General features: G+C 45.0%; 1 protein-coding gene across 1 annotated transcript; it reads right to left on the minus strand.

The window, feature by feature from the left end:
* Nucleotides 1–49,416: 49,416 nt before the first annotated feature.
* Nucleotides 49,417–51,713, minus strand: LOC147971112 (uncharacterized). Its single transcript, XM_087523829.1, has 2 exons — nucleotides 51,083–51,713; nucleotides 49,417–50,579 (listed from the first exon to the last, which is right to left on the minus strand). The coding sequence occupies exons 1-2, from the start codon at nucleotides 51,711–51,713 to the stop codon at nucleotides 49,417–49,419; spliced, it is 1,794 nt and encodes a 597-aa protein (XP_087379955.1).
* Nucleotides 51,714–71,613: the final 19,900 nt, after the last annotated feature.

The following is a 71,613-nucleotide window of genomic DNA, read 5'->3' on the forward strand; positions in this document are numbered from 1 at the left end:
TGTAAAACCACTCTGAAGGCCAGTCTTCGGACGTCTTCTTCGGGGTACCGGACTAGTATCCCGTCGCGGCGATGCGCCATATTTCGGCTCCGCCCACTTGATATATTGACCCCTTCTGTGTACGGGGCACAAGGCAGAATAGCCTCTTCCACAGCTCGAAATGAGCTTCGCAGCCCTGAAATAGCTCACAAAGGGCAACATAACCAGTGATGTGTAATATGGAAGCGGGGGTGAAATTATGCAATTGGAGACCATAAAACTCCAGGAGCCCGCGGAGGAACGAACGGATTGGAAATCCAAGTCCCCTTAGTAAAAAAGGGACAAGGCATACCCGCTCCCCTTGGAGGGATTGGGCAAGCTCTCCGCTTGCTCCCTGCCATTATAGGTGGCGAGCCCGGCTCGAACGGGGACCATATACGCTGGAGGGAGAAATCCCTGGGTCTGCAACTCTACTAATTGGTTGTGCGGGACGGAACACTTCTCCCAATCACTGGGCTTAGGGCTACGGGAGCGGGAGGAGGAGCTGCGATGGTCGGGCATGTTGGAATGGATTTTTCCAAGCGTGCTCCGATGAATACTCGCCGTGGGAGGATGGTGTGGTCTGGATCTAAGAATCCCCATCTCTTTAATAGACAGTTTACTTACATGGCTAGGGTGGCGAATGTAAAAATGCCCTGGCTCCTCGCATTCGCTCGACACATGGAAGATAGCCCTTATTGGGCGCGGAAGCCAAGAAGTGCAACATTTATGGGGAGCCGGACACTACTCAACAGATATTCAGAATTTGGAGAAGAATCCGCCTTGCAATGCCGAAGACAATCTGCGTGCCGGACTCATCGCCATTGAAGCCTGGTTCGGGGGCTACTGAGGGAGTCCTGGATTAGGGGGTCTCCAGACAGACGGACTATATCCTTTGGCCGGACTGTTGGACTATGAAGATACAAGATTGAAGACTTCGTCCCGTGTCCGGATGGGACTCTCCTTGGCGTGGAAGGCAAGCTTGGCAATACGAATATGTAGATCTCCTCCCTTGTAACCAACTCTGTGTAACCCTAGCCCCCTTCGGTGTCTATATAAACTGGAGGGTTTAGTCCGTAGGACAAGATACAATCATACCATAGGCTAGATTCTAGGGTTTAGCCTCTACGATCTCGTGGTAGATCAACTCTTGTAATACTCATATCATCAAGATCAATCAAGCAGGACGTAGGGTATTACCTCCATCGAGAGGGCCCGAACCTGGGTAAACATCGTGTCCCCCGCCTCCTGTTACCATCTGCCTTAGATGCACAGTTCGGGACCCCCTACCCGAGATCCGCTGGTTTTGACACCGACACCCGCCGTTGTCGTCGTCGGCCCCTGGGAGCGCCATTGGAGCCACGGGGAGCGCCATTGGAACCGCTGGATGTCCTCTCTGTATGTGTCCTCGTGGGTGTGCTTATTGTGCCGTGTGAGACAAGAGATGAAGGTAAATGGCCACAGGAATAAAAGGGGACCGGGCGGCGTGGATTCTTAGCGCGTCTGCATGGCAGTTTTTGCAGCGGGTAACTGCATCGTCGCGCTGCGCCCAGCGCAACCGCTTGCACACGAACGTGTGTGATCGTGCGCCGGCCCCAAACACCGGCAGCGCACGTGGAGGGACGAGGGCAGAGCACCCGGAGGGAGCGAGAGTAGAATGTGCGCGGCGGGACGCGAGCAGAGCACGCCGCGGCCGCCTGAACCGCAAGCAACCACACGCATAGAGCAGTTGAACAGGCAGGAAATGGTCGCCTACAAGCCGGCCGACAGTTGCGTCGCTGCATAGAGAGCGGCCGTGTGCTACCACCTCCGTCTAGTCTCTAGTCTCCTTTATATTCTGTGCCATACTTTGCCCTCAAATTTAACGTACAAAATGTTAATGCATGTTTAAAAAATTATATAATTGGAAACTAAGTTCAAATACAAATCCAACTATATAATCTTTGGAGACATGCATTCGTATTTTATTAGTTAAATCATACTTATAAACCAGGACGGTGGTATAGGACGTAATTAAATCACAAACGTTTTTTATTAACCGTATGTGTACGTGGCCTTTCGTCCTCCTCTCGCATGTCTTGTCACCCCGCTGCCGCAGACGGCTTATAGCGCAAGCTTGCGCAGCACGTGGGGGCGTTCATTTGGCCAAGCAGTGGCGCCAATGAATCGTCGATGAACCCGTTCCCGCGCAACCTCGCAGGTTCCCACGCAAGCTTCCCACCCGACTCGGTGAAATCCCGCAAAATCCCAATGCTTACCGGCCTGCAATATAAACCCTCACGGCCGGTGAGTCCTGCGTCGCATTTTCCCCTCCCTCCCTATAGCTTATCTCATCTGCTTCTCCCACAATCGCCAATGGCTCCAGTCCATCATCGTCGCTCAGCCACTCCACCGTCATCAGAGGACAACTCCAGCTGGGAGGCTACACCACGGTGGCAGTGCAGTCCCCGGCGTAGTGTAGTGTGTGTGGCGTCCCTGTTGGGTGTGTGCGGAACACCCACCACATGCTCCGTCCCCGGTGCCCGTCGGCAGCTATTGCCGGCCGCCGTTGCCGCCACACCACCGTCTAAAGCCAGGGCCATCGCGTGCTTCACCGTGGCGCCCCGAAGGCGGGAGGTGGCCGTCGTGGCCTCCACCCCACTACCGGCCACTATGGCCATCACCCGCTCCGCCACCATGGCCCGAAGGCGGGAGGTGGTGGTCGTGGACGCCAGCCCACCGTCGACCGCCGGGGTCATCACCCGCTCCGCCACCGCCGCTCGAAGGCGGGAGGCGGAGATGGATTCCCGCACGTGCGTCAGCGACCTTGCGCGCTACAGCGAGTTCCTGCGGGAGGAGGAGGAGGAGCTCCTCGTCGAGCACGCAAAGAGCCTTACCGCCGCCGTGGCCGTGGCACATGCAGCCTCAGAGGCGAGGAATCCAGAGATCTACGAGGAGAACAACTGCTTCGAAAGCGGTCGTCTAGAGCGGCAGAGGGCGTTCGAGGTGAGTGTCGCTAAAGCTGCAACAGCGGCAGGCACCGTATTGCGGTTGCCCAGCTTGTCGGTAGGCTCCTCCTCCTCCGCCTCTTACTGAGCGCGCTCGACAGAGGAAAGGCAGCCGGAAGTAGTACAAAGCCCCTCCGCAGTAGTAGTAGTATTTAGGGGCTATTTTGTTCAGTTCATTTGACTATAGAAGTGGTGGAACTATACAACGTACTTAAAATTAGCTAGTATATATAGTTGAACTAGCTATTTCAGTACGTGGTTGGCAACAATTGGGGAAAAGTTAGGTCGGTTCAGCTATCGATTTGAACTGTTCGTATAAATTAAGAACGACTGGTTAATCTATGAATGAAATCTATGCTTAATTGCTGAATTTTAGTTGCAAAAATTAGATACTGCTAGTGATTTTTAGCTTCATATTTTGATAAATCACAGTGTTACAAGGATTGACAAAATTTACCAAATTGTTTATACGTGGTTGCACACGGGTCATCCAAAACAACCGTTTGCGTTGAAGGGATGCACAAATCATGCGCTGCTCTCACTTTGCATACGAGTGTTCTATCTAAAACGTTTGCGATCAAGAGCAGCAGAAATCCTGCTCGGCACATTTTCATTTGGTTCCTGGGGAAGCTGTCGGTTTGCATATGGGTGTTCTAACTAAAATGTTTGCATTGATTGTTTTATATTAATGGAGAGGACGCGAGCAAGGCGAGCGGCCATGGAAGTCAAAGGGCTCGCTTCCCGGTGAGCCTGCACAGCGTATAGGTCGCACGCTTCCCGGTGAACTACGCATTCGAGGATAGCTTGCACGCCTCTCGGTTAGCCTGCACACCGGACGGTGCTCGCACGCCTCCTATTCAGTCAAGGTCAAGTAGCTGTCCGCACGGCACCTCCTACAGCCATTAAAACCAAGACACGTGGCGTCACGTGAATGGTTAACAGAACGCACACGGTTTGAATTATACAGACGTTTGAGATATTAAAGTGGCAACTATTTTTTCAAAATGCCTTTGTTGGCTGTCATTATTCGAGTGCGCCTTCTCTCAAAATGGACAAGAAAAATACCAGAGCATGTCGGGTGCCATTCCATGATAGCATGCCAAGTTTCATGAATTTCAGACGAGTTTTGGATTTACTAGAATTTAAAAACGAGGCATCTCAATGTTTTGCCGGCAATCAACGGTGCCCTGGTTTTTGAAATTGACTCCCATTTCTTGCATGGGACCTAAGCATGCACCTAAGGACACAGATTTGATTTTTAAACCAATTTATTTGCACTGGAGAATGTGCTTGTAGTTCAAATTTGAATTATGCACATAAATACATTGAAAACTCAGTTAATGCATAAAAATGTCCAAACGAACCCCGAAAAATCACAAAAATCGACACAACACTCATGTTGTTCTATGTTGAGACGACAAATTTTTCGGAAGCAATCAGAGGCAGTGGATATCGTTTCGTCCCCACAGGTGGGATGTTCCCTACCGAAACCATGATACTTGTTGTGAGAAGCTCTGGTTTGTGAGAAGCATATACCCAAACCTGCCCCAAACGGGACAACATTTTTACCACGACATGTTGATGCCGCTCCATGAAAGCATGCCAAGTTTCATGAATTTCAGATGGGTTTTGGATTTACTAGAATTTAAAAATGAGGCATCTCAGTGTTTTGCCGGCAATCAACGGTGCCCTGGTGTTTGAAATTCATTCCCATTTCTTGCATGGGACCTAAGCATGCACCCAAGGACACATATTTGATTTTTCAACCAATTTATATGCAATGGAGTATGTGCACGTAGTTCAAATTTGAATTATGCACATAAATGCATTGAAAACTCAATTAATGCATAAAAATGTCCAAACGAACCTCGAAAAATAACAAAAATTCACACAACACTCCTATTGTTCTATGTTGACACGAGAAAATTTTGAAAGCAATAAGAGGCAATGGATATCGTTTCGTCCCCAAAGGTGGGACGTTCCCTACCGAAAACCATCATGCTTGTTGTGAGAAGCATATACCCAAACCTGCCCCAAATGGGACAAAAATTTTACCACGACATGTTGATGCCGCTCCATGATAGCATGCCAAGTTTCATGAATTTCAGACGGGTTTTGGATTTACTAGAATTTAAAAACCAGGCATCTGAATGTTTTGCCAGCAATCAACAATGCCCTGGTGTTTCAAAATTCATTCCCATTTCTTGCATGGGACCTAAGCATGCACCCAAGGACACAGATTTGATTTTTCAACCAATTTATATGCACTGGAGCATGTGCATGTAGTTCAAATGTGAATTATGCACATAAATGCATTGAAAATTCAGTTAATGCATAAAAATATCCAAACGAACCCTGAAAAATCACAAAAAATCACACAACACTCCTGTTGTTCTATGTTGACACGAGAAAAAATTGAAAGCAGTAAGAGGCAATGGATATCGTTTCGTCCCCAAAGGTGGGACGTTCCCTACCGAAAACCATCATACTTGTTGTGAGAAGCTCCGGTTTGTGAGAAGCGTATACCCAAACCTGCCCCAAATGGGACAAAATTTTTACCATGGCATGTTGATGCCGCTCCATGATAGCATGCCAAGTTTCATGAATTTCAGACAGGTTTTGGATTTACTAGAATTTAAAAACCAGGCATCTCAACGTTTTGCCGGCAATCAACGGTGCCCTGGTGTTTGAAATTCATTCCCATTTATTGCATGGGACCTAAGCATGCACCCAAGGACACAAATTTGATTTTTCAACCAATTTATATGCACTGGAGCATGTGCATGTAGTTCAAATTTGAATTATGCATATAAATGCATTGAAAACTCAGTTAATGCATAAAAATGTCCAAACGAACCCCCAAAATCACAAAAATTCACACAACACTCCGGTTGTTCTATGTTGAGATGAGAAAAAAATTGAAAGCAATAAGAGGCAATGGATATCGTTTCGTCCCCAAAGGTGGGATGTTCCCTACCGAAAACCATCATGCTTGTTGTGAGAAGCTCCGGTTTGTGAGAAGCATTACCCAAACTTGCCCCAAATGGGACAAAAAATTTACCACGGCATGTTGATGCCGCTCCATGATAGCATGCCAAGTTTCATGAATTTCAGACGGGTTTTGGATTTACTAGAATTTAAAATCCAGGCATCTCAATGTTTTGCCGGCAATCAACGGTGCCCTGGTGTTTGAAATTCATTCCCATTTCTTGCATGGGAACTAAGCATGCACCCAAGGACACATATTTGATTTTTCAACCAATTTATACGCACTGGAGCATGTGCATGTTGTTCAAATTTGAATTTTGCACCTGAAATGATTAGAAAACCAATTTAATGTATAAAATGTTCAAACGAACCCTGAATAATTCCAATTCTTTTACGACACACATATAGTTGCATGTTCACTACAGATGAAAGGTTAGCAATTCAAACACCGTCCATTGCCGCCGTGACCCCATTATGTAATTCAAATCAAGATGAAAAATCAAGTAGATCGCACACAGTTTATTATCAACAACCGTGTGAGATGCAACACAAAATATACTGGAGCACCGTCGGTGTATAGTATGCATATGGCTTACGCGAGAAGGTGTGTCGGCTACAGTCCACAGCCGGCATCTCAAGCACACTAGCTCGCTCCCCAAATATGATTTCACTGTTCAATCACAGTCGGTGAAAGATGGGCGCAAGGACCCGCATCGTTAGGGCAACTTTGGTAGCTCACTCCGGCGAGAGTGCGGCCGCAGCCGCCATTCGCATGCTAACAAGGTGGATGAGCGCGGCCGCAATCTGCGATCAGGCGGCAAAGTCAGACCAAACGGTCATTGTTGCTTCTCATGTGGCGGCAGCAACATCTGCCTCGGGGATAGCAACTGGCGAGAGCGGCACAACTGTCCATTCTGCAGCGGTGGCCTTAGCGCTAATGGAGGCCGCCCACGACCATGTCGAGGCCACCCATGACCATGTCGAGGCTGACCACACCCAGCTCCTAGCGGTCACTTCACAAATCGAACGAAGCTTCTCCGACAACGGTCAGCAACCCACGGCCGAAGAGCTGGCAATCACGGAGAGTGTTCGAGCAGCCGTCCATTCCTCTGCCGCATACCTTGCAACGACGGAGCCCGTCCAAGCCTAGATCATGTCCGCCCACGCCTAGCTCATGGCGGCCTTTTCCAAAGAGATGGCGGACACGGATGGTGAGATTCTTGCCAAGTATGGTGCGATGGATGCCATGGAGCCCCTTCCCCAGGAGACCGTGGGGCGCGAGCTGGACGTGGAGGCGGTGGCGGAGATCGACGAGCACTAGCCGTAGTAGTACTCTTTGTATTCTTTAATTAAGAGCGCCGGTCTTTAATTTGTTAGAGTAATGTTTAAGTTAGCTAGCTCTGTTTAATTGCTTAACTTGCTCGATTAAGAAGTGTAGGTGTGCTGTAGTCTCCTTTGTATACCCAAATTATGCAATGACGTGGATGACCACTGTAACCATCAAAATTCGGACCAAAACTTTTGACGTTCAAACTCATCACACACGCGTGAAGCTGTCTCAATCGTTTGTGATGTCCACATATCATACACAGTTCTAAATAAGGGACCGTGTCTGATGACACTTTGCGCGCTAGTTTTTTGGCTGAAGCGGTTCCAAATTTTCAGCTTCCGCGGAAATATCTACCTCCCCGCCCCTCCCCCTTACCAAAAGCCACATTTCCCCTCTTTCCGCCTTCCTTTCCAAGTTGAAACCTTCACTCCTTGCTTGCAGCGCTGCCTCCTCGTCGGCGACCCTCCTTCACGCTGCTCGGTCTCGTCTATCTAGGCAGGTAATCCACACCCGACCCCCATCCTCCTCCTCCTTCCACATCCCACATGCCCCGATCGCCGGTGCGAGCGCGACACCTTCCATCCAAATCACCAACCCCTCCACCAAATAAGCGCCACCCTAAGCCATGGTGCACGCAGTACAGCCAAGATCTTAAGGAGCATTTGGCAGCGGAGAAGCAAATCGCGGCCGCACGCGCGGATGAGGTCGCGATGGCTGCCATTCGTGCCGACCCCCAGATCTTGGAGGAGCACCTTTCCATTTGCTAGCTACGCTGGTTAAGCATGCTCGGTTTACCCGTTGCGTGTGCTGCTCCTGCCTTTCCTTAAAAAATTCTAGTGAATTGTGCTATCTAAGTTTACCATGCAATCTGGTGCTCTAGTGTATATGTTCTATATGTCGCGTAGTGTGGTGCTCACTTATTAACTGTTTTGTTAATTAGTTATCATCTTTAGTTAACTATTTGGTTCAATTCTGCAAATGTGATGTTCAATTCTTCAGGCTGCAATTTTGTATTGTCTTCCATGTGAGAAATAAATCGAATTTATCTTTACAAAATACATGAGAAACAAATACAATTGCTATATTTCCAAGTTGTCAAGCATGCTTGGTTTGGTTATACATTGTGCAATGTGGTGCTCAGTTAACGTTTGGTTCATTTGTGTAGTGGTGTTTAGTTAACTGTTTCGTTCAATTCTGCAATGCGATGTTCAATAGTTGTGGGTGCATTCTGTTATTGTATACCATCTGAGGAATAAATTGAATTTGGCTATAGTAAATACATGAGAAACAAATACAATTGCTACAATAGGATGTAATTAACTGTTTGGTTAACTGTCTGATCTTCTATTAGGAGTATGTTATATTATGCAATCTGGGGCTCAGTTAATGTTTGGTTCATTTGTTGTGGTGTTTAGTTAACTGCTTGGTTCAATTCTGCAATGCGATGTCCAATTGTCGTGGGTAGAATTTTGTATTGTTGTGCATGTGAGGAATAAACCAAATTTGGCTGCACTTAATAAATGAGAAACATATACAAGTGCTATATTTCCTAGTTCTTAATCATGCTTGCTTTGGGTAAATGGGTTTTCCGTGTGGCTTGAATTAATCTGATGAATCTGCAATGTGCTTATTTTTCATCAACATATTTTACTAATAGCATGCGAACCCTTACTTAACCTGATTACTAACTACCTTATATGTGTTGCAGGGAAACAATGGGAAGAATTGAGGTTTACAATCGAGGTTAGCACGTGCATGGTCCGTTCTCTAATAGCACATTATTGTGCAATTGTAGGAACCATTCTAATATTTTGGTTTTTAACAATTTGGTCTTGCACATGTAGGTCCTGCTGCCAGAGGTTTTGACCCACTGTTCGACCCTTTTTGCATATGCGGACATGAGTTGTCCATGAATATCAATCAAATCAAGAAACTCAGAAAGACTGTTAGATAAAGAAATAAGTGACAAAAAACAACAAGATCTTTGTCTGCATAATGAAGAAGACATCAGTTCACTACAATATGTTACTAACTATTATACCTTGCCTTTTTTATTCATTTGTCCCATTTCCAATATAGAGAAGATATTTAGGCACATCCTTGTTTTCAGGCCTTTCCAAAGTAGTTCACTGATGATTACCTCTCAAACCACCTCTATGGTCAGGAGGCGAGGAAGGTATTCATACAACACCCACGGTTCAATATATTGAAGTGTTCCTGAAGAGGACGAAGGACGGATGGTCCATCATCCACGGGCACTGGCCTAAAGTTGCAAAGACCTTCAACATGAATGAAGGCTCAATATTCGCCTTCCGCTTCAGCAGTTTTCTAGATGAGATGCATCTGTCTAAATACCATCTATGATGCTAATTTTGAAAGGTTCTACATGTTGCATGTGGAACATGCTGCTGGTGCAGTTGTGTAATGGGGTAGCTGAGTGCTGAAGCTATATCATGTTGTACTCTGATGTATTTCAATTATGAAATTCTGCTTCCTTAATATGGAAATGAAATATATTGTGTGCTTAATATGAAATGTCAATTAGATTAATAAATGGATTATGAATAATCGGATAATTAGCCTGATAATGGCGAATTAGCCTACTAATTGGGTTTTGCTATTCCAAACGGTTGTTGAAAAATACCATCGGCGATGACCTCAGGCAACGCACACAGTTTCTAGGAATAAACCGTGTTGGATCAATGAACAATCACACACGGCTTTCTCTTGAAAATTGTTTGTGTTAGGCCACCTTGACCAAACGTTTACCACATAAAAATTGTGTGTGATGGATTCAATAACGCAAATGATTTAACGGAAAAATTGTGTCTGATGTACCTCTGAACGGAAACATTTTCTTTGGAGCGACTGTGTGGTATGTACATACGAACGGAAACGTTTAGCGAGGACTGACTGTGAGGGATGTACTTGCGACCGGAAACAATTTAGCCACATAATTGTATTTTTTAGCTCTACTGTACGTATTTCCGTATTTGAGCGCTCACCAGTCGCACACGTTCTCATTTTGCTGAGCGTGCCGACTAGGAGGGCATATCCCCGACGGTTTCTGGGTGGGTGGGAAGGAGCCCCCTATCGCCCACACTCATTTGGCGACGGTTCCAAATGCCGTCGCGGAAAGGCGTTAAAAAGCATTTGTTTAGGACCAACGCGCACCAGTGCTAGGTGTGCGAGTCCTTTCTGTAACCAAGCATAAAACCTTCATGTGCTTTCGGTGCAAATTTGGAATTATGATGAGGATCTCTAATCCAACATTTAGCACCGAAGACTTTGAAATAACTCACATTGGGTTTCTTCTTAGTGAGGACCTTATTGTTGGGGATCGTAGCAGAAAACAAAAAAAATTCCTACGTTTCACCAAGATCAATCTATGGAGTCAACTAGCAATGAGAGGAGAGTGCATCTACATACCCTTGTAGATCGCGAGCAGAAGCGTTCAAGAGAACCGGGATGATGGAGTCGTACTCGCCGTGATCCAAATCACCGATGACCAAGTGATGAACGGACGGCACCTCCGCGTTCAACACACGTACGGAGCGGATGACGTCTCCTCCTTCTTGATCCAGCAAGGGGGAAGGAGAGGTTGATGAAGATCCAGCAGCACGACGGCGTGGTGGTGGATGCAGCAGTGATCGCAGCTGGGCTTCGCCGAGCTTCTGCGAGAGGGAGAGGTGTAGCAGGGGAGAGGGAGGCGCCAAGGCTTGAGGTGCGGCTGCCCTCCCTCCCCCCCCCCTTATATAGGCCCCCTAGGGGGGTGCGCCGTCCCTAGGAGATGGGATCTCCTAGGGGGGGCGACGGCCAAGGGGTGGAGTACCCCCCAAGGCAAGTGGAGGCGCCCCCTCCCCTAGGGTTCCCAACCCTAGGCGCATGGGGGGCCCAAGTGGGGGGCACACCAGCCCACTATGGGCTGGTTCCCCTCCCCACTTCAGCCCATGGGGCCCTCCGGGATGGGTGGCCCCACCCGGTGGACCCCCGGGACCCATCCGGTGGTCCCGGTACAATACCGGTGACCCCGAAACTTTCCCGATGGCCGAAAGTACACTTCCTATATATAATTCATCACCTCCGGACAATTCCGGAACTCCTCGTGACGTCCAGGATCTCATCCGGGACTCCGAACAACTTTCGGATTGCTGCATACTCATATCTATACAACCCTAGCGTCACCGAACCTTAAGTGTGTAGACCCTATGGGTTCGGGAGACAAGCAGACATGACCGAGACGACTCTCTGGTCAATAACCAACAGAGGGATCTGGATACCCATGTTGGATCCCACATGCTCCTCGATGATCTCATCGGATGAACCACGATGTCGAGGACCTAATCAATCCCGTACTCAATTCCCGTTGTCAATCGGTACGTTACTTGCCCGAGACTCGATCGTCGGTATCCCAATACCTTGTTCAGTCTCGTTACCGGCATGTCACTTTACTCGTACCTTAATGCGTGATCCCGTGATCAACCACTTGATCACATTGAGCTCATTATGATGATGCATTACCGAGTGGGCCCAGAGATACCTCTCCGTCATACGGAGCAACAAATCCCAGTCTCGATTCGTGCCAACCCAACAGACACTTTCGGAGATACCTGTAATGTACCTTTATAGTCACCCAGTTATGTTGTGACGTTTGGCACACCCAAGGCACTCCTACGGTATCCGAGAGTTGCACAATCTCATGGTCAAAGGAAATGATACTTGACATCCAGAAAAGCTACAGCAAACGAACTACACGATCTTTGTGCTATGCTTAGGTTTGGGTCTTGTCCATCACATCATTCTCGTAATGATGTGATCCCGTTATCAATGACATCCCCATGTCCATAGCCAGGAAACCAAGACTATCTATTGATCAACGAGCTAGTCAACTAGAGGCTCACTAGGGACACATTGTGGTCTATGTATTCACACATGTATTACGATTTCCGGATAATACAATTTTAGCATGAATAACAGACAATTATCATTAACAAGGAAATATAATAATCATTTTATTATTGCCTCTAGGGCATATTTCCAACAGTCTCCCACTTGCACTAGAGTCAATCATCTAGTTACATTGTGATGAATCGAACACCCATGGAATTCTGGTGTTGATCATGTTTTGCTCTAGGGAGAGGTTTAGTCAACGGATCTGCTACATTCAGGTCTGTATGTACTTTACAAATCTCTATGTCTCCATTTTGAACACTTTCACGAAGGGAGTTGAAGCGACGCTTGATATGCCTGGTCTTCCTATGAAACCTGGGCTCCTTGGCAAGGGCAATAGCTCCAGTGTTGTCACAGAAGAGAGTCATCGGGCCCGACACATTGGGTATGACTCCTAGGTCGGTAATGAACTCCTTCACCCAGACTGCTTCGTGCGCTGCCTTCGAGGCTGCCATGTACTCCGCTTCACATGTAGATCCCGCCACAACGCTTTGCTTGCAACCGCACCAGCTTACTGCCCCACCATTCAAAATATACACATATCTGGTTTGTGACTTAGAGTCATCCAGATCTGTGTCGAAGCTAGCATCGACGTAACCCTTTACGACGAGCTCTTCGTCACCTCCATAAACGAGAAACATTTCCTTAGTACTTTTTAGGTACTTCAGGATATTTTTGACCGCTGTCCAGTGTTCCATGCCGGGATTACTTTGGTACCTTCCTACCAAATTCACGGCAAGGTTTACATCAGGTCTGGTACACAGCATAGCATACATGATAAACCCTATGGCCGAGGCATAGGGGACGACACTCATCTTTTCTCTATCTTCTGCCGTGGTAGGGCATTGAGCCAAGCTCAATCTCGTACCTTGCAATACAGGCAAGAACCCCTTCTTTGACTGATCCATTTTGAACTTCTTCAATATCTTGTCAAGGCACGTACTCTGTGAAAGACCAATGAGGCGTCTCAATCTATCTCTATAGATCTTGATGCCTAATATATAAGCAGCTTCTCCAAGGTCCTTCATTGAAAAACACTTGTTCAAATAGGCCTTTATGCTTTCCAAGAATTCTATATCATTTCCCATCAACAGTATGTCATCCACATACAATATGAGAAATGCTACAGAGCTCCCACTCACTTTCTTGTAAATGCAGGCTTCTCCATAAGTCTTCATAATCCCAAACACTTTGATCATCTCATCAAAGCGAATGTTCCAACTCCGAGATGCTTGCACCAGCCCATAAATCGAGCGTTGGAGCTTGCACACCTTGTCAGCATTCTTAGGATCGACAAAACCTTCCGGCTGCATCATATACAATTCTTCCTTAAGGAAACCATTAAGGAATGTCGTTTTGACATCCATTTGCCATATCTCATAATCATAGAATGCGGCAATTGCTAACATGATTCGGACGGACTTCAGCTTCGCTACGGGTAAGAAAGTCTCATCGTAGTCAACCCCTTGAACTTGTCGATAACCCTTTGCGACAAGCCGAGCTTTATAGATGGTCACATTACCATCCGCGTCTGTCTTCTTCTTAAAGATCCATTTATTTTCTATGGCTCGCCGATCAACGGGCAAGTCAGTCAAAGTCCATACTTCGTTTTCATACATGGATCCTATCTCGGATTTCATGGCTTCCAGCCATTTGTCGGAATCCGGGCCCGCCATCGCTTCTTCATAGTTCGAAGGTTCACCGTTGTCTAACAACATGATTTCCAAGACAGGGTTGCCATACCACTCTGGTGCGGAACGTGTCCTTGTGGACCTACGAAGTTCAGTAGCAAGTTGATCTGAAGTTTCATGATCATCATCAACAACTTCCTCTCTAGTCGGTGCAGGCACCTCAGGAACATTTTCTTGAGCTGCGCCACTTACCGGTTCAAGAGGTAATACTTCATCAAGTTCTACCTTCCTCCCACTTATTTCTTTTGAGAGAAACTCTTTCTCTAGAAAGGACCCATCCTTGGCAACAAAGATCTTGCCTTCGGATCTGAGGTAGAAGGTATACCCAATAGTTTCTTTAGGGTATCCTATGAAGACGCATTTTTCCGACTTGGGTTCGAGCTTTTCAGGTTGAAGTTTCTTGACATAAGCATCGCATCCCCAAACTTTTAGAAACGACAGCTTAGGTTTCTTCCCAAACCATAATTCATACGGTGTCGTCTCAACGGATTTCGATGGATCCCTATTTAAAGTGAATGCGGCAGTCTCTAAAGCATAGCCCCAAAATGATAGCGGTAAATCGGTAAGAGACATCATAGATCGCACCATATCTAATAGAGTGCGATTACGACGTTGAGACACACCATTACGCTGAGGTGTTCCAGGCGGCGTGAGTTGTGAAACTATTCCACATTTTCTTAAGTGTGTGCCAAATTCGTGACTCAAGTATTCTCCCCCACGATCTGATTGCAAGAACTTGATTTTCCTGTCACGTTGATTCTCAACCTCACTCTGAAATTCCTTGAACTTTTCAAAGGTCTCAGACTTGTGTTTCATTAAGTAGACATACCCATATCTACTCAAGTCATCAGTGAGGGTGAGAACATAACGATAGCCACCGCGAGCCTCAACACTCATTGGACCGCACACATCAGTATGTATGATTTCCAATAAGTTGGTTGCTCGCTCCATTGTTCCTGAGAATGGAGTCTTGGTCATTTTACCCATGAGGCATGGTTCGTACGTGTCAAATGATTCGTAATCAAGAGACTCTGAAAGTCCATCTGCATGGAGCTTCTTCATGCGTTTGACACCTATGTGACCAAGGCGGCAGTGCCACAAGTATGTGGGACTATCATTATCAACCTTACATCTTTTGGTATTCACACTATGAATATGTGTAGCATTACGCTCGAGATTCATTAAGAATAAACCATTCACCATCGGAGCATGACCATAAAACATATCTCTCATATAAATAGAACAACCATTATTCTCGGATTTAAATGAGTAGCCATCTCGTATTAAATGAGATCCTGATACAATGTTCATGCTCAAAGCTGGCACTAAATAACAATTATTGAGGTTTAAAACTAATCCCGTAGGTAAATTTAGAGGTAGCGTGCCGACGGCGATCACATCGACCTTGGAACCATTCCCGACGCGCATCGTCACCTCGTCCTTCGCCAGTCTCCGCTTATTCTGCAGCTCCTGCTTTGAGTTACAAATGTGAGCAACTGCACCGGTATCAAATACCCAGGAGCTACTACGACTACTGGTAAGGTACACATCAATTACATGTATATCACATATACCTTTTGTGATGCCGGCCTTCTTGTCCGCTAAGTATTTGGGGCAGTTCCGCTTCCAGTGACCACTTCCCTTGCAATAAAAGCACTCAGTCTCGGGCTTGGGTCCATTCTTTGGCTTCTTCCCGGCGGCTTGCTTACCGGGCGTGGCAACTCCCTTGCCGTCCTTCTTGAAGTTCTTCTTACCCTTGCCTTTCTTGAACTTAGTGGTTTTATTCACCATCAACACTTGATGTTCCTTTTTGACTTCTACCTCTGCTGATTTCAGCATTGCAAATACTTCAGGAATGGTCTTTTCCATCCCCTGCATATTGAAGTTCATCACAAAGCTCTTGTATCTTGGTGGAAGCGACTGAAGGATTCTATCAATGACCGCGTCATCCGGGAGATTAACTCCCAGCTGAGTCAAGAGGTTATGCAACCTAGACATTTTGAGTATGTGCTCACTGACAGAACTATTTTCCTCCATCTTACAGCTGAAGAACTTGTCGGAGACTTCATATCTCTCGACCCGGGCATGAGCTTGGAAAACCATTTTCAGCTCTTCGAACATCTCATATGCTCCGTGTCGCTCAAAACGTTTTTGGAGCCCCGGTTCTAAGCTGTAAAGCATGCCACACTGAACGAGGGAGTAATCATCAGCACGTGTCTACCAAGCGTTCATAACGTCTTGGTTCTGTGGGACGGGTGCGTCACCTAGCGGTGCTTCTAGGACATAATCTTTCTTGGCAGCTATGAGGATGATCCTCAGGTTCCGGACCCAGTCCGTATAGTTGTTGCCATCGTCTTTCAGCTTGGTTTTCTCTAGGAACGCGTTGAAGTTGAGGACAATGTTGGCCATTTGATCTACAAGACATATTGTAAAGATTTTAGACTAAGTTCATGATAATTAAGTTCATCTAATCAAATTATTCAATGAAATCCCACTTAGATAGACATCCCTCCAGTCATCTAAGTATAACATGATCCAAGTTGACTAGGCCGTGTCCGATCATCACGTGATACGGACTAGTCAACATCGGTGAACATCTTCATGTTGATAGTATCTTCTATACGACTCATGCTCGACCTTTCGGTCTTCTGTGTTCCGAGGCCATGTCTGTACATGCTAGGCTCGTCAAGTCAACCTAAGTGTATTGCGTGTGTAAATCTTTCTTACACCTGTTGTATGTGAACGTTGGAATCTATCACACCCGATCATCACGTGGTGCTTCGAAACAACAAACTATCGCAACGGCGCACCGTTAGGGGGAACACTTTCTTGAAATTATTATGAGGGATCATCTTATTTACTACCGTCGTTCTAAGTAAACAAGATGCAAAAACATGATAAACATCAGATGCAATCAAATAATAGTGACATGATATGGCCAATATCATATAGCTCCTTTGATCTCCATCTTGGGGCTCCATGATCATCTTGTCACCGGCATGACACCATGATCTCCATCATCATGATCTCCATCATCGTGTCTCCATGAAGTTGCTCACCAACTATTACTTCTACTACTATGGCTAACGCTTTAGAAATAAAGTAAAGTAATTACATGACGTTTATGTTGACACCCAGGTCATAAATAAATAAAGACAACTCCTATGGCTCCTGCCGGTTGTCATACTCATCGACATGCAAGTCGTGATCCCTATTACAAGAACATGATCAATCTCATACATCACATATATCATTCATCATTCATCACAACTTTTGGCCATATCACATCACAAAACACTTGCTGCAAAAACAAGTTAGACGTCCTCTAATTGTTGTTGCAAGTTTTTACATGGACGCTATAGGTTTCTAGAAAGAACTTTTCTTACCTACGCCAAAACCACAACGTGAATTGCCAATTTCTATTTACCCTTCATAAGGACCCTGTTCATCGAATCCGATCCTACTAAAGTGGGAGAGACAGACACCCGCCAGCCACCTTATGCAACTAGTGCATGTCAATCGGTGGAACCGGTCTCACGTAAGCGTACGTGTAAGGTTGGTCTGGGCCGCTTCATCCCACGATGCCGCCGAATCAAGATAAGACTAGTAACGGCAAGCAAATTGACAATATCGACGCCCACCACTACTTTGTGTTCTACTCGTGCATAGTAACTATGCATAGACCTAGCTCATGATGCCACTGTTGGGGATCGTAGCAGAAAACAAAAAAAAATTCCTACGTTTCACCAAGATCAATCTATGGAGTCAACTAGCAACGAGAGGAGAGTGCATCTACATACCCATGTAGATCGCGAGCGAAAGCGTTCAAGAGAACGGGATGATGGAGTCGTACTCGCCGTGATCCAAATCACCGATGACCAAGTGCCGAACGGATGGCACCTCCGCGTTCAACACACGTACGGAGCGGATGACGTCTCCTCCTTCTTGATCCAGCAAGGGGGAAGGAGAGGTTGATGAAGATCCAGCAGCACGATGGCGTGGTGGTGGATGCAGCAGTGATCGCAGCAGGGCTTCGCCGAGCTTCTGCGAGAGGGAGAGGTGTAGCAGGGGAGAGGGAGGCGCCAAGGCTTGAGGTGCGGCTGCCCTCCCTCCCCCCTTTATATAGGCCCCCTAGGGGGGTGCACCGGCCCTAGGAGATGGGGTCTCCTAGGGGGGCGGCGGCCCTAGGAGATGGGATCTCCTAGGGGGGCGGCGGCCAAGGGGTGGAGTACCCCCCAAGGCAAGTGGAGGCGCCGCCTCCCCAAGGGTTCCCAACCCTAGGCGCATGGGGGGCCCAAGTGGAGGGTGCACCAGCCCACTATGGGCTGGTTCCCCTCCCCACTTCAGCCCACGGGGCCCTCCAGGATGGGTGGCCCCACCCGGTGGACCCCCGGGACCCATCCGGTGGTCCCGGTACAATACCGGTGACCCCGAAACTTTCCTGATGGCCAAAACTACACTTCCTATATATAATTCTTCACCTCCGGACAATTCCAGAACTCCTCGTGACGTCTAGGATCTCATCCGGGACTCCGAACAACTTTTGGATTACTGCATACTCATATCTATACAACCCTAGCGTCACCGAACCTTAAGTGTGTAGACCCTACGGGTTCGGGAGACAAGCAGACATGACCGAGACGACTCTCTGGTCAATAACCAACAGCGAGATCTGGATACCCATGTTGGCTCCCACATGCTCCTCGATGATCTCATCAGATGAACCACAATGTCGAGGACCTAATCAATCCCGTACTCAATTCCCTTTGTCAATCGGTACGTTACTTGCCCGAGACTTGATCGTCGGTATCCCAATACCTTGTTCAGTCTCGTTACCGGCAAGTCACTTTACTCGTACCGTAATGCATGATCCCGTGATCAACCACTTGATCACATTGAGCTCATTATGATGATGCATTACCGAGTGGGTCTAGAGATACCTCTCCGTCATACGGAGTGATAAATCCCAGTCTCGATTCGTGCCAACCCAACAGACACTTTCGGAGATACCTGTAATGTACCTTTATAGTCACCCAGTTATGTTGTGACGTTTGGCACACCCAAGGCACTCCTACGGTATCCGGGAGTTGCACAATCTCATGGTCTAAGGAAATGATACTTGACATCCAGAAAAGCTACAGCAAACGAACTACACGATCTTTGTGCTATGCTTAGGTTTGGGTCTTGTCCATCACATCATTCTCCTAATGATGTGATCCCGTGATCAATGACATCCCCATGTCCATAGCTAGGAAACCATGACTATCTGTTGATCAACGAGCTAGTCAACTAGAGGCTCACTAGGGACACATTGTGGTCTATGTATTCACACATGTATTACGATTTCCGGATAATACAATTATAGCATGAATATAGACAATTATCATGAACAAGGAAATATAATAATCATTTTATTATTGCCTCTAGGGCATATTTCCAACACTTATATGAGGTCTTCTTGAAGAATTTGGGAAGATATACCCTATTGATGATGTGGCACGCAGTATCAATAGCCTCAGGCCAGAAGCGACGAGGCGTCTTGTATTCATCAAGCATGGTGCGAGCCATTCAACTAGAGTCATGTTCTTGCGCTCCACAACGCCATTCTGCTGAGGAGTGTATGGGGCAGATAACTCATGACTAATACCAAGTTCATCAAGATAGTCATCAAGACCAGTGTTCTTGAACTCAGTCCCATTGTCACTCCTGGTATGCTTGATCTTCACACCAAAATTCTTTAAGGCCATTGAGAAAAATCGTTTGAAGACTTCCTGCACTTCAGTTTTGTACATAATGATATGCAGTCAGGTGCAACGAGAATAATCATCAACAATAACAAAGCCATATAATGATGCTACATTTGTTAGTGTGGCATAATGAGTAGGGCCAAATAGGTCCATGTGAAGCAATTCAAAAGGGCGAGTGGTAGTCATGATAGTCTTCGAGGGATGCTTGGATCCGGTCATCTTTCTAGACTCACAAGTCCCACAAAGATGATCTTTGAGGAATTTGACACCCTCGATGCTGATGTCGTGCTTCTTCTTCACAAGCGTGTGCAAGTCCCTCATGCCAACATGACCCATTTTTCGATGCCATAGCCAGCCTTCTGAAGCTTTTGCAAGTAGACATGTGGCAGTATGTGGTCCTGCAGAGAGATCAACAATATACAAGTCTCCTCTCCTAAAGCCTTCGAAGACTTTGGATTTGTCAGATTCCATGAGTACTATGCAACGATATTTTCCAAAGATGACAACCATATCAAGATCACAAAGCATTGAGATAGACATGAGGTTGAATCCGAGGGACTCGACAATCATGAATTTGTCCATGTGTCGATCCTTTGATATTGCAACCCTACCTAGACCCAATACCTTGCTTTTTTCATTTGTCAGCGTAGGTGATATGCTTCAGACGCGATGGAGATAGAGCAAAGTCCATGAGTAAGTTCTTGTCACCAGTCATGTGATTTGTACATCCACTATCGAGGACCCACTCAGTAGCTTTGAGAGATTCATCCTGCAGACAAATTAGTGCATCTTACGAACTCATATACTTCAGATTGAAGAATATGACATCAAATTCGTCAGTTAGAATTTCATGAAGTAGTGCAACAGATATATCAATATAAGGACGTGAGAAATGAGTAATTCATTTCTTCATGATTAGCTTGCGTCCTTTCAAAAGCTGTCAGGTCTCCAGCAAATTCTTCAGACATTTTAAGTTCGTTTGGAGACCTGACCCTGCATAAGAGATTAGTTCTTTTTCTTCACCATCCACATCTGGAGGGGTGGCAAAGAGTTCATCATTCTGCGAGCTCCATATGAGAAAGGTGGCATTGAAGCCAGTGCATGTCGTTTCACAAAAGAGGGGTTAGAGTATGCATATGAATAAGTAGAGAAATTCTTCAAGGACTTATGAACATAATGATTTGAAGAATAATGCACATATTCATGACCCTTATATTTTCCCTGCGAAACAAAACCATTAGCATGATGATGATAATATGAGGAATTTGATCCATATGAGGACTTGGATCCATATGAGGAATTTGATCCATGTGAGGACTTGGATCCATATGAAGACTTTGGTGCATATGAAGAATTTGATCTGGGGTTCCTATTCTTCATTGGTGGTGTTGTGATTCACCTGAAGACTTTCAAGACACCTTTTGGGAACCCAGATTTTCTTCATAGGTGGACCGTTCCTACAGTTAGTTCCAACATATCTGGCAAATACTTCACCATTCTTATTTTTGAACAGTTTATAGTTGGAGTCAAAGGACTCATCAGATGAATATGAAGATTCACATATAAAACCACATAAAGTACATGGGTCTACGGGAGGTCCTTTTGCAGCAACCCATGAGGTTTTGGGGTATTGCTCAGGTTTCCAGTAGGTCCCATCAGCATTGAGTTTCCCCTCAAAGGCAATACCCTCTTTCCTAGGGTTCTTGTTCAGGATCTTCTTTTTAAGCACATCACAAAGAGCTTGATGCCCTTTGAGGCTTTTGTACATGCTTTTCACATACAATTCCTTCAACCCTACATTTTCGTCAGTGATACATGTGGTATCCTCAGATGAGGAATTTGTGACCACAGAAATAGTTGAAGAAGTTGCAGCAATAGAAGCATTTAAACTTTCAGGCAAAAAATTAGCAGATTCACGTTCAATGCATTTCAAACATGGTGGAATGAATTCTTCCTAGGCGGAGCTAATATGTTGAGCAAGAAAGGAATCATATTCCCTCTGAAGATCATCGTGACTCACCCTTAGTTTCTCAAGATCTTGCTTTCTTTGAAAAAATTCATAAGAAGCTTCTCATGATCGGCTAAGAGAGTTTCATGACAACCTTGAAGGTTATCAAACTTGGACTGAAGTTGTTTAAGATCATCAGTTTGAGTTTGATCCATTTCCTCACCCAACAGGTCATCGCTTTTGTCTAGCAAATTCTGAATCCTTCCCAAAGCTTTTTGTTGTTTCATGGCAATATTAGCAAGTTTGGAATAGCTAGGTTTGAGATCATCATCAGATTCATCTTCACTATATTCAGAGGAGGAAAGATACTCGAGTACCTTGGCACCTTTTGCCATGAGACATGATGCTGAAGAAGATGAATCAGGTTCAAAAGTCATCGTTTTGAGTGACTCCTTGAACTCGAGGAACCATGGGTCCTGACAGGTTCGATGACCTTCATAGACATCAGAGATCCGGTCCCATATAAGCTTGGCATTACAAAGATGCATAATGTGTTCGAACTCATCTGGATAAGCAGGAGCAGATGATATCCCTCGCCAAAGTATCCAGCTGAGTATACTTGCAAATGTCATCAACATGCGCCATCTTGCATCGATCGGTAAGACCAATCTCAGTGATGGTTCACAACTCACTGTTCATCGCCATGAGCCGGTTCCTCATCATGGCCTTCGACTTGGGATAATCGTGACCATCAAAGATGGGGCATGCAGCGGACACTTTCTTCATACATGTGGTCAGCATAACTAGAACTCCATGTGGTTAAACCAAAATCACATAGAACAAGGGAGTACCTTGCACTGATACCAATTGAAAGTGCGTTATATTCACTAGAGGGGGGTGAATAGGCGATTTTTACAAATTCATCACTGAGGAATTACTACTTGAGGAATTTGCTAAGTGACAAAATACAAGCAGCGGAATAAGTACTCAGGTGCATGCATAACAAGACATCAGCATAGTCATCATGATGAAATGAAACATACACAGAGCACATGTAGCGTGTAAACAGGATAAGTAGGCAGAAGACAATGTGAATGAAGAAATAGGATTGAGGAAATTGAGAAAGTCTTCAGTCAAAGTCTTCAAACAGTAACGATCAATTTCATCAACACATAAGCGAGGAAATGAAAGGGTTGAGGAAATAGAACCACTAGCTCGATGAAGACGGTGATTTGGTAGACCAGTTCCAACTGTTGTGACAGTTGTATGTCTGGTTGGAGAGGCTTAGCATTTAAACCAAAGGACACACAGTCCGTACCATATTCTCCTTGAGCTAAGGTCACACAGACCTCGCCCAATCACTCGTGGTAAGTCTTCAAGGTGACTTCCAAACCTTCACAGACTTGGTCACTCGGTGATCCATAATTCTTCTTGGATGCTCTAGACCATGATGCCTAACCATCTGGAAGATGCACAGCCTTCAAAGGTAACAAGCGTCGATTTCACACAGGAACAATCTCTTCAGTGATGCTCAATCACTTTGGGTTGTAGGTGTTGGGGTTTTGGGTTTTTCCTCACTCATGATTTTCTCTCAAAGTCCTCAGAGGATGGGATGCTCTAAATAAAAAGTGTCAGTTTCTCTCGGAGCAGCTAGGAACAATCTCTTTAGTGATGCTCGATCACTTTGGGTTGTAGGTGTTGGGGTTTTGGGTTTTCCTCACTCATGATTTTCTCTCAAAGTCCTCGAAGGATGGGATGCTCTAAATGACAAGTGTCAGTTTCTCTTAGAGCAGACAACCAGGTAGTGGTTGAGGGGGGCGGCTATTTATAGCCAAGGAGCAGCCCGACATGATAAGACATAAATGCCCCTAGTGATATGACCGTTATGTGGATAAGATATTTGGGATAGCTGGCGCGAAGCACAACAATGGTCGGAAATTTGAGATCTCAAATTCCTCAGGGCTATCATGATCCTCACTATAGGCAATTCGCACTGGCGAATTCCTAACTCCTCATTCAGAACAAATTCCTCAAAAACCAAAAGATCTTCGTCTCTCTCACTGAATAAATTGACTGAACTGTATGAGATTTCCAAAGGCTTCACTCAAAGGATTGGGTATGTGTAGGCTTTGAGATGAGCATCACATGGAAAAATTTTCCTTACTATTACCTCGACCCCCTTTAACAGTACGGTGTTACCTATGACTCAAGAAAGGAAAACGAAACTACGAAAACAAAAGTCTTCACACTTCATAGTCCTCACATCAATATCAATATATTCAAGGTCACACCAATTTCCTCATTTTCAAAGTCTTCAGATGAATAGATTCATTTTTAGAGGTCGACTTTCATCAGATATATCAAACTCCTCAGAGACTTATAAGACTTGTGTACACTCACAAACACATTAGTCTCTTAACCTATAAGTCTTCAATACACCAAAATCACTAAGGGGCACTAGATGCACTTACAAATAGGAAGGGGAGGGAAGACTTGGGGGAAAGTCCCCCCTTGGCCGCCGACCTTAGGGGCTTGGAGGGCAAGCCTCCTACCCCCGCCCCAATGCCTATATAAAGAGGGGAGGCGGGGCAGCCCCATCTCAAACCCTTGGCGTCTCCCCTGCTACTCCTCCCTTGTCCTCCGCAACCGCTTGGTGAAGCCCTGCTGGAGCTCCACCCCAAACACCACCACCACATTGTCGTGCTGGCCTAGATCCCATCTACTTCTCCCTCTTGCTTGCTGAATCAATAAGGAGGAGATGTCACCGTGCCATACATGTGCATATCTCGGAGGTGTCGTTCGTGCAGTGCTTGATCGAATTGGATCATGAAGAAAGTACAACAACATCAACCACATTCGTTGAATATTTCCGCTCTCGGTCTACAAGGGTATGTAGACTTACTCGCACTCGTTGCTAGCATCTAGTAGATTAGAACTTGGGTGAATTTGTTATTGAAGGAAATATGCCCTAGAGGCAATAATAAAGTTATTATTTATTTCCTTATATCATGATAAATGTTTATTATTCATGCTAGAATTGTATTAACCGGAAACATAATACATGTGTGAATACATAGACAAACAGAGTGTCACTACTATGCCTCTACTTGACTAGCTCGTTGATCAAAGATGGTTATGTTTCCTAACCATAGACATGAGTTGTCATTTGATTAACGGGATCACATCATTAGGAGAATGATGCGATTGACTTGACCCATTCCGTTAGCTTAGCACACGATCGTTTAGTTTGTTGCTATTGCTTTCTTCATGACTTATACATGTTCCTATGAATATGAGATTATGCAACTCCCGTTTACCGGAGGAACACTTTGTGTGCCACCAAACGTCACAACGTAACTGGGTGATTATAAAGGTGCTCTACAGGTGTCTCCGAAGGTACCTGTTGGGTTGGCGTATTTCGAGATTAGGATTTGTCACTCCGATTGTCGGAGAGGTATCTCTGGGCCCACTCAGTAATGCACATCACTATAAGCCATGCAAGCATTGCAACTAATGAGTTAGTTGCGGAATGGTGTATTACGGAATGAGTAAAGAGACTTGCCGGTAACGAGATTGAACTAGGTATTGAGATACCGACGATCGAATCTCGGGCAAGTAACATACCGATGACAAAGGGAACAACATATGTTGTTATGCGGTTAGACCGATAAAGATCTTCGTAGAATATGTAGGAGCCAATATGAGCATCCAGGTTCCGTTATTGGTTATTGACCGGAGATGTGTATCGGTCATGTCTACATAGTTCTCGAACCCGTAGGGTCCGCACGCTTAAAGTTCGATGACGGTTATATTATGAGTTTATGTGTTTTGATGTACCGAAGGAGTTCGGAGTCCCGGATGAGATCGGGGACATGACAAGGAGTCTCGAAATGGTCGAGACGTAAAGATCGATATATTGGATGACTATATTCGGACATCGGAAAGGTTCCGAGTGATTCGGGTATTTTCGGGAGTACCGGGGAGTTACGGGAATTCGTATTGGGCCTTAATGGGCCATACGGGAAAGGAGAGAAAGGCCTCAAAGGGTGGCCGCACCCCTCCCCATGGGCTGGTCCGAATTGGACTAGGGAGGGGGGGGGCCCTTCCTTCCTTCTCCTTTTCCCTTCCCTTTCCTTCCCTCCTACTCCTAATACTTGGAAGGGCTCCTAGTTCTACTAGGAAAGGGGGAATCCTACTCCTGGTGGAAGTAGGACTCCCCTAGGGCGCGCCATAGAGAGGGTCGGCCCTCCCCCTCTTCCACTCCTTTATATACGGGGGCAGGGGGCACCCCAAAGAGACAACAATTGATCTCTTGATCTCTTAGCCGTGTGCGGTGCCCCCCTCCACCATAGTCCACCTAGATAATACTGTAGTGGTGCTTAGGCGAAACCCTGCGTTGGTAGAACATCAACATCGTCACCACGCTGTTGTGCTGACAAAAATCTCCCTTGACACTCGGCTGGATCGGAGTTAGAGGGACGTCATCGAGCTGAACGTGTGCTGAACTCGGAGGTGCCGTGCGTTCGGTACTTGATCGGTCGGATCGTGAGGACGTACGACTACATCAACCGCGTTGTGCTAATTCTTCCGCTATCGGTCTACGAGGGTACGTGAACACACTCTCCCCTCTTGTTGCTGTGCATCACCATGATCTTGCGTGTGCGTAGGAATTTTTTTGAAATTCCTACGTTCCCCAACAGTGGCATCCGAGCCAGGTTACATGCGTTGATGTAATATGCACGAGTAGAACACAAGTGAGTTGTGGGCAATATAAGTCATATTGCTTACCAGCATGTCACACTTTGGTTTGGCGGTATTGTTGGATGAAGCGGCCCGGACCGACATTACGCGTACGCTTACGCGAGACTGGTTTTACCGCCGTGCTATGCACACAGGTGACTAGCGGGTGTCAGTTTCTCCAACATTAGTTGAACCGAGTGTGGCTACGCCCGGTCCTTGAGAAGGTTAAAATAGCACCAACTTGACAAACTATCGTTGTGGTTTTGATGCGTAGGTAAGAACGGTTCTTGCTAAGCCCGTAGCAGCCACGTAAAACTTGCAACAACAAAGTAGAGGACGTCTAACTTGTTTTTGCAGGGCATGTTGTGATGTGATATGGTCAAGACGTGATGAGATATAAGTTGTTGTATAAGATGATCATGTTTTGTTGAAGTTATCGACTACTGGCAGAAGCCTTATGGTTGTCTCTTTATTGCATAAGATGCAAGCGCCAAATAATTGCTTTACTTTATCGCTATGTGATAGCAATAGTTGCAAGAGCAATTGTTGGTGAGACAACCATGTGACGAAACATTGATATAGATCAAGATGATGGAGATCATGGTGTCATGCCGGTGACGACGGAGATCATGACGATGCTTTGGAGATGGAGATCAAAGGCACAAGATGATGATGGCCATATCATGTCACATATTTTGATTGCATGTGATGTTTATCTTTTATACATCTTATTTTGCTTAGTTCAACGGTAGCTTTATAAGATGATCTCTCACTAATTATCAAGGTACAAGTGTTCTCCCTGAGTATGCACCATTGTGAAAGTTCTTCGTGCTGAGACACCACGTGATGATCGGGTGTGATAGGCTCTACGTTCAAATACAACGGGTGCAAAACAGTTGCACACATGGAATACTCAGGTTAAACTTGACGAGCCTAGCATATAACAGATATGGCCTCGGAACACGGAGACCGAAAGGTCGAGCGTGAATCATATAGTAGATATGATCAACATAGTGATGTTCACCATTGAAACTACTCCATCACACGTTATGATCGGACATGGTTTAGTTGATATGGATCACGTGTTCACTTAGAAGATTATTAGAGGGATGTCTGTCTAAGTGGGAGTTCTTAAGTAATATGATTAATTGAACTTTAATTTATCATGAACTTAGTCCTGGTAGTATTAGCATATCTATGTTGTAGATCAATTGCTCGCGTTTCGCTCCCCTGTTTTATTTTTGATATGTTCCTAGAGAAAATTAAGTTGAAAGATGTTAGTAGCAATGATGCGGATTGGATCCATGATCTGAGGATTATCCTCATTGCTGCACAGAAGAATTATGTCCTTAATGCACCGCTAGGTGACAGACCTATTGCAGGAGCAGATGCACACGTTATGAACATTTGGCTAGATCAATATGATGACTACTTGATAGTTTAGTGCACCATGCTTAAACGGCTTAGAATCGGGACTTCAAAGACGTTTTGAACGTCATGGACCATATGAGATGTTCCAGGAGTTGAAGTTAATATTTCAAGAAAATACCCGAGTTGAGAGATTTGAAGTCTCCAACAAGTTCTATAGCTAAAAGATGGAGGAGAATAGCTCAAGCAGTGAGCATGTGCTCAAATTGTCTGGGTACTAGAATCGCTTGAATCAAGTGGGAGTTAATCTTCCAGATAAGATAGTGATTGACAGAATTCTCTAGTCACCATCACCAAGTTAGTAGAACTTCGTGATGAACTATAGTATGCAAGGGATGATGAAAACGATTCCCGAGCTTTTCATGATGATGAAATCAATGAAGGTAGAAATCAAGAAAGAGCATCAAGTGTTGATGATTAACAAGACCACTAGTTTCAAGAAAAGGGCAAAGGGAAAGAAAGGGAACTTCAAGAAGAACGGCAAGCAAGTTGCTGCTCAAGTGAAGAAGCCCAAGTCTGGTCCTAAGCCTGAGACTAAGTGCTTCTACTGCAAAGGGACTGGTCACTGGAAGCGGAACTACCCCAAGTATTTGGCGGAAAAGAAGGATGGCAAAGTGAACAAAGGTATATTTGATATACAGATTATTGATGTGTATTTTACTAGTGTTCGTAGCAACCCCTCGGTATTTGAGACTGGTTCAGTTGCTAAGAGTAGTAACTCGAAACGGGAGTTGCAGAATGAACAGAGACTAGTTAAGGGTGAAGTGACGATGTGTATTGGAAGTGGTTCCAAGATTGATATGATCATCATCGCACACTCCCTATACTTTCAGGATTAGTGTTGAACCTAAATAAGTGTTATTTGGTGTTTGTGTTGAGCATGAATATGATTTGATCATGTTTATTGCAATACGGTTATTCATTTAAGTAAGTGAATAAATTGTTGTTCTGTTTACATGAATAAAACCTTCTATGGTCATACACCCAATGAAAATGGTTTGTTGAATCTCGATCATGGTGATACACATTTTTATAATATTGAAGCCAAAAGATGCAAAGTTAATAATGATAGTGCAACTTATTTGTGGCACTGCCGTTTAGGTCATATTGGTGTAAAGCGCATGAAGAAACTCCATGCTGATGGACTTTTGGAATCACTTGATTATGAATCAGTTGATGCTTGCAAACCATGCCTCATGGGCAAGATGACTAAGACTCCGTTCTCCGGAACAATGCAGCAAGCAACAGATTTGTTGGAAATCATGCATACTGATATATGTGGTCCGATGAATATTCAAGCTCGCGGCAGGTATCATTATTTTCTGATGTTCATAGGTGATTTGAGCAGATATGAGTATATCTACTTGATGAAACACAAGTCTGAAACATTTGAAAAGTTCAAAGAATTTCAGAGTGAAGTGGAGAATCATCGTAACAAGAAAAAAAAGTTTCTACGATATGATCGCAGAAGTAAAATATTTGAGTTACGAGTTTGGCCTTCAGTTAAAACAATGTGAAATAGTTTCACTACTCACGCCACCTGGAACACCACAGTGTAATGGTGTGTCCGAACGTCGTAACCGTACTTTATTAGATATGGTGCGATCTATGATGTCTCTTACCGATTTACCACTATCATTTTGGGGTTATGCATTAGAGACAGCTACATTCACATTAAATAGGGCACCATCTAAATCCGTTGAGACGACACCATATAAACTATGGTTTGGCAAGAAACCTAAGCTGTCGTTTCATAAAGTTTGAGATTGCAATGCTTATGTGAAAAAGTTTCAACCTGATAAGCTCAAACCCAAATCGGAGAAGTGCATCTTCATAGGATACCCAAAAGAAAATGTTGGGTACACCTTCTATCACAGATCCGAAGGCAAGTTATTCATTGCTGAGAATGGATCCTTTCTAGAGAAGGAGTTTCTCTTGAAAGAAGTGAGTGGGAGGAAAGTAGAACTTGATGAGGTAACTGTACCTGCTCCCTTATTGGAAAGTAGTTCATCACAGAAATCTGTTCCTGTGACTACTACACCAATTAGTGAGGAAGCTAATGATGATGATCATGTAACTTCAGATCAAGTTACTACCGAACCTCGTAGACCAGAGTGAGATCCGCACCAGAGTGGTACGGTAATCCTGTTCTGGAGGTCATGTTACTTGACCATGACGAGCCTACGAACTATGAGGAAGCGATGATGAGCCCAGATTCCGCGAAATGGCTTGAGGCCACGAAATCTGAGATGAGATCCATGTATGAGAACAAAGTATGGACTTTAATTGACTTGCCCATTGATCGGCGAGCCATTGAGATTAAATGGATCTTCAAGAGGAAGACGGACGCTGATAGTAGTGTTACTATCTACAAAGCTAGAATTGTCACAAAAAGGTTTTTGACAAGTTTAAGGTGTTGACTACGATGAGAGTTTCTCACTCGTATCTATGCTTAAGTCTGTTCGAATCATGTTAGCAATTGCCACTTTTTATGATTATGAAATTTGGTAGATGGATGTCAAAACTGCATTCTTGAATGGATTTCTGGAAGAAGAGTTGTATATGATGCAACCGGAAGGTTTTGTTAATCCTAAAGGTGCTAACAAAATATGCAAGCTCCAGCGATCCATCTATGGACTGGTGCAAGCATCTCGGAGTTGGAATATATGCTTTGATAAGTTGATCAAAGCATATAGTTTTATACAGACTTGCGGTGAAGCCTGTATTTACAAGAAAGTGAGTGGGAGCACTACAACATTTCTGATAAGTATATGTGAATGACATATTGTTGATCGGAGATAATGTAGAATTATTCTGCAAAGCATAAAGGAATGTTTGAAAGGAGTTTTTCAAAGAAATACCTCGGTGAAGCTGCTTACATATTGAGCATCAAGATCTATAGAGATAGATCAAGACGCTTGATAAGTTTTTCAATGAGTACATACCTTGACAAGATTTTGAAGTAGTTCAAAATGGAACAGGCAAAGAAGGAGTTCTTGCCAGTGTTACAAGGTGTGAAGTTGAGTAAGACTCAAAACCCGACCACGGCAGAAGATAGAGAGAGAATGAAAGTCATTCCCTATGCCTCAGCCATAGGTTATATAAAGTATGCCATGCTGTGTACCAGATCTATTGTATACCCTACACTGTGTTTAGCAAGGGAGTACAATAGTGATCTAGGAGTAGATCACTGGACATTGGTCAAAATTATCCTTAGTGGAATAAGGATATGTTTCTCGATTATGGAGGTGACAAAAAGGTTCGTCGTAAAGGGTTACGTCGATGAAAATTTTGACACTGATCCAGATGACTCTAAATCTCAATCTGGATACATATTGAAAGTGGGAGCAATTAGCTAGAGTAGCTCCGTGCAGAGCATTGTTGACATAGAAATTTGCAAAATACGGATCTGAATGTGGCAGACTCGTTGACTAAACTTCTCTCACAAGCAAAACATGATCACACCTTAGTACTCTTTGGGTGTTAATCACATAGCGATGTGAACTACATTATTGACTCTAGTAAACCCTTTGGGTGTTGGTCACATGTCGATGTGAACTATGGGTGTTAATCACATGGTGATGTGAACTATTGGTGTTAAATCACATGGCGATGTGAACTAGATTATTGACTCTAGTGCAAGTGGGAGACTGAAGGAAATATGCCCTAGAGGAAATAATAAAGTTATTATTTATTTCCTTATATCATGATAAATTTTTATTATTCATGCTAGAATTGTATTAACCGGAAACATAATACATGTGTGAATACATAGACAAACAGAGTGTCACTAGTATGCCTCTACTTGACTAGCTCGTTGATCAAGGATGGTTATGTTTCCTAACCATAGACATGAGTTGTCATTTGATTAACGGGATCACATCATTAGGAGAATGATGTGATTGACTTGACCCATGCCGTTAGCTTAGCACACGATCGTTTAGTTTGTTGCTATTGCTTTCTTCATGACTTATACATGTTCCTATGAATATGAGATTATGAAACTCCCGTTTACCGGAGGAACACTTTATGTGCCACCAAACGTCACAACGTAACTGGGTGATTATAAAGGTGCTCTACAGGTGTCTCCGAAGGAACTTGTTGGGTTGGCGTATTTCGAGATTAGGATTTGTCACTCCGATTGTCGGAGAGGTATCTCTGGGCCCACTCAGTAATGCACATCACTATAAGCCATGCAAGCATTGCAACTAATGAGTTAGTTGCGGGATGATGTATTACAGAACGAGTAAAGAGACTTGCCGGTAACGAGATTGAACTAGGTATTGAGATACCGACGATTGAATCTCGGGCAAGTAACATACCGATGACAAAGGGAACAACGTATGTTGTTATGCGGTTAGACCGATAAAGATCTTCGTAGAATATGTAGGAGCCAATATGAGCATCCAAGTTCCGCTATTGATTATTGACCGGAGATGTGTATCGGTCATGTCTACATAGTTCTCGAACCCGTAGGGTCCGCACGCTTAAAGTTCGATGACGGTTATATTATGAGTTTATGTGTTTTGATGTACCGAAGGAGTTCGGAGTCCCGGATGAGATCGGGGACATGACAAGGAGTCTCGAAATGGTCGAGACGTAAAGATCGATATATTGGACGACTATATTCAGACATCGGAAAGGTTCCGAGTGATTCGGGTATTCTCGGGAGTACCGGGGAGTTACGGGAATTCGTATTGGGCCTTAATGGGCCATACGGGAAAGGAGAGAAAGGCATCAAAGGGTGGCCGCATCCCTCCCCATGGGCTGGTCCGAATTGGACTAGGGAGGGGGGCGCCTCCTTCCTTCCTTCTCCTTTTCCCTTCCCTTTCCTTCCCTCCTACTCCTAATACTTGGAAGGGCTCCTGGTTCTACTAGGAAAGGGGGAATCCTACTTCCGGTGGAAGTAGGACTCCCCTAGGGCGCGCCATAGGGAGGGCCGGCCCTCCCCCTCTTCAACTCCTTTATATACGGGGGCAGGGGGCACCCCAAAGAGACAACAATTGATCTCTTGATCTCTTAGCCGTGTGCGGTGCCCCCCTCCACCATAGTCCACCTCGATAATACTGTAGCGGTGCTTAGGCGAAGCCCTGCGTTAGTAGAACATCAACATCGTCACCACGCCGTCGTGCTGACGAAAATCTCCCTCGACACTCGGCTGGATCAGAGTTAGAGGGACATCATCGAGCTGAACGTGTGCTGAACTCGGAGGTGTTGTGCGTTCGGTACTTGATCAGTCAGATCGTGAAGACGGACGACTACATCAACCGCGTTGTGCTAATGCTTCTGCTTTCGGTCTACGAGGGTACGTGGACACACTCTCCCCTCTCGTTGCTGTGCATTACCATGATCTTGCGTGTGCATAGGAATTTTTTTGAAATTGCTACGTTCCCCAACAGTTATCTCATAGAAAAAAATGTTTTCCATGCAACAATCCCCAACACAACAAGTCATCCATACATTTTCCCAAAGTGGCCATGTCTTGGCCGAGGAGTTTTATGCCTCGAGAATACGAGGAGTTGGTTGACACAAGTGCTAGACCGGCAACACCTTGATCTTGAGTATATACGGAGTTGGAGTGATAACTTCTGTCGGAGTGATTGTCGGAGTCGGAACCGGATACCCATTCACCAAGATGAGCTTGATGTCTTTGTTTTGCATAGCTCCTAGATGAATTGTCCTTCCTTTCTAAATCCTTGCTTCTGCGAGAGGTTCTACGTTCATAACGATCATCTCTACTCCTTCTCTCTCTTGGAGGTGATTCTTCTCTTCTACTTCTCGTTTTGGGTGAATCTTCCCTTCTTTTGTAGGGGGGCGTACACTCATTGGAGTAGTGTCCGGTCTTCCACAACTATAGCAATTTCGCTCACGACTAGAAGATCTTTTGTCATTGTAGGACCTTGACTTGGAACTTCTTTCTTTGCTTCTACTATTGTAGAACTTGTTGGAGTTCTTCACCATTAAGCTCAATTATTCATTGAAGGCTTGTTTCTCAATTGATCATGTAGGAGCATCACATGACACTTGGTAAGCACCACTTGTCTTGTTGTGAAGCTCTTCCTTATCCTTGAGTGACATCTCAGGAGCAACAATTCTTCCAATTACTTCCGTTGGTTTGAGATCTTTGTAGTTGGGCATCATTTGGATCAATGTGCACATGGTATCATATTTTCCATCTAAGGATCTCAGGATCTTCTTGATAATGAATCTATCGGTCATCTCTTCACTTCCTAAGCCGGCAATCTCATTTGTGATGAGAGCAAGCCTAGAGTACATTTCAGTGACACCTTCACCATCCTTCATTTTGAACTTGTCAAGTTGACTTTGAAGCACATCCAATTTGGATTCCTTGACGGAGTCGGTACCCTCAGGCATATCAATCAAAGTATCCCAAATTTCCTTTGCATTCTCAAGACGGCTGATTTTATTGAATTCTTTGGGGCACAGTCCGTTGAAGAGGATATCGCAAGCTTGAGCATTGTATTGCAGCATCTTCAACTCTTCCGCTGTAGCTTCATGATTCAGTTCTCTCCCATCAAAGAATTCACCTTGCAAGACAATACACACAATAGCCCAAACGGCGGGGTTATGTCCAAAAATATGCATTTTCATCTTATGCTTCCAACTAGCAAAATTAGTACCATCAAAGTAAGGACATCTACGGTGGTAATTTCCCTCGCTAGATGCCATACTCTCCTAGGTTGTGAAACCAAGGCTATGATCACCAAAGCTATGGAAATCAAGGCAAATGGAGACCAAAGCTTTGATACCACTTGTAGGATCGAAAGTATGTCTAGAGGGGGTGATTAGAGTAGTTGACCAAATAAAAATCTAGCCTTTTCCCAATTTTAAGTCTTGGCAGATTTTAGCAACTTAGCACAAGTCAAGCAATCAGCCTACACATGCAAGTCTAAGAGTATAGCAGCGGAATGTAAAACATTGCACATGAAGGTAAAGGGAGGAGTTTGGAGGGAGCAAACGCAATGTAGACACGGAGATTTTTGGCGTGGTTTCGATAGGTGGTGCTATCATACATCCACGTTGATGGAGACTTCAACCCATGAAGGATAACGGTTGCGCGAGTCCACGGAGGGCTCCACCCATGAAGGGTCCATGAAGAAGCAACCTTGTCTATCCCACCATGGCCATCGCCCACGAAGCACTTGCCTCACTAGGGTAGATCTTCACGAAGTAGGCGATCTCCTTGCCCGTACAAACTCCTTGGTTCAACTCCACAATCTTGTCTGAGACTCCCAAGTGACACCTAACCATTCTAGGAGACACCACTCTCCAAAAGGTAATAGATCAGTGGTACAATGATGTGCTAAACAAATGATTTTTTAACCCCTTTCCGCGATGGCATTTGGAACCGTCGCCAACTGAGTGTGTGCGATAGGGTATCCTTCCCACACGACCCAGAAATCGTCGGCGATAGGCCCTCCTGGGACCCAGGCTGGGATCGTGTGCGATTGGGCGAGGCATCGAAACCCAATCATTTCTGTAGGTATGTACATCCACACAGTAATCCGAGAAAATCATTTCCTCAGGTATGTACATCCCACACGGTGAATCCTAGAAAAACATTTTCGTAGGTATGTATATCACACAGTCAATCCAAGGAATTCATTTCTGTTCTTATGTACATCCCACGCAGTCAATCCAGGGAAAACGTTTCCGTTCGTATGTATATCACACATAGTTCTTTGTGTGGAAAAGTTTGTGCAAGGTGGCCTAACGCAAACAGTTCGCTGCCGGAAGCCATGTGTGATTGTTAGTTGATCGAACACGCCTACTTTCTAGAAACCGTGTGGGTTGTTTGAGTTCATCGCCCACGGTGATGTCCGAGTAACCGTCTGCAATAGCAATCCCCAATAAGCAGGGTAATTAGACTATTATTGATAATCCATGTACTAATCAAACTGATATTTCTTATAAAACACGCCGGATATTTCATATCCGTATAAAAGCAACCAGGATTTCATAATCGAACTACATCAGATAGCTTCGGCACTCAGTTACGCCATTACACAACAGCACCAAGTTTCACATGCAGCATCAAAAACCTTTGGAAAGTAGCATCATACACAGTAAATAGACAGATGAACCTCATCTGGGAAACTGCAGAAGCGGAAGGAAAATATTGAGCCTTCGGTGATGTTGAATGTCCTTGCAACTTTAGGCCAGTGGCTATGGATAATTGCCCGCCCAACCTTCATCCTCTTCAGCAAGACTTCAATATTGTACTGTGGGTGTTGAATGAATACCTTCCTCGCCTCTTGACCATTCAGGTGGTTTGAGAGGTAATCATCGGTGAACTGCTTTGAAAAGTACTGAAGACATAGCTATGCATAAATCGTTGTTGTAAATTTTGAAATGGCGCAAGGGGTAAAAACAAGGTAAAAGAGTTGGTACCATCCTATTGTTGACTGATGTCTTCTTCATTGTGCAAACAAATATCTTGCTGTTATTCGTCGCAAGTTTCTTCATCCTAACAATCTTTCTGAGTTTCTTGACTTGACTGATATTCATGGACATCTCATTTCCCCATATGCAAAATGGGTCGAATAGTGGGTCTAGGCCTCTGACAGCAAGACCTACATGTGCAAGACCAAATTGTGAGGAACCTAATTATTAGAATGATTCCTGCAACTGCACAATAATGAGCTATTAGCCAAAGGACCCTGCTTGAACAAACATCGATGGTAAACCGCAGTGTCTCCCATTGTTTCCCTACAGCACACATAAGGAAGATCTTGATCAGGTTAACTGAGAGTTGACATACTATCAGTAGAATATGTATTGAGTACAGTCAAATTCGATTGGTGTCACATGCATAACAATACAAAATTGTGACCACAGCAAATGAAAATCAAATTGCAGAACTGAACCAAACAGTTAAATGGACATCAGACCAAATGAACCAAAATAGTTAACTGAGCACGACATTGCAGAATAGAAACATGTACTAGAGGATAAGACAGTTAACAAAAAAAAGAATGCTTGAGAACAGTACTACGAAATGTAGCAATTGTTGGACCAAAGTGTTAACTGAACATTACATTTTAGAGGACCAAACTGTTAACTGAACATCAGATTGCACATTAACATTACAGAGGACAAATCACTAGAAGGCACTGGCGGTGGCCTCGAGAAAACATCACGAACTACATTTTAAAGTAGACAACCGCGTGGCATTGTCGACAGTGGCCTCGAAGACGAGGTGCTCCTCCAAGATCTGGCGGTCGACACGCATGGCAGCCACAGCGACCTCGTTCGCGTGTGCAGCCGCATGCTACTCAGCTCCATGTTATACTGCGTGTAAAATGGTTGTGGGCGGCGCTTAATTGGAGGAGGGGGCCAGTGATTTCGGTGGAAGGTGTCACTCCATCGGTCGGGGCATGTGGGAAGGGAAAGGGGGAGGATTGTGTGGGTGGGGTGTGGATTACCTGACCATATCGACGAGGCCGTGCAGCAAGAAGAAGGGTCAGTGGCAAGGAGGCCGCGCAGCAAGAAGAAGGGTCGCCGGCGAGGAGGCGGTGCTGTAAGAAGAAGGGTAGCCGGCGAGGAGGCGGCGCTGCAAGAAGAAGGGTCGCCGGCGAGGAGGCTGAGCTGCCAGTAAGCAGCAATGAAGGTTTGAACTTGGAAAGCAAGGAGGAACAGTGGAAATGTGGCTTTTGGTAGGAGGGAAGGAGCGGGGAGATAGATATTTCCGCGGTGGCCAAAAAATTTGGCCCGGTGCCGTGAGAAACTGGCGCGCAAGTGTGGTTCAAGCGGGGGCGATGGAATGTAGATGATGAACCTTCCTGCGTAAGCCAGACAAGACGGTGCGCCAAGCTATTCATCCCACATGATTCTTTCTAGTAAACTGTTTGTGGTATACCTGATTTTTTTCATTATGTTTTGAAAGACAAAATGGTGTTACGAAGGGAAAGGATGGTGTTTGAATTGCTAGAAGATTTACGTACAGTGAACATGCCACAAGTACATGAGTGCCGTGTTTAAATTTGGAATAATTTCGGGTTTGTTTGGCATTTTTATGCATTAATTGAGTTTTTGGGCATTTAATGTGCATAATTCAAATTTGAACTACAAGCACATGCTCCAATGCACCAAAGTTTGCTGAAAAATCACATGTGTGTCTTTGGGTGATTTTATAGGTCCCATGCAAGAAATGGGAATAAAATTCAAACATCTGGATGTCGTGGCTCGACCAGAATGATTGAGAAACTTGGTTTTTTAATTCCTCTAAATCCAAAACACGGCTGAAAATCATGAAACTTGGCATGGTGTCATGACATGGCACCAACATGCTGCAGTAATTTTTTTGGCCGAACTGGGACAAGCTTTGGTGTAAGATTCTTGCAAACCGGAGCTTCCCTCAAGAAGGCTCTTGGTTCCGAGAGGGAACGTGTCACCTCTTTGTGTGAAACGACATACGTACACTACCTTGTCTCACCTTAATTTTTGTACACTGGCAGATTGGACCAAATAGAAGTATCGTGCTAAATTTTGGAATTATCTGTGTTCGTTTGGCCTTTTTATACATTAATTGAGTTTCTGAGCATTTAATGTGCAAAATTCAAATTTGAACTACAAGCACAAGCTCCAGTGCACCAAAGTTGTTTAAAAAAATCACATGTGTGTCCTTGGGTGAATTTCTAGGTCCCATGCAAGAGATGGGAGTGAAATTCAAACATCTGGGCATCGTGGCTCGGCTGGAAAGATTGAGAAACTTGGTTTTTTAATTCTTGTAAATCTAAAACATGCCTGAAAATCATGAAACTTGGCATGGTGTCATGACATGGCACCAACATGTAGCGGTAATTTTTTTGGCCGAATTGGGACAAGCTTTGGTGTAATCTTCTTGCAAACCGGAGCTTCCCTCAAGAAGGCTCTTGGTTCCGAGAGGGAACGTGTCACCTCCGTGTGTGAAACAATATATGTACACTGCCTTCTCCCGCCTTAATTTTTTTACACAGGAAGATTAGACCAAATAGAAGTACCGTGCTAAATTTTGGATTTATTCCGGTTTTGTTTGGCCTTTTTATACATTAATTGAGTTTCTGTGCATCCAATGTGCATAATTCAAATTTGAACTATAAGCACATGCTCCAGTGCACCAAAGTTGTTTGAAAAATCACATGTGTGTCCTTGGGTGAATTTCTAGGTCACATGCAAGAGATGGGAGTTAAATTCAAACATCTGGGTGTCGTGGCTTGGCCGGAAAGATTCAGAAACTTGGTTTTTTAATTCCTGTAAATCCAAAACACGCTTGAAAATCATGAAACTAGGCATGGTGTCATGACATGGCACGAACATGCTGGGGTAATTTTTTTGGCCGAATTGGGACAAGCTTTGGTGTAAGCTTCTTGCAAACCGGAGCTTCCCTCAAGAAGGCTCGTGGTTCCGAGAGGGAACGTGTCACCTCCGTGTGCAAAACAACATACGTACACTGCCTCCTCCTGCCTTAATTTTTTACACTGGCAGATTAGACCAAATAGAAGTACCGTGCTAAATTTTGGAATTATTCCGGGTTCGTTTGGCCTTTTTTATGCATTAATTAAGTTTCTGCGCATTTAATGTGCATAATTCAAATTTGAACTATAAGCACATGTTCCAATGCACCAAAGTTGTTTGAAAAATCACATGTGTGTCCTTCAGCGAATTTCTAGGTCACATGCAAGAGATGGGAGTGAAATTCAAACATCTGGGCATCGTGGCTCAGCCGGAAAGATCCAGAAACTTGGTTTTTTAACTCCTGTAAATCCAAAACACGCCTGAAAATCATGAAACTTGGCATGGTGTCATGACATGGCACCAACATGTTGCGGTACTTTTTTGGCCGAATTGGGACAAGCTTTGGTGTAAGCTTCTTGCAAACCGGAGCTTCCCTCAAGAAGGCTCGTGGTTCCGAGAGGGAACGTGTCACCTCCGTGTGTGAAACAACATACGTACACTGCCTCCTCCGGCCTTAATTTTTTTTACACTGGTAGATTAGACCAAATAGAAGTACCGTGCTAAATTTTGGAATTATTCCGGGCTCGTTTGGCCTTTTCTATACATTAATTGAGTTTCTGTGCATTTAGTGTGCATAATTCAAATTTGAACTACAAGCACATGCTCCAGTGCACCAAAGTTGTTTGAAAAATCACATATGTGTCCTTGGGTGAATTTCTAGGTCCCATGCAAGAGATGTAAGTGAAATTCAAACATCTGGGCATCGTGGCTCGGCCGAAAAGATTGAGAAACTTGATTTTTTACTTCTTGTAAATCCAAAACACGCCTGGAAATCATGAAACTTGGCATGGTGTTATGACATGGCACCAACATGATGTGGTAATTTTTCTGTCTGATTTGCGAAGGCGCACACATTAACAATCAACAAAGTCATTTTGGAACAAGTGTTGTCACGTTACAAATCGGAAACACAAGTATTATTGAAACCGTGGGCATTCTACTTACCAATTACGTGCGGCCACGCGTCCTCTTTTTTTATTGGCTAGGAGGTGCCGTGAGGGGTAGCTATGTGAGTACGGGAGGCGTGCGATCAGACCCCTGCGTGTGCTCATCGGGAGGAGAGCCCTTTGACCTCTACCAGCCATGCACCTTCTTCCCAACGTCTCCATTAATGGCGCCCGAGCACATGTTCTACGGCGTGGCTAAATGTCTCACTGGACTGAGATTTAAAAGAGAAAAATGAAAATCTGAAAAGAAAGTTTTGCACCGATCTTGATGTAAGATCGAACGGACCTATATAGAATCGACTGTGACTTATAGCAAGCATGATGAATATAAGGGTGAAGATAGTGGATAATAATTGTCTTAAATATTTAGAAACATAATTAAAAAAAGCCACATGCGGCAACACCCGAAATACACAAGGGCAAAAGAAGAAGGAAGACAACAATCTGGCTCGCTGATCTCTACTTTCTTGATGCATTGCTGCAGGCCGCGTGAACTAGTCTTTGCGGCGAGCGGCTACGAGCTCTTTCTTGTCCTCTATATGTTGCTTGAGAGCATCCACGGATACCTCCACTAGCCTTCTGCGCTCGATGTGCAACATGGCATTCTCGTCCATAAGTTTCTCGATGATGATGCCAATCCTCTTCAACAAGGCAGTGATCTGCTCCTGTTGCTCCGCAACTTCCGACAATCTTCACCCTTAGCAGGTCGCGCTCGGCCCGGAGCATCGCATTGCTCTCATTTAGTTGCCGGATGATGTTGGTAGACTGTTCAAACAAGGCTTTCAGGTCATCCTGCAACCTCGCCCACCTGGAGATCTGATACATATGCCTAAGGATGAGGGCACACATGCACCTGTAAGAGTCCTCGCATGCCCGCGAGACATTTTCCCAGGCCACCGCGGTGCGGGAGGACATCTCTGCTGCATTCGCGGCGTGGCGGGACATCTCTTCTGCTTCTGCGGCGCGGCCGGACCAGTCTGCTGCACCGACGGGGCGGCGAGACCTCCGTCCTACTTCGGTGGCGTGGCGGGACCTCTCTGCTGCTATGACCGTGCGGTGGGACATGTTGGCTGCTTTTGCGGCAAGGCGGGACATCTCTCGTGCTTCCGCTTCCACGCTCTCCCCTCCCTGGTGGCAATCTCTTGACCCAGAACTCACACTGGCCATGGCAGACGCAAGGGAACGATGATGAACGACTTGTTTGTTTTTGACTTTTTGTGGATGAGGAGCTGAGGAGGAATGTGCAGTCATCTTGGAGTAGTAATATTTATAACCGAGTAGTAATACGCTCCTAAGTGGGAAACCATTTAGGTTTGCAATTTGGAATGTGACGGGATGCATGCTCAAAATTTACTGACAGTTATAAGTGCGGCACTATTCCCGGAAGGCGTAATGTGGGCACGTACGCCTTCTCGGCCGCGTACGGTGGCGTTTGCAACATAGGGTGCACCGCAATAGGCAATGTCAGCACACGTCTTGTTCCAACAACCATGCGCGCTCGTTATTACCATCGCACGCACTTCTTTCAGTTAGAATGTGTGTGCTCGTCTAGCGCACACACGTTGATCTATCTAACTATTTTAGTTTGTTGTGGCTAATCGCAAACAGTTCATCCATGTGAAGTGTATGCCATCAATCGCAGACACTTTGATCTGGCTGACCCTTTTCTGTTCTGTTGCCTAATCACAAGCAGTTAACCCTTCTGGAGCGTATGCCCTCAATCACACACACCTTGATCGGGCTGGCCATTTCTTTTGTGTTACCTAATCATAAATAGTTCATCCGACTGAATTGTATGTTGTACATCGCACACGCCTTCATCTGGCTACCCGTTTCTTTTGTTCCTCCTCATCGCAAATAATTAATTGAGCTGAACAGTATGCCCTACATCGCACACGCAAATAAAATCTGAACCGTGTTTGATGCATCCTCCATCACAAACATTTTGTACCTTTTTGACAGGTTTTTTACACCATCGTTTGCGATTATGGCATCGCACATAGTTTCGTCGAAGGGTCTCTGATCGTAGTGTCACGTTAGCAGCATCCTGCAGTAGTGGTTGGTGTGTTCATGATGAACTCCTTTCTCTTGTCCTTCAAATGATAGTCTCCCCAACACTCAACTCTCTCTCAAGGATTTGGATTTGGTGGAAAGATGATTTGAGTAGAAAGCAACTTGGGGAAAGCTAGAGATCAAGATTCTTATGGTTGGATTAGAATATCTTGGTCTCAACACATGAGTAAGTGGTTCTGTCTCAGAAAATGAATGCTGGAAGTGTAGGCACGTTCTGATGGCTCTCTCCACGAATGAAGAGTGGGTGGAGGGGTATAATTTGCCTCCACACAAAATCTAACCGTTACACACAATTTACAAAACTCGGTGGGACCGAATCATGAAACTCGGCTAGACCAATTTAGTTCAAAATGTGAATGTTAGGATTTTCGATGGGACCGACATGTCAACTCGGTGGGACCGATTTCATTAGGGTTAGGGCATAACGTAATCTCGGTGAGACTGATCACATAAACTCGGTGGGACCAATTTATGTAATAGGAAAACAGAGAGTTGGTCAGGCAAACTCGGTGGGACCGAATCGCTCATTTTCGGTGAGACCGAAACGTTACGAAAGGGAAACAAAGTGTTTGCATTGCGAACTCGGTAGGACCGATCGCGCATCTCGGTTGGACCGAAACGTTATGAAGGGAAACAGAGAGTTTGCAATCCCATCTCGGTGAGACCGAGATCCCTGTCGGTGAGACTGAAGTGACTAGGGTTTCTAGCAGTGGCTATGTCAAGTGAACTCGGTGGCGCCGGATAGATAATTTCGGTGGGGCCAAGTTTAACTTTTGGTTTGGGACATATGTGGATATGAGAAAGTGGTTAAGGGCTTTTGAAGCATATCACTAAGCATTTTGAGCAACCAAGCCATTAAGCAACACCTCATCCCCTTTTAATAGTATTGGCTTTTCCTGTGGACCCAATGTGATCTTGGATTACTAAACTGAAAATGTAGAGTCTTGAGCTTGAGCCAATGTGTGTCCTTAGCATTTTGAGGGGTCCACATTCCTAATCCATGCCATGCCAATCATTGAACTTTCTAAAATGATTATCTTGAAATAGCATTTGTTCAATGAGCTATATGTTGTTAAGAATTACCAAAACCACCTAGGGATAGTTGCACTTTCAATCTCCCCCTTTTTGGTAATTGATGACAACATATAGATCAAAGCTTCGACAAATGATAATAAGATTGAAATACATCATCGCTTTGAGAAGTATGTGATAAGCAAGAGCTCCCCCTAAATTTGTGCATTGCTTGAAATTTGCTTTTGAATGCAAATACACAATCGATTAGGATCATGGGTTACTCTTCCATGTCACATACATCTTGGTGGAGCGCTCAGAATGATATAAGGTAAAAACATGCACTCATCACCAAACAAAGTGAATGATCATATATGAGATATAAAAGATAATATCATCCAAGCAAGCATTAAAGTAGGATATGATCAAACACATGATCATCCAAGTATCTCACACACAAACATAAAGAGTATTAAACAAGCACACAGAGAAGTATCAACCAAATAGCAAAAGACCAAAGAGGCAAAAACACTCTCTCTCGAAGCCTATGATCTATACATTTCTCCTCCTTTGGCAACAAGTTACCAAAAAGTTTGAAAATGCATAGTGCTATGCGTCTCTAGGCTTGGTCTTCGGGAGGTGGTGTAGAGAGCACTTCAAGGACGAAAGCATCTGTAGACGTTGTTGGAGCTGGTGGAGTGGCAACTGGAGGTGGCACTGAAGCTGTAGCTGCTGGCGCTGATGTGGTAGCTCTAGTGTCAGCCATGGGCACTGCAGCAGAACTCTGACCTCTGGGCACTCTCTGAAAGGCATCTATGGTAGCCTGCCCTTTCCTCTCCTCTGCTTCCTCCTAGAACTGCTCAACAGTTGTCTGCATCTCAGTCACTTTCACATCAAGATCATAGAATTTGGTTTCAATGATCCTCTCCAAGCTCTCCTAATTGTTTTTTAGGGTGGCCAAGCCCTTCTCAATCCTCAAAGTTTCTTGAATAAGATAAGCAAGATGATCTTGTTTTGACTTTAAGAACACTTGAGATGCCTCCTCAACACTTGGCATCTTTGCAGCCTTCTCAGCCTTTGCCTTCTCTCTCTCTTTTCTTGTGCTTGCACAGATGTGGGATCATCCTCATTCATGACAACAGTGTTGTCCTCAAAATCTGGTCTCAAAGGTAGATGCTCCTTGTCCAAAATATAAGTACATGTGCCCATCTTGGAGTTGATGAGCATATGTGGAGCATACCCACAAGATCTTTTCTGATCAGCAGGTATCCTCTTGATTGTTTCAACAATCAGGCTCATAACTTTGAACTTCTGAGGCACATCAAATATCTACAGCAAGTTGATTGAATGGCCTCTGATCATCTTGTGATCTCCAGATTTGGGCAACAATGTATGCCTCAAGATTATGTTGATAGTAGCTAGACCAGACAACAAGTAATGTACAGATCCAAACTTATGTGTTTCCAATGCTTTGTTTGGGATCTCCTTGTACATGTTGGCCATAGAGTTGTGGTCTTTCTTCTTCTTGGCGTAGACATCCATGTCATCTTCATGCTCTTTAGGGGCATTTATCAACTTTGCCCACTCATCAACAGTTGACTGGTACCTTGTACCCTCAGATATCCATATAATTCTACCATCTGGATAAAAATGAGCTCTGGAGTAGAATTGCATAATGAGCTCATCATTCCATTTGGTAAGCTTATGTCCCACAAAGTCATCTACTCCAAAAGATCTGAAACTCTCATGCACTCCTGGAAAGTGCTCTTCATTCTCATCGATGTACTCCCAATCGACCCACTTCATATCACACACAATGGGCTTCTTGTCAAGCAAGATGGTTTCATAGAAATCTTATTATTCTTTCGTGTGGAACCTGTAGTCCACTGCAGTCTTCCTCCTCACAGCAGAAGGGTCACTTTGTCTCCAAAGTCTCAGACCTGCATCCTTCCTAATGTTCATGTCTTCTGCCACTAGATGGTTGTCATCATGATCTGAAATATTTGGTTTAAGCTTTTTGAGCACTTGGGCTACAACATCTTCTTCCTCAACTTCAGGCACTGGTCCTTGTTCTTCTCAGTAGCAGAAATGTTCCTTGTGCTCCTCTTGGGCTTTGAAGTCTTTGAAGCTTGAGCAGAAGCTTTGGGGCAGTCTTGGGCTTAGAAGGGGCAGCCCCATACTTAATTGCATCCCCCATCAACTTTTGAGACTTGGGTGCTGGTGCAGCATCCTCTTCCCCTTCTTCATCTTCAGCTGGATCTCTCATCATAGATGATCTGTCAATAACTTTGGCAATGGTCTTCTTGACCCTCTCTTTCCTCTTCTTACCTTCACCAGCAGCCTGTTCAGTTGGCTTAGAAGTTTCAACAGTTGAGGCCCTGGCCCTTAAGGTTGGCACCCTATATGTAGGGGCCTTCTTGTGCATTCCAGATTTTGTTGCAGCAGTTCCATATTCCTTCTTCAGCACTTTCTTCTTGGAACTTACTTTCTCCTCAACAGCCACATAGTCCTCATCCTCTGAGTCTGAGGTTCTCTTCTTCCTCTTTCTAGTAGCTGCCTTGGGTAAGTTGCTTGGAGTGCTCATGCTGCCCTCATCATAGCTGCTTGAGGGACTAGACCCTCGCTCAAGTTCACTTGCTCTTTGTTCTGGCTATCACTTTGGTCAGACATATTGGCAAGGCAAACTAACAGCAGACCTTGTGAATAGATATATATGAGATAGAGTGGATGAGCATCACAAAGTGCAACTTTTTTGCAAAACAAATGACTCAAAAACTTAGTATTAGTTTTACCCAGAAAGCATGTCAGAGCTACCGATTTATTAAACTCGGTGACCCTGAAGCAGCTTTTGGAGTCTAAACTAGTGAACTCGGTTAGACCGAGTCACAGTTCAGTGACTCCGAGATTGCTAGGGTTTCACAGAGAGTTGAACTCGGTCGCACCGATTTGCAACTTTCGGTCAGACCGAAAAGTGCAAGTGCAATGGCCTAAGCCAAAACGGTGGGACCGATTTCCACAACTCGGTCGGTCCGAGATGGGTTCGGCGGAAACATAACCCTAAACTTTCGAATCAAACCTAATCTAATGGATGTTTTCTCTGGATATATTGATCTCATATGTGGTAAAGAACATGACATTGAATTGTGCTAAGAATCGGAGTAAGGAATTATCACAAAAAGTCAAACTCATACCCTAGTTCGGCGGTGATTTCGCTACGGCGGCAACGGCGGCATTGAAATCCGTTGACGGCTATGAAAACCAGCGGTGGGAGGTCGCTGGCAACGAGAAGACGATCCGGAGACCCGAGGTGGAAGAGTAGGACACGCACGGGGTGAGGGGTTTTGAAGATTCCAAAATCTCGCCCATCGGTATATATATCCTGACCTTGTCGGTGTGACCGAGTGGAACAACTCGGTGGCACTGAGATGCAGAATCGCAAGCGGTTACTGCAACTCGGTGTGATCAAAAAGTTCTAATCATTTGCATCGAGATTGAAAACCTAGATCAACTCAGTGAACTCGGTGTGACCGAAGTGGATGGACCAGACAGACCGAAATGCACAGAGAGGTTTTGGAAGTTTAAGTCTATGATGAATCAGGGACTCCGAGTGCTCCTCACACAGAGTGGTTCGAATCTGACTTGATCAAACTTTGTGATGTAGCATGAATAGAGTTTGAGACGAGTAAGCATAGATAGCTAGAGGGAGTTCTTAGGCATTCTTGTCCATCCATTTGGCAAAAGAGAAAGAGCCAAAAAATCAAAGCAACAAATGGATGTCCTTGAATGAGTAAAATATGCAATCAACATGCTCACACAATAAAATGGCAACTGAAATATGTTGCAAATCATGCACAAACACTCTAGCATCTATCAAGCAATTGACGATGACTAGGTCATCTTTATATGAGTATATTGACTTAGGAGTCAAATGAGAACACTTGATCATAGGTCATACTCATCGTTTAAGCACAAGTGGGGTTACCACTTTTACATAAAGTATTGTTGTGTTCACACCATTAGAGTTGCTTTAGCTCAATTTTTAGAGTAAAGCTCCCCCTAGATGTGATATCCCCCATAAGAGGGATGAACTAACCTTGGGTTTTGTCGATGATGACTTCATGTAGATGTTGAAGATGTGGATGCTCAATGTTGATGTTGATCATTTGGATCAAACCATTGGAGTGAGTTGCACTTCCAATACCTACACGGGTTACTCCCACAAGGAACAAACAAGGATATCCATAGACATAGAGTGAAGTTCACACAAAATGATGTCCATGAAAGCATTAGGTTACCTTGTCCCTTGTCTTACCAACAAGAGGGTTTGTGACTCCTTGAACTAGTGCAAGAAGTGGAAGTTGTTTTCACTTGTCCTTGCCAAGATGATTTGAGTGAAGTATGTTGGCGGAGTCACCCTCAAGAACTCTCTAGTTCTTCTTCTCGGGATCCACATCATCTTGATGGGAATCCTTGGAGTTGTAGTCGTACTTGATGAAGTAGAACTTGATGTAGTCTTGGGAACCCACTTGACCAAGGCCTTAGGAGCTTCTTCAAATGCATCAATCTCCTCTTGAAGCTTGTCCTTGCCTTTGTGCTCGTGGTCTTGTGGTGGAAGATCATCTTGAGCTTGTGTCCCTTGGAAAGAAGTAGGATCATACTTCTCTTGTTGAGGAACAAACTTTGTCTTGGGGTATTGATCTTCATCCCAATCAAATCCATTGGCATTGAACTTTCACTCAAAACCAACACCTTGATTCTTCCAGTGCCTTCCTTGCTTGCGTACAATTTCCTCAAATTGCTTACTCCCGCCAAGGCTCTTGTAAACACCTTTCTCTATGATTCCCTTCAATAAGCTTTTTTCTTGCTCAAGTGTAACTTGGCTAAGAGAATCATTAGTGGAATCAAGAGAACTACTAGAAGCAACAACATTGGATTTAACATGATTATTGTTACTACTAGAAGAAGAATCTTTCTTACTCTTGTTGCTAGATTTTACTTGTGGCATGTAAGTAGACAAGAGTAAATGCTTGGCAATGTAAGAAGAACTTTTCTTGCGAAGATCATCATTGATTGCTTTTAAGAACCCATGCTCTTGCTCAAGGTTGAGCTTTTCAAAGTGTAGCTTCTCATGAGTCTTTAAAAGCTCTTGATGATCTTCCAAGGTAGTTTCATGAGCTAACTTGAGAGTGTTTAGTTCTTAGTTAGACACTCAATCTCCTTCTTATCTTCATCATTTATTTTATCTTGATTAGCATGATTAATAGCAATTTCATCATAGTTTTCATCACTAGAGTTATCAACAAGTAAATCATCATCACCTAGCAGATCATCTTCATCACTATTGAAATCAACATACTCGGGGTGTGATACCTTTGGGCATTTAGCCATGAAGCATCTTCCAATTCCTTCATTTGGTGAGTCAAATATGTCATTTTTTTGAAAGCTTGGGACAGTGAGGGCAGCCCCCACTGACTTTTGTATTACTATTCAAGACACAAGATTACATGGGATAAAAATTACATAGGGGCAGAAGGATTCAAGCTATCCCTATACAACAAAGGTACAGGGCTATGCGGCTATATCAGATCAACTACCTGATCAACAAATGGCACCAAGGCCTATTTGATCCTGTGTCTCATCATACCAAAATCCATTTTGAATCTCTGGGTCCACCCCTCGACGGTCGGCGCCATATTTCTGAACAGTTTGTTGTTGTGTTCCTTCCATATGCTCCAAGAGGCTACAATGAAGACCTCCATGAACATTGGTCTGCCCCACGTGTTCTTGGCTGCATGCAAAAGTTGCACCCAGTTTCCATGCAGAGGCCACGTGATCCCCAGCTTCCCCCAACACGTTTTACTAAATTCACAATGAAAGAACAAGTGTTCCACCGTTTCCTCGGGTGGATGATGACACAACAGGCAAGCATAGTTGTCATCTCTCAACTTCATATGTTTTCTCTTGAGCAGTCCTCGGGTGTTCAGCCTATCCGCAAGGAGCAGCCACACAAAAACTTTCCATTTCTTGGTGCACTTTGATTTCTAGATCCACTTAAACGCATCATTCGCTTCCATGTCCCGAAAACAGTGAAGATAGAATTTGCTGGAGGCAAACTCCTCGGATCCCCAGATCAGGCGCCAGGCATCGTGCACCTCTGCAAGCTCCATCGAGGCCAGGGAGGTTTGTAGATCATCAAGTTCTTCTCTAGCTTGGATCGACAGCAGCAAGTAGAAGTTTTGGCCGAGCGTGGGCGACGTCAGGAGCACTTTGACAGATATATCTTCGTGTTTGGTGAAGGACAATAGGCGGGGGTGACTGTCAGCCAGAGTGTCACCATGCCAGGCATCTTTCCAGAACAAAGTTGAGCTCCCATCTCCCACTTCAATTGAAGTAATTGCTTTGTAGGTTGGCGCTAGGTTCATGATGTCCTTCCACCAGAACGATCCACAGGAACCAAAGGCATGAGGGACCAGGCCTTCGTAGTACGTGTTCCACACAAGATCAACCCACAGAATGTCCATGTGGTTATAGAATTTGTGTAGCTGTTTGAGCAGCAGGCCCTGATTTTGGATCTTCAGGTCGAGCACCCCGAGTCCTCCCTTGTGCTTAGGCCTGCAAACTAACTCCCAGTCTGCCAGGGAGATGGCTTTCAATCCATCGTCCGTGTTCTTTTCCCAAAGACAATATCGCCGCAGCTTATCTAGATGATCCAGTATTTTCTGTGGGATCCTGATGGAGCACATCGCATAGATTTCCAGGGAGGTAATCACCGAGTTCACTAGTGTAAGCTTCGAACCAAGGTCAAGCAAAGAGGCTGCCGTAGAGAGTTTGCGCTCAACTGACGACACCAGCGGCATGAGGTCTGCGACCGTCAGCCTGCCCGTTCCCATGGGCAACCCTAGGTATGTAAACGGCATGGACCCAACAGAGCAGCCAAAAACCTGCGCCAAACGAGAGGTGGTGTCCGCGGCTGTGTTGACTGTAATCAGAGTTGATTTCTGAAAATTTATGTGCAGCCCTATAGATGACGCGTAGTCTTGCAGGATGGACCTGATGGTTTCAGCTTGGCTCTCCTCAGCGGGCAACACAAGGATTGTGTCATCGGCGTACTGTATCACATGATAGTTCTCCTCCCTGGCAGGGATTGGCAAACGAAGATTACCTGCACTATAGGAGTCATTGATGGCAGCTTGCAATAGATCTGCTGCGAGCACAAAGATAAGAGGAGACAGCGGGTCTCCTTAGCGCACCCCACGCAAGCAGAAGAATTGTCTGCCCGGTGTCCCGTTGAGTAAAACCGAGGATTTGGCCGTTGAAAATAAGCATTTGATCCATCCGAGCCACCGGTCGTCAAAACCCATGCATTTCATAATTTCCATCATCGGGGCATGTTCGATCGTATCGAAGGCTTTAGCGAAATCCAGTTTCAAGATCGCGATCTCACACCCCGAGGCTTGACACTGATGAACGAATTTGTACGCCCACGCAACACAATCTTGAATCGATCGGCCTTTCAGAAATCCATACTGATTTCTATGTATAATCTTGAGGACAACTCATTGCAAACGGTTAGCGAGGAGCTTGGTCATGATTTTAAGGCAACAATTCAGCAGGTGATTGGTCGATAGTCATTAGCAGTTTCTGGTGACTGGATTTTAGGGATGAGAGTTATAAAACCCGTGTTCAGACTCTCAAGGTCCAGAGTACCTGCATGAAATTCTAGGCATAGACGATATAAATCACCTTTAATGATGTGCCAGCAAGACTTGATGAAACTACCACTGAAACCATCCGGGCCTGGAGCACGATCGGCCGGCATCTCTTTGATCACCTCGTCAATTTCCTTATGGGTGAAAGGAGCAGACAGAGCTTGGAGGCCTTCTACCTTCTTGATGATCCGAGCCAAGTCAAATTTCATGTCGGTCTGGTGGGAGCACCCTAATCTTTCCTTAAACGCCTGAAAAAGCACAGCCTCCTTGCCTACGTGATCATGAATGACCGAGTCATCGGGCAATCTGAGAGATGCAATGTTGTTTCTACAGTACCGCTCAGTGGCCACTCTGTGAAAGAATTTCGTGTTGCCGTCTCCAAATTTGAAGTTTCTGACCATGCAACGCTTCATCCAGTAATCTTTCTTGCAGTCCAACAAATGAAGTAGATGTTGTCTCAGGATCAATATGAAGTTGGTTTCAGGAATAGACAGTCGTCTTCGCTCTTCTAGGCCATCAATCTCCAAGAGGGTTTTGTTGCAATTACCAATGAGCATCGAGAGCTTGGAGTGTTGTTTGCTCCACTGCTTGAGGTCATATCGAAGTGTTTTAAGCTTCTTGCACAGCATCGCGGCTGCATTTGGGGCATAGCAACGTTTGCCCCATGATCATTTGACAACGTCAAAAAAACCCGGTAGTTTGATCCAATAATCTTCAAAGCAAAAGATTTTGGACTTGGGAATTTTGGATTGGATGCTGACATAACAGGGTACATGGTCGGACGTGGGTTTACCCAAGGGCAAAACAACGGTGTTAGGATACTTTGCGGCCCAATTAACAGAAGTAAAATGCCAATCGAGTTGTTCCAGCAACGGATCCGTTTGCATGTTACTCCAGGTGAACGAATGCCCCTTGATCGGCAACTCAACTAGTGACTGCCTTCTGATGAACTCATTAAAGAGTAACATATCGTTAGCGTCCCCCTCCCCTGTTTCGGTTGTCTAGCGCACGAATAAAATTAAAATCACCAAGAATGAGCCAATCTTCACTGTTGGGGATATCAAGGTCAAACAACCAAGTGGTGAAAATCGTCTGATTAGGGTCGACACATGGTCCATAGATATTAACTAACGTCCACGAATCGTTAGACTGCGTCGAAGTGAGCCTAACGCCGAGCGCAAATGTTTCAGAGAAAATTGGAACACCAGTGAAAACCGAACTTATCCAGATAGTAATAAGACCACCTGAATTCCCAACAGAGGGCACAAATTCAAACATATCAAATTTTTTCGGACAGAACTGCTTAACAAAACAAGCATCAAAAGAGTCGCGCTTAGTTTCTTGTAAACATACCACTGAACATCCACTAATATCGATAGCATTACGGATCGCCAACTGTTTCTTTTCAGAGTTGATTCCGCGAACGTTCCAGCAGAGAACGTTCCACTGCTTATTCTCCGACATCCCCCTAGTGCAGCTTCGGGTCAGCCGCCCCTTGCTCGCCCTCTAGGAGCTTCTGGGAACTCAGATCATTAGGTGGAATCCCACAAAGAGTATTGCCAACAAATTGAAGCTGTTGGATAGGAATCGGGGGAGGCACCTGGTCGTCTGTCGCGGGAGGGACACTGGCGAGCAGGTTGGTGCAAGGAGCCGTTGCCTTGGAAGAGCAGACAACAAAGGGCGCGGCCCGCTGCTTGACCCTGGACTACCCCTTCTTCATGTCTGTGAGCTGGGGAATTCTGAATCCGTCATATTTTGTGGAGCGAGAGCTGCGGCGCAGGGAAGTAGTATCAATAGGGGCCTTTTCCGCCGCAACCATCTTCCGAAGATACTGATTAGTTGGCACAGCAGCAGGTAATGCAGGCACTAAAGTAACAGGAGCTTCAACAAATGGTTCAGACACCACGCCGTCTCCAACAAATGCAGAAGAGAGCTTTGTAGCGTACCTATCCCAGATCTCCAATGGGATGAGGACATGTATATCAAAGCACACGGTCATGGGACGGTCAAGGCCAATGATCACATCACATCTTCCTCTGGTAACTGCCTGAGTAACAGCAACACATAAAGCGAGAGGGTTTATCAGCAGGCACCCATGGGACAGAGTTGAAACAGAGGAATCTTCAGGCCCCTCGATGCAGCGAGTGAACCGGCCCAAAGAAATCATCCAGAGAAATTGCAGAAAAGAAAAATCTTCCTCAACTCCCACCCTCATCGTGTTAGATGTGCCCATAGCTCGAACGAAGTGTGCTCCAGAAACTTCCCTGCCATTGATCAGAGCATCTGCAGCTTCCTCAACTTCAGAATATACAGACCATTCACTCTGCGGATCATCAGATATGTTACTTTCCTGCTCCACTCCATCCATTAGCGAGGGGCCAGTGTATTGGAACAAGGTGCGAAAGCTAAAACCTATGTATGGTGGGGGTGCCACGGGCCAAACTCCCCAACCATCATTTTGTTGCTGCTGAATAGGAGCTTGTTGTTCCCAGGCCACATCTATCTGCTATTGCATCATCTGCTGGTGATCAAGCAACCATTGCTGCGCAGCTGTCAGATAGGGCAACTCATATGGATGGGGTGATGCATTCATTGGAGGAGCCTCGTCTTCATTGCCAACCAGTTCAGGGAGACCATTTCTGCCATTGAGGATATACACCGGAACAGACCAGGATCTGCCCATACCTGGCAGGGTGCCGATACGTTTGACCACCAGACTGTGTGGTACTTGCGCAATGTTGCTGATAAGGACTCTGACAAGAACCCGCTCCTTATTCCGCCCCGGCCTGTGCCAAAGATCTAATTTGCCAAAACAAGAAACAACCTTGTTGATGTAGTGGTCCGTCTGATAATCCATTGGGAAAGCGAGAAACAGAACCCTAGCTACATACTGAAAGGGGCACTGACGCATATTTTCTCCTTCATCATGGGGCACAAAAGAGAAAGTCATCTCATCATCGAGAGGATCTAGCTGGTGCGGGCTTTCCTGAATAAACTGATCCCTGAGCGCTACATCCGCAAAAGCAACCATGCCAACCCCAATGGGATACACAAAAGCATCAGGCACCTCTAGGTGAAAGTCCTCAGTCATGATGCACACTACTTCATTCAACACCATCTGCTTCTGATGATCAGGAGCAACCCTATGGGTCATGGCCCAGGAAAGAGCGCCGTGTGCAATATAGGAGTCCAGGGCAAGATGCCCGACGGTGGGCCGAATTGTTACATATGGTGCAGGCCATAATGGGCTGGTCATGAGGTATTTTCGTGCAGAAACACGCCCTCTCAAAATTATGACAAGAGTCACAAAACTTGGCCTTACATTGGTCCACTCTATGGTTCGGTACCCAGCACCTAGAGCAGCGCCCCAGGAGATTATGGATGACTTCCGAAGATGGCAAGTCATTTAAGTCGCAGATTTGTTGGATGTCTGCCTCCTCATAATGAGCCTGCCGCAAATCCAAGATACGCTCCAAAACAGCAAAAGGAATGTTCCTCCAAATACTCTCTCTATGATCCTTTCCAATAAAGCTTTTGGAAAGATAATTATTGTCCACCAAATAAAAAGGAATTGCCATACTTCCGAACTGCACCGTTGCATTGACCGGAAGTTCATCGGAGCAAAGATCATGGACGTCCTCCATAGTATGTCCGGCAGCATCCTCAAAAGAGGTCAACAAATTCGTAGAAATCTGTTTAGAGAAACCAAATTTTGCCAATTCACTGCTAGAAGAAAAATCCTTTGAAGCACTTTTCTCAAGAAAACCCAGGTTGGAGCGAATGGCTTTGGGATCCCTAGTCCATAACTCATTAATTTCCTGTGACGTGCTCCAATGATCAGACCCATCATATGGTGCACTCCATGGCTGCTTAAACAACCCAAAATGGCAGACAAAGTCTGGCCAAATTCTATCCCTTAGGGCATAGATAAAATGTCCCACTTTATTGGAGGCCACTGAGAAGCGAAAATTCTTGGCATCAATGTGTGTCACATTAAAACCAGAAGCTAGGCCACCAATACAACATTGCAAGGCCAAACCAACCGAAGCACAAGAGAGGGGGAAAGAGGCTGAGGAAAAGGTCACCACCAAGAAGAATTCCTTGGAGGTAGGGGATGGAGAAAAGTGCATTGTGGATCTGAAGCGCCTACGAACCTGGTCCTCGACCTTGAGGCCGAGGTTAAAGTCCGAATGGAGAAGACCATCCATGGTGCAAACACAGAGATCATGATCACCGTGGGAGAGGTAGATCGCCACCGGTGGTGGAGGTGGTGGTGGAGAGGGAGGGGGAGGTGGTGGAGAGAGAGGAAGCCATCTTCAGGCCAAGTGCTAGACCAGCAACACCTTCATCTTGAGTATATTCGGAGTCGGAGTGATAACTTCTCTCGGGGTGATTGTCGGAGTCGGAACCGGATACCCATTCACCAACATGAGCTTGATGTCTTTGTTTTGTATAGCTCCTAGATGACTTGTCCTTACTTTCCAAATCCTTGCTTCTGTGAGAGGTTCTACATTCATAGTGATCATCTCTAGGGTCTTCCACAATTATAGCAATTTCGCTCACGACAAGAAGACTTTTGTCATTGTAGGACCTTGACTTGGAACTTCTTTCCTTGCTTCTACTCTTGTAGAACTTGTTGAAATTCTTCACCATTAAGCTCAATTCTTCATTGAAGGCTTGTTTCTCACTTGATGATGTAGGAGCATCACCTGAGGCTTCGTAAAGCACCACTTGTCTTGTTGTGAAGCTCTTTGAGGGAGTCCTGGACTAAGGGGTCCTAGGGCATCCGACCTATTGGATATGGGCTGGACTGATGGGTCGTGAAGATACGAAGACCGAAGACTCTACCCGTGTCCGGATGGGACTCTCCTTGGCATGGGAGGCAAGCTTGGCGATCAAATAAGTAGATTCCTTTCTTTGTAACCGACCGTGTGTAACCCTAGATCCTCACGGTATCTATATAAACTGTAGGGCTTAGTCCGGATAGGCCGAATCCTCATAATCATAGCCAGACTAGACTCTTAGGGTTTAGTCATTACGATCTCGTGGTAGATCAACTCTTGTAATACTCATATTCATCAAGATCAATCAAGAAGGAAGTAGGGTATTACCTCCATAGAGAGGGCCCGAACCTGGGTAAACATTGTGTCCCCTTCCTCCTGTTACCCTCTACCTTAGACGCACAGTTCGGGACCCCCTACCCGAGATCCGCCGGTTTTGACACCGATAGTGGTGCTTTCATTGAGAGTCCCACTGTGACGTCCTCAAAAGGCTTGATGGCTCCTTCAATCATCCACAACGATGCTGTCCAAGGGGGGATCTTCCTCCCCGGACAGATCTTCGTGCTCGGTGGCTTCGCACTGCGGGCCAACTCGCTTGGCCATCTGGAGCAGAACGCCAGCTACGCCCCTGGCCGTCAGGTCAGATTCGAGAGCTTGAACTACGTCGTGGATATCCACGGAGACTTGATCTTCGACGGATTCGATACCACGGCAATCGCTCCCTGTCACCTCGATGAACATGACTTAGATCTATCATCGGGCCATACCCATGAAATTGCACTGATGTCTACTACACAACCTTCTTCTTGTAGACGTTGTTGGGCCTCCAAGTGCAGAGGTTTGTAGGACAGTAGCAAATTTCCCTCAAGTGGATGACCTAAGGTTTATCAATCCGTAGGAGGCGTAGGATGAAGATGGTCTCTCTCAAGCAACCGTGCAACCAAATAACAAAGAGTCTCTTGTGTCCCCAACACACCCAGTACAATGGTAAATTGTATAGGTGCACTAGTTCAGCGAAGAGATAGTGAAACAAGTGGTATATGGATAGTAGATAAATGTATTTGTAATCTGAAATTGTAAAAACAGCAAGGTAGCAAGTGATAAAAGTGAGCGTAAACGGTATTGCAATGATAGGAAATAAGGCCTAGGGTTCATACTTTCGCTAGTGCAAGTTCCCTCAACAGTAATAACATAATTGGATCACGTAACTTTCCCTCAACATGCAACAAAGAGTCACTCCAAAGTCACTAATAGTGGAGAACGAACGAAGAGATTATGGTAGGGTACGAAACCACCTCAAAGTTATTCTTTCCAATCAATCCGTTGGGCTATTCCTATAAGTGTCACAAACAGCCCTAGAGTTCGTACTAGAATAACACCTTAAGACACAAATCAACCAAAACCCTAATGTCACCTAGATACTCCAATGTCACCTCAAGTATCCGTGGGTATGATTATATGATATGCATCACACAATCTCAGATTCATCTATTCAACCAACACAAAGGACCTCAAGGAGTGCCCCAAAGTTTCTACCGGAGAATCACGACGAAAACGTGTGCCAACCCCTATGCATAGGTTCATGGGCGGAACCCGCAAGTTGATCACCAAAACATACATCAAGTGAATCACGTGATATCCCATTGTCACCACAGATATCCACGGCAAGACATACATCAAGTGTTCTCAAATCTTTAAAGACTCAATCCGATAAGATAACTTCAAAGGGGAAACTCAATCCATTACAAGAGAATAAAGGGGGGAAGAAACATCATAGTATCCAAATATAATAGCAAAGCTCGCGATACATCAAGATTGTATCACCTCAAGAACAAGAGAGAGAGAGAGAGAGAGATCAAACACATTGCTACTAGTACATACCCTCAACCCCGAGGGAGAACTACTCCCTCCTCGTCATGGAGAGCACCGAGATGATGAATATGGCCACCGGAGAAGGATTGCCCTCTCCGGCAGGGTGCCAGAACGGGTCTAGATTGGCTTTCGGTGGCTACGGAGGCTTCTGGTGACGGAACTCCCGATCTAATGCGCTCCTGATGTTTTTAGGGTATATGGAGATATATAGGCAGAAGAAGTACGTCAGGGGGGGCCACGAGGGGCTCACGAGGGTGGAGGGTGCGCCCCCCTGCCTCGTGACCTCCTCGCAGATCCCCCGACGTGCACTCCAAGTCTTCTGGGCTTCTTTACTTGCAAAAATGAGTTCCGTGAAGTTTCAGGTCAATTGGACTCCGTTTGATTTTCCTTTTCTTTGAAACCCTAAAACAGGGTAAAAACATAAACTGGCACTGGGCTCTGGGTTAATAGGTTAGTCCCAAAAATGATATAAAGTGTATAATAAAGCCCATAAACATTCAAAACAGTAGATAATATAGCATGGAGCAATCAAAAATTATATATACGTTGGAGACGTATCAACATCCCCAAGCTTAATTCCTGCTCGTCCTCGAGTAGGTAAATGATAAAAACATAATTTTTGATGCGGAGTGCTACTTGGCATAATTTCAATGTGACTCTTCTTAATTGTGGTATGAATATTCAGATCCGAAAGATTCAAGACAAAAGTTCATATTGACATAAAAATGATAATACTTGAAGCATACTAACTAAGCAATTTTGTCTTCCCAAAATAACATGGCCAAAGAAAGTTCATCCCTACAAAATCATATAGTTTAGTCATGCTCCATTTTTGTCACACAAGAATGCTCTCATCATGCACAACCCCGATGACAAGCCAAGCAATTGTTTCGTTCTTTAGTAATCTCAAACTCATAAACCTTCACGCAATATATGAGCGCGAGCCATGGATATAGCACTATGGGTGGAATACAATATGATGATGGGGGTTATGTGGAGAAGACAAAAAGGAGAAAGTCTCACATCAACGAGGCTAATCAATGGGCTATGGAGATGCCCACCAATTGATGTTAATGCAAGGAGTAGGGATTGTCATACAACGGATGCACTAGAGCTATAAATGCATGAAAGCTCAACAAAAGAAACTAAGTGGGTGTGCATCCAACTTGATTGCTCACGAAGACCTAGGGCACTTGAGGAGGCCCATTGTTGGAATATACAAGCCAAGTTCTATAACGAAAATTTCCCACTAGTATATGAAAGTGACAAAACAAGAGACTCTCTATCATGAAGATTATGGTGCTACTTTGAAGCACAACTGTGGTAAAAGGATATTAACATTGTCCCTTCTCTCTTTTTCTCTCTTTTTTTGGGGCCTTCTCTTTTTTTTATGGCCTTTCTTTTTTGGGGGCCTTCTCTTTTTTTATGGCCTTTCTTTTTTTGGGCCTTCTCTTTTTTTATGGCCTTTCTCTTTTTTTATTCCTCACTTGGGACAATGCTCTAATAATGATGATCATCACACTTATATTTATTTACAACTCAATTATTACAACTCGATACTAGAACAAGGATGACTCTATATGAATGCCTCCGGCGGTGTACCGGGATATGCAATGAACCAAGAGTGACATGTATGAAAGAATTATGAATGGTGGCTTTGCCACAAATACTATGTCAACTACATGATCATGCAAAGTAATATGACAATGATGAATGTGTCATAATAAACGGAACGGTGGAAAGTTGCATGGCAATATATCTCAGAATGGCTATGGAAATGCCACAGTAGGTAGGTATGGTGGCTGTTTTGAGGAAGATATAAGGAGGTTTATGTGTGAAAGAGCGTATCATATCACGGGGTTTGGATGCACCGGCGAAGTTTGCACCAACTCTCAATGTGAGAAAGGGCAATGCACGGTACCGAAGAGGCTAGCAAGGATGGAAGGGTGAGAGTGCGTATAATCCATGGACTCAACATTAGTCATAAAGAACTCACATACTTATTGCAAAAATCTACAAGTCATCAAAAACCTCGGTACTACGCGCATTCTCCTAGGGGGATACATTGGTAGGAAAAGACCATCTCTCGTCCCCGACCGCCACTCATAAGGAGGACAATCAAATAACACCTCATGTTTCAAATTTGTTACACAACGTTTACCATACGTGCATACTACGGGACTTGCAAACTTCAACACAAGAACTTCTCAAATTCAAAACTACTCAACTACCACGACATTGATATTATTATCTCCATATCTCAAAACAATCGTCAAGCATCAAACTTCTCTTAGTATTCAATACTCTATATGAAAGTTTTTACTAATCTTGAATACCTGGCATATTAGGATTTTAAGAAAATTACCATGCTATTAAGACTCTAAAAATAATCTAAGTGAAGCATGAGAGTTCATCTATTTCTTCAAAATAAAACTACCACCATGCTCTAAAAGATATAAGTGAAGCACTGGAGCAAATGACAAACTACTCCGAAAGATATAAGTGAAGATCAATGAGTAGTCGAATAATTATGCAACTATTTGAAGACTCTCTAACATTTAATAATTTCAGATCTTGATACTTTATTCAAACAGCAAGCAAAACTAAATAAAATGACATCTAGGAATAGCAAACATCATGTGAAGAAGCAAAAACTTAGGATCAACCGAAACTAACCAATAGTTGTTGAAGAAGAAAGGTGGGATGCCAACCGGGGCATCCCCAAGCTTAGACACTTGAGACTTCTTGAAATATTATCTTGGGGTGCCTTGGGAATCCCCAAGATTGAGCTTTTGTGTCTCCTTAATTCCTCTCATATCACGGTCTCCCTAAATCTCAAAAGCTTCATCCACACAAAACTCAACAAGGACTCGTGAGATAAGTTAGTATAAACCATTGCAAAAATCTTATCATACTCTACTATATAAAATCACATATTCAACATTGCATACTAAATGCCTCTGCATATTTAATAGTCCTATCCTCAAATAGAATCATTAAAGAAGCAAACATATGCAAACAATGCAAACATAACAGCAATCTGCCTAAACAGGATAGTCTGTAAAGAATGTTGCAACATCCATACTTCCCTAGATCCAAAAATTATGAAATAAAATTCCCACTGTAGTAAATTTATCAGAGCTTAATATGCAAAAGGTTTAAACATTTTATCACATTCTGAATTTTCTAGGGAATTATTGCAACAGTGGTAAACTTTCTGTTTTCAAACAGCAACATGTGGACTTCTAAAATAGGCATAGTAAAGGCTATCAATGCCACTTTTATTGAAATAAAAGATGCAAGACATTGTTCTAAATAACAGCAAGCAAATCCTAACAAAATAAATTGACGCTCCAAGCAAAACACATACCATGTGGTAAATAAAAATATAGCTCCAAGTAAAGTTACCGATGAACGAAGACGAAAGAGGGGATGCCTTCCGGGGCATCCCCAAGCTTAGGCTCTTGGTTGTCCTTGAATATTACCTTGGGGTGCCTTGGGCATACCCAAGCTTAGGCTCTTTCCACTCCTTATTCCATAGTCCATCAAATCTTTACCCAAAACTTGAAAACTTCACAACAGAAAACTCGTAAGCTCCGTTAGTATAATAAATCACCACTTCAAGGTACTGTAATGAACTCATTTTTTATTTATATTGGTGTTAAACCTACTTTATTCCAACTTCTCTATGGTTTATAAACTATTTTACTAGCCATAGATTCATCAAAATAAGTAAACAACGCATGAAAAATAGAATCTGTCAAAAACAGAACAGTCTGTAGTAATCTGGATCAAACGTATCTGTCTGTAATAATCTGGATCAAACGTATACTTCTGGAACTCATAAAATTATGAAATAAATTTCTGTACGTGAGGAATTTATCTATTAATCATCTCAAAAAAGAATTAACTAAATATCGCTTTCCAAAGAAAAATGGCAGCAATTCTCGTGAGCGCTAAAGTTTCTGTTTTTTACAGCATGATCAACAAGACTTTCCCCAAGTCTTCCCAAAGGTTCTACTTGGCACAAACACTAATTAAAAGCATAAAACCACATCTAAACATAGGCTAGATGAATTATTTATTACTAAACATGAACAAAAATCAAGGAACAAAAGTAAAGTTGTGTTGCCTCCCAACAAGCGTTATTGTTTAACGCCCCTAGCTAGGCATGATGATTTCAATGATGCTCACATAAAAGATAAGAATTGTAACATAAAGAGAGCATCATGAAGAATATTACTAGCACATTTAAGTCTAACCCACTTCCTATCCATAGGGATTTTGTGAGCAAACAACTTGTGGGAACAATAATCAACCAGCATAGGAGGGTAAAACAAGCATAACTTCAAAACTTTAAGCACATAGAGAGGAAACTTGATATTATTGCAATTCCTACAAGCATATGTTCCTCCCTCATAATAATTTTTAGTAGAATCATGAATGAATTCAACAATATAACCAGCACCTAAAGCATTCTTTTCATGATCTACAAGCATAGAAATTTTATTACTCTCCACATAAGCAAAATTCTTCTCATGAATAATAGTGGGAGCAAACTCAATGAAATAACTATGATGTGATTGAAAATTAAGATCACGATGACAAGTTTCATGGTTATCATTATTATTTAAAGCATACGTGTCATCACAATAATCATCATAGATAGGAGGCATGCTTTCATCATAGTAAATTTTCTCATCAAAGCTTGGGGGACAAAAAATATCATCTTCATCAAACATAGCTTCCCCAAGCTTGTGGCTTTGGATATCATTAGCATCATGGATATTCAAGCAATTCATACTAACAACATTGCAATCATGCTCATCATTCAAATATTTACTGCCAAACATTTTATAGATTTCTTCTTCTAGCACTTGCGCACAATTTTCTTTTCCATCATACTTACGAAAGATATTAAAAAGGTGAAGCGTATGAGACAAACTTAATTCCACTTTTTTGTAATTTTCTTTTATAAACTAAACTAGTGATAAAACAAGAAACTAAAAGAATCGATTGCAAGATCTAAAGATATACTTTCAAGCACTCACCTCCCCGGCAACGGCGCCAGAAAAGAGCTTGATGTCTACTACACAACCTTCTTCTTGTAGACGTTGTTGGGCCTCCAAGTGCAGAGGTTTGTAGGACAGTAGCAAATTTCCCTCAAGTGGATGACCTAAGGTTTATCAATCCGTAGGAGGCGTAGGATGAAGATGGTCTCTCTCAAGCAACCGTGCAACCAAATAACAAATAGTCTCTTGTGTCCCCAACACACCCAGTACAATGGTAAATTGTATAGGTGCACTAGTTCAGCGAAGAGATAGTGAAACAAGTGGTATATGGATAGTAGATAAATGTATTTGTAATCTGAAATTGTAAAAACAGCAAGGTAGCAAGTGATAAAAGTGAGCGTAAACGGTATTGCAATGATAGGAAATAAGGCCTAGGGTTCATACTTTCGCTAGTGCAAGTTCCCTCAACAGTAATAACATAATTGGATCACGTAACTTTCCCTCAACATGCAACAAAGAGTCACTCCAAAGTCACTAATAGCGGAGAACGAACGAAGAGATTATGGTAGGGTACGAAACCACCTCAAAGTTATTCTTTCCAATCAATCCGTTGGGCTATTCCTATAAGTGTCACAAACAGCCCTAGAGTTCGTACTAGAATAACACCTTAAGACACAAATCAACCAAAACCCTAGTGTCACCTAGATACTCCAATGTCACCTCAAGTATCCGTGGGTATGATTATATGATATGCATCACACAATCTCAGATTCATCTATTCAACCAACACAAAGGACCTCAAGGAGTGCCCCAAAGTTTCTACCGGAGAATCACGACGAAAACGTGTGCCAACCCCTATGCATAGGTTCATGGGCGGAACCCGCAAGTTGATCACCAAAACATACATCAAGTGAATCACGTGATATCCCATTGTCACCACAGATATCCACGGCAAGACATACATCAAGTGTTCTCAAATCTTTAAAGACTCAATCCGATAAGATAACTTCAAAGGGGAAACTCAATCCATTACAAGAGAATAAAGGGGGGAAGAAACATCATAGTATCCAAATATAATAGCAAAGCTCGCGATACATCAAGATTGTATCACCTCAAGAACAAGAGAGAGAGAGAGAGAGAGAGAGATCAAACACATTGCTACTAGTACATACCCTCAGCCCCGAGGGAGAACTACTCCCTCCTCGTCATGGAGAGCACCGAGATGATGAAGATGGCCACCGGAGAAGGATTGCCCTCTCCGGCAGGGTGCCAGAACGGGTCTAGATTGGCTTTCGGTGGCTACGGAGACTTCTGGCGGCGGAACTCCCGATCTAATGCGCTCCTGATGTTTTTAGGGTATATGGAGATATATAGGCGGAAGAAGTACGTCAGGGGGGCTACGAGGGGCTCACGAGGGTGGAGGGCGCGCCCAGGGTGGGTGGGCGCGCCCCCCTGCCTCGTGACCTCCTCGCAGATCCCCCGACGTGCACTCCAAGTCTTTTGGGCTTCTTTCCTTCCAAAAATGAGTTCCGTGAAGTTTCAGGTCAATTGGACTCCGTTTGATTTTCCTTTTCTTCGAAACCCTAAAACATGGTAAAAACAAAAACTGGCACTGGGCTCTGGGTTAATAGGTTAGTCCCAAAAATGATATAAAAGTGTATAATAAAGCCCATAAACATTCAAAATAGTAGATAATATAGCATGGAGCAGTCAAAAATTATAGATACGTTGGAGACGTATCATGCACCTGTAACCACTCTGGCCTTAGATCCGGAGCAGGTCGCGCCATCCGAGGATAGGAAGCTTAACCCCGCCACAGAAGCCGCAGACCCCACGACACTGGAGCCGCACACAAACCGAACTTCTGGTAATGCCTATGTCACCGGAACCTTGGACTTGTTTCAGGTTATAAGTTCCGAACTATGTGCGTCCACGCTTGTCGAAGATTATCGGTCATCGATCGCTGAATTCAGCACCACGGACATCTTCCGGCACTCACCTTTGGGCGATGTGTTGAACTCATTAAAAAAATCTATCCTTAGTGGGGGATTTACAGCCGAACTACATCCGGTTCGAACTAGAAGTTGAGGACAGGGAATTTTGCTGCCCACCCGCCACCCACTTCATAGCCCATGTCGAAGACTTAACTGACATGCTCGATTACGGCTCCGACGGCATCGACGGTATAGACGACGATGCCGGAGAAGAAGAGGCCCAGGACCCGCCGTTCACCGGACGCTGGACAGCCACTTCCTCGTACGATGTATACATGGTGGATGCACCAAACGAGAATAGCGGCGATGACAAAGAAGATCCAGTTGAGGATAAACCTCCTGAGATACAATCGAAACGCCGGCGTCAGCGGCGCCGCTCTAAGTCACGCCGTAGTAAAGATAGCAACACCGGCACAGGAGAAGATAACACTCCAAAAGGTGCCAAAGACAATGAAGACCCCGTTGACGTAGCTACCGAACGGGATGAACGGGAAGATGGGCAGGTTAGCCCTGGTAAACAGGCCACACACGAGGACTTGGAGGACAGTAATTATCTTCCGCTCTCCGAGGATGAGGCGAGCCACAGCACCGAAGATTTCATCGTGCCTGAGGAACCTCTTGAGCAGGAGCGCTTCAAGCGCCAGCTAATAGCCACTGCAAGGAGCCTAAAAAAGAAGCAGCAGCAGCTTCAAGCTGACCAAGATCTGCTCAACGATAAATGGACTAACGTCCTAGCAGCCGAAGAATACGACCTCAAGCACCCGGACAAAAGCTATCTGAAGCACAAATTACTACCTCAGTTCGACGACGAGGCGCCGGAACACATACCACCATCACGCAATGCGGCTGACCGACCACCACATGGCCGGGACAAAGCGGCAACTCAAGCCGAACACCAGCCTACCCCGCCTCATCGCAAAGGCAGAGGTAAATCAGCTCACGGTCATATATATGACCTTTGACATGACCTGAACAATAAAGCAGGACATACCAGATCGATTACGGATCGTGAGGACGTGCCCCGACATGCGATGACGGCCATCTATTCAGACGTGACAAACCTAGTCATGCGCGGGCCAAAAGCCGTAGACGGACTCCATCAGAGCTATGTCCCGATACAGCTCGATATAGAGGCGCCGCACACCCTCATTGCTTCATCGACGAAGTCATGGAACATGAATTCCCAGAAGGGTTTATACCCGTGGACATATAATCATATGATGGCACCACAGACCCCGCGGTATGGATCGAAGACTTCATTCTCCACATTCATATGGCCCGCGGCGATGACCTTCATTCCATTAAATACCTCCCACTAAAACTCAAAGGACCAGCACGACACTGGTTGAACAGCCTGCCCGAAAACTCCATCGGCAGCTGGGAGGACTTGGAAGAAGCCTTCCTTGATAACTTCCAAGGTACATACGTTCGACCTCCGGACGCCGATGACTTAAGCCATATAGTTCAATAGCCCGGAGAGTCCGCCAGGTGATTTTGGACCAGGTTCCTAACTAAAAAGAACCAGATAGTTGACTGTCCGGATGCCAAAGCCCTAGCGGCCTTTAAACACAGCATCCGCGATGAATGGCTCGCCCGCCACCTCGGCCAAGAGAAGCCAAAGTCCATGGTGGCCCTCACGGCACTCATTACCCGCTTTTGCGCAGGCGAGGATAGTTGGCTGGCCCGTAGCAAAAACAATGCAAGCGACGCTGGCACTCCTAAAGCTAAAAATAGCAACGACAAGTCTTGATGCAACAGGTACAAGCGTCAAAATAACAATGACACCATCGAGGATACGACAGTCAATGCCAGATTCAGTGGCTCTAAGTCTGGTCAGCAGAAGAAGCCGTTCCAAAAGAACAATTCGGGCCCATCTAGCCTAGACCGCATACTGGATCGTCTGTGCCAGATTCATGGCACTCCAGACAAACCACCCAATCATACCAACAGAGATTGTTGGGTTTTTAAACAGGTCAGCAACTTAAATGTCAAAAACAAGGATAAGGGATCACAAAGCGAAGACGACGATGAGGAGCCCTGGCCGTCGAACACAGGGGGGACAGAAGAAGTTTCCCCCTCAGGTCAAAATGGTGAACATGATATACTCTACCCACATCCCCAAGAGGGAGCGCAAGCGCGCACTTAGGGACGTCTACGCGATAGAGCCAGTCGCCCCAAAATTTAATCCATGGTCGTCATGTTTGACCACTTTTGATCGCCGGGATCATCCGACCAGTATCCGTCACGGCGGTTCTGCCGCACTGGTCCTGGACCCAATAATTGATGGGTTCCACCTGACGCGAGTCCTGATGGACGGTGGCAGCAGCCTCAACTTGCTCTATCAGGATACAGTGCGCAAAATGGGCATGCATCCATCACGGATCAAACCCACAAAGACTACCTTCAAAGGAGTCATACCAGGTGTAGAGTCCCGTTGTATGGGCTCAATCACGCTCGAGGTTGTCTTCGGATCTCCGGACAATTTCCGAAGCGAGGAGTTAATCTTCGACATAGTCCCCTTTCGCAGCGGCTATCACGCACTGCTCGGACGGACCGCATTCGCCTGATTCAACGCAGTGCCACACCATGTTTATCTCAAGCTCAAGATGCCCGGTCCACGTGGCGTCATAACAGTCAATGGAAATATGGAACGCTCCCTCCGTACAGAAGAGCACACAGCTGCCTTAGCAGCAGAAGTACAGAGCGGCCTTCTCAAGCAGAACCTTAATTCGGCTGCCGAGCCCACGGACACCGTCAAGAGGGTCCGAACTACCCTGCAGCAGGGCAGCTTGGCTCGTCAGGAGCTAGACTAGCAATTCGACCTCCGTCTCGGTCCTGGTCAAGTAGTGGCATTCGCACCATGCGTGCATAACTACGCACTCAAAATTCCATGGGCATTGACGGAGGCATAGCTAGTTCGTGATCCACAGTACGGCTCAACCGACACCGGATACTCACATACTTTCACTTTTATTCATTTCCTTTTCAGGTTTCAATCCCACAGGCCCCATCTGATGGCCTGATCACCAGTCCTCTTGAAGGATAAACACACCAAGATGGCAATAAACGCAGACGTACAGATCTTCAAGGTGGTTTCGTTAACAATCACTCTACCTGTTTTTCAGGACCCACATGCAGCTCTCCCTTGGTTTTTCGCATGTTAAATAGCCTATTGCTTATCACACTACTTGTATCAATGTGCCTCGACGTATTAATCAAATTACAATGAAAACAGTTCACGGCTGGAGCTTTAGGGCCCCGGCTTATTACCTTTGCACCCTTTCTATTTTTTTTCTTTTTCTCTTCTTCTCCCTTGTGGGTAACCCTATCAGGTAGCACCCGTACACTTTGGTACGTTTGATGTTTGCCAGGGCTTCATAGCACCCCACACTACAGCAACAAAAGTCCAAACACTTTTTATAGTATAGTTCGGCACCCCGAATTTAGCACTATATGCATTGGCTCCGAATCATGTCTTTGGTCAATAGTTGGGTTGCCCGGCTCCTGTGCTTGCTACCTTACGTTCCGCTATATCGGCTAGGGTAGTAAAGGGAGAACTACTGCATTGTTCCTTGGTTTATCCAAAGGAGCACCTCAGTAGAGAAAGCCGAAAACTGACTGTCATGATGCAGCGAGAGCCAGTCAGCTCTTCGGAGGTCGCAAATCGTTGGAGATTTCTTTCGCGTTACGCGAAGGATCGGTACTTCCTGATCAGACGCTTATAGCACTCTTGTTCGAATACTAGGGGATGCGCCCATATTATTATTGTCGAACTCCTATGGCTAAGTGAGGGCGTTAAAGCCGCCTAGTCTGATTGCCTGGTTCGTTGCGAGAAACAACTCCTTCAAGGACCATATAGTTGGATCAAGATTGTTTAGATTCCATCCCGAACACCTCTGTACTACCTACATGGGGGCAGAAGCCGACGACTGGCCAACCCTCAGATTTCATACAACACGGCCGCACAGGAGGTAAAATTTAAAACATAACAAGCATTATATTACAAACCCACTTTGTTCTATCATACAAGGTAGAAGGAACTTGAATACATTCATTCAAAGATAATGTCCCACGCACATTGCGTCGCCACAATGCGGGACCCCTCTAGGACGTCTTCAAAATACCACTCTGGTGTGCGGTGCTCCTTGCCTTCAGGTGGCCCCTCGGTCACAAGCTTGACGGCATCCATCTTTCCCCACCACACCTTGACGTGGGCGAAGGCCATGCGCGCACCCTTGATGCAGGCCGACCTCTTGACGATATCCAGCCGAGGGCAGGCACCTACCAGCCGCTTCACGAGTTCGAATTAGCTGCTGGGTATGGCTTCGGTAGGCCATAGCCAGATTACTAAATCCTTCATGGCCAGTTCGGCCACCCTATGCAGCTCGACCAGCTGTTTTAGCTGATCGGTGAAGGGCACCGGATGGTCTGACACAAGGTATTGCGACCAGAAGAGCTTCGTCGTCGAGCTCCCTTCTTCTGCTCGAAAGAACTCCGCAGCATCAGACACGTTGCGTGGCAGATCCACAAATGCCCCTAGAGAACTCTGAATCCGGGTTAGTAGGAAATATTTCTTCTTCACATGCTTGCTTTGCATACTAAATGCCTTACCCGCTACGATCTTCTTGACCTCCTGGATCTCCTGGAGGGCACCCTGGGCTTCAACCCGGGCCGCATCCGCGCTTTGGTGAGCCTTTGAGAGTTCGGCCTCTCGAGCTGAAACATCTCCCTCCAAGGCCTCATACTTCTTGACAGCATCTTGGAGCTCCTAGTGGACCTCGTTCAGCCTGGCCTTAAGCTTTTTACGAGCAGCCTGCTCCTTGACAGCTTTTCCCTCGGCTTCGCCAGGGCCTTTTTCAGGGCCTCGACCTCGGTCGTCGCCCCTACACATATCATGACACTACGGTCAGTATATATCATTTATTCTTTCCGAATACATGGCAAGTCACTACATACCTTGCTGGTCCTCCAACTGCTTCCTCGCCTAGCCGAGCTCTTCTTCGGCCCGCTCCAGTTTCTGCTTTAGTCCGGAGACTTCGGCAGTGTAAGAGGTCACGGCCAGCAACAACACCTGCTTATTCAAATCAGACACAGTTTGTTTAGCTTCCTGCAAAATTTAATTGATCCCCTGCCCGACTTTTCTTTCCGAACACCGGACAGTGTCTCAGGGGATTTTCTATATTGGGATTTTCTCGGTTAAATGTTGCTTACCTCAAAACCTATCAGCAGGCCGCTGTAGGCTTCGGTTAGTCCGCTCTTAACGGACTGAAGCTTCTCAATCACCGTACCCATAAGGATACAGTGTTCTTCCACAATGGAAGCGCCTCGTAGCGCTTCCAATAGATTATTCGGCGCCTTTGGTTGGACAGAGGCTGCCAGTGGGACGGGCGCGCCTCCTTATCTTGAAGGAAGCTGCTTGTCGGACTCCGGGGCCGTATGGGTCTCCGGATCCGTGCTCAGAGTGGGGCCGAATTGAGCACGGCCCCCATCGTCAGTCTCCATGGGGGCCTGTTCCCCCATGTGTCTCGCGGCCAAGGTGTCGCCCTCCGGCGCCGCCTTGACGGCCTCCCGAACCTCTCCCTAGCCTGGGAAGGTCCTTTCGGACAGCACCTCGTCGTCTCCCTTGGCCTTGGGAGAGTAAGCGGCCGGCGGTGTCTCGCTGGCCATCTCCTTTGAGTCCAACGAGTCTCTTGATGAGGATCGCTAGGAGCTGTCGTGGGCCGGACTGCAATAACATGATCAAACCATATAAATATCATAAAGTGGAAAGGCCGGATAATGGACGTGTATGAGTTCTTAGTACTCACGATGCGGCCAGGGGCTTGTTTCGGGGGCATCGCTCCGGACTGCTATCGACGTCCCATGCGGAGCTGCTCATGAGAGGGCATTTCCCCTTCTTGGATGCCTCCGACTCAAGATTTGTGGAGGCCGCCCTCTTCTCCCCCCCCCCTCCCCATTACGGGAAGATTCACTTTCCTCCTCCTCCTCATCGTCGTCGTCTTCGGCGGCGGAGGAGCATGTCTTGTCTTCGAACGTCACGTCCGAAGTGCCCTTGCGGTCGAGGCCACTCCGGACCCCCTTGGCCTTCTTCTCCGGCGCCGTATAGGGTGCCGGTACCAGCATCTTCGCCAGACGCGGGATGACTGGTTCCTCGGGCAGCGGGACCGGAGATTGAATCCGCTCCGCTCTCTCCGTCCATACCTGAAACAATAAAAGTTTAGATATCCTCCTTGAAGTAAGCAAGTAGAGGGTGTGTTAAAGGCTTACCTCGTTGGCAGGGTGGGTGATAACCCACAAGTATAGGGGATCGCAACAGTTTTCGAGGGTAGAGTATTCAACCCAAATTTATTGATTCGACACAAGGGGAGCCAAAGAATATTCTCAAGTATTAGCAGCTGAGTTGTCAATTCAACCACACCTTGAAACTTAATATCTATAGCAAAGTATTTAGTAGCAAAGTAATATGATAGTAGTGGTAACGGTAGCAAAAGGTAATGGTAGAAAAAGTAGTGTTTTTGGTATTTTGTAGTGATGATAGCAATAGCAACGGAAAAGTAAATAAGAGAAGAACAATATATGGAAAGCTCGTAGGCAATGGATCAGTGATGGAGAATTATGCCTCATGCGGTTCATCATGTAATAGTCATAACCAAGGGTGACACAGAACTAGCTCCAATTCATCAAAGTAATGTAGGCATGTATTCCGAATATAGTCATACGTGCTTATGGAAAAGAACTTGCATGACATCTTTTGTCCTACCCTCCCGTGGCAGCGGGGTCCTAGCGGAAACTAAGGGATATTAAGGCCTCCTTTTAATAGAGTACCGGACCAAAGCATTAGCACATAGTGAATACATGAACTCCTCAAAC

This window comes from Triticum urartu, chromosome 5A (assembly GCF_056163025.1).
Source record: "Triticum urartu cultivar PI428250 chromosome 5A, HENAU_Tu73, whole genome shotgun sequence".
Taxonomy (NCBI): domain Eukaryota; kingdom Viridiplantae; phylum Streptophyta; class Magnoliopsida; order Poales; family Poaceae; genus Triticum; species Triticum urartu.

What these genes read in the sequence shown, in the direction of transcription:
- LOC147971112 (XM_087523829.1), bottom strand. Translation starts at nt 51,713, where the DNA reads ATGCTGTGCAAGAAGCTTAAAACACTTCGATATGACCTCAAGCAGTGG. An exon ending in ATGCCTAGAATTTCATGCAG is followed by an intron (nt 50,580 to 51,082) that starts GTACTCTGGACC and finishes TTGTGCTCGCAG; the next exon opens with CAGATCTATTGCAAGCTGCC.